Raw genomic sequence first — 72,089 nt, 5'->3', positions numbered from 1 at the left:
GTCTGAGGCATTCAAAATTTCTGATATTGAAATAATAAGATTAAGGGATCAAAAAATTGCATTAGAAAAAGAGTTGGAAAAGGTTCAAGAAAAAACAGCAACACAAAAATTAGAAGAGATGTTGAGTATTCAAAAATCTAGTTGTGATCACACCAGTTTGGGGTATATGACTTCCCAAGGTATGGAACTTAAAGACTCATCATCCGCTGCCACCTCATCAAAAGATATCATTTTTGTTAAAGGAAGTCAAGATGAGGAAACTCCAAAGAAGACCATGTTTACAACTCATGTTCCAAGAGCCTCACATGATAGATCAATGACAAAGAAGCCCAACCAAGGTAAGTGCAAAGGTAAGTTTATTCCTATTTGTCATTACTATGGTGTTGTTGGTCATATAAGACCAAATTGCTTTAACTTGAATAAAGTGAAGAAAAATGGATGTGAAAGAAATCCAAAAAGGAAAGGAAATAGTCTAGAGAATCAAGTTTGTGATATGAGTCAACAAATCAATTTTTTAAGTCTCAAAATTAGTGAAATAGCAGATTTTTGCTTTCAAAATAAAGAAAAGATCATACAAAGTGATGTTGATAAAAAGAATAGGCCAAAATTTAAAACAAAATGGGTGGTCAAAGAGGATGCCATGTCACATTAATGGATAGGACTACTTGCATGTTCTTGCATCCTTTATATTATTGCATTAGACTAGGACATGCATTTTATTTTTCTGTTTTATTTTTTGTTTCTGTTTTTCAGTTTTAAATAAGAAAAATATATTATAACAAAAAATTATGGTTTGGTTCAAAACTTTTCCTTAAGGAAAGTGCATGCTTGATATGTCAAAGTTTGAACAATTGTGTTCTCACATAATAAATTCCTGAACCTATGCATCTTTCTATTTTGTGCGATTCACTTTGTGCATACTAACCCTATAAATTATCTTGGCAAAGTTCATTTATAATGCACTGTGAGGAACCTATATGTAAGCATCCTATAATTAATATGTTTCTTTTTTAGATGCTCATCAAAGGGGGAGTTCATGCCTTGAATTGACTAATACTAGTTGAACCTAGTACATATGTAAAGAGCTCTCTTCTTGCCAAACACAAAGAGTGATCCATATAGAAAAAGTCGGTGTTAATTCATTGCGGAAAAAGACAAACACCCTACACGGATCTACCACCTTGAGTTCTTACAGAAAAAAAATCGTTGCTCTAATCATTATGGAAAAAGATGAGCAGCCAACATGAACAAAGGGAGTGTACAAACTAGTGTTTGGAGGAGATGCTCATGTATCTAGGCCCTAGCATAAAGTTTGACTTTTAAGGTCAAGTAACAAACTCTTGAGAGCATCTATCAAAAGTAATCTTTCTTTGAACAAATGTCTCAAAGATATATTAAAAAAAAAAAAGGGGGGAAGCAAAACGAAAAAAAAAAAGGGAGTTCATAACATGCTATGATATAAGTATACTCACTCACACACTCACATGAACTTTGACATTGATAATCTTATGAGGAGTGAACATCCATAGTGATTGTTGCAAATAAAAGGGTGTACTTTATTGAATTTGTTTTGTGAGTTACACTATGTTTGAACTAAGATACATTTAAGCATGTTACTTGCCCTTTCGTTGTTTTTTTTAAAAAAAAAAATTATAAAAAAATTCAATGGTTTTTTTTTGTTATATCTACTCTATGCATGTATTGAAGACGGTTTTTGAGTGGTCTTTAGCCTTTGTCATTCGGTTTTCATGGAATACCCACCAAGTGTTTGTTTTTTTGTCTCAACCAAGTTGTCTCAATCATTTGCTCATTGTTTAAACATACATTCATGCTCATACATCATGTGCATTTAATCCATGAAAAATTGAGACACATGTGAGTTGTTCATCATGTCTTTCTTAGTATCTTCATATTGGCTCACATAAGTGATATTTATTCTATTTTGTGTCTTGTCAGATTAGTGACAAAAAGGGGGAGAAAAATAAATTAGAATATCTTGATATTATGATTTTTAGGGGGAGTTTGAGTAAGTGAGAGTTTAATGAATTTGCTGAAAATAAAAAGGGGAGCAGCAGAATATTGAGGGGGAGAACTAAGTATTGAACATGGTTATTGATGATGACTAGAACACTTTCTTTTTGTCGGTTTACATTACATCTAACCTTTAATTATTATTGGGACTAGTTTCAAGGAATGTTCTATGTCATTTCTTATCATAACTGTATTAAGATATTTTTCACGAGATCTTGGTCTGCTGGTTGTTTTTGTCTTAGGTACATATTACATTCATCAAGTTGGTTTTGTGACTGATCCGCCAAAGGGAAGATTATATATGCAAGACATTTATCAAGTTGGTTTTGTCACCAATCCGCCAAAGGGGGAGATTGTAAAGGCAAAAATTGGCTAGGATTAGATGACTAAATGATAAGATTTATCTTATCATTATTTGATTAAATTTGGATGAATGATAAGGTTTATCTTATCATTATTTGATTAAATTTGGATGAATGTAAAATAAGTTTTGATTTGTATCTAAACAATATTGAGTCTATCTAGAAGTTTTAGGAGTTGTTTAGATAAGTCCCTGAAGTCAAAATCGAGATCTGATAGTTTTGCACTTATCCAGAAGAAATCTGAACAGAGTTTAGTCTATAACAGAAGAAGTTATCGCGAAATGTTAGTAGTCCGTCGGTACGCATTTTCACGTTTGTTGCTAACCGTCAGTAGAGTCCTACTGCAACTAGAACTCTTTCCAGACTTTCTATTTAAAGGGATTCGGTTTTGTATCTTCTTAAGGACTTCAAGCCACGAATTTTACAGAGAAGATTCTGAGTGTTTATGAGAGAAAATTCACTTGAGAATTTTCATGGGGTTTTTCATATCTTCTTGAGTGTGAAGGAACATCGATTGGATTTCAGCCTCTGGAGTTCCAGAAGGGAAGTCAACATTTGAAGATCGCCAGAGGTTCTGGCTGCTACTACGGTAGAAGACAAACGGGTCGTTTGTCTAGGCAAGTAAGAGAATCGAATTGCAAAGGTTTTGTAATTGATTATTGCTTGTAATTGTTCTTCAAATAATAAGATTGACTTTCCTGGGTTTGGCTGCCCCGTAGGGTTTTACCTTTAAAGAGTTCTTTAAAGGGTTTCCCTTCGTAACCAATCGTTGTGTCTTGCAAGTTTGATTATTTATTTTAAAGTATTTGATTTATTTCATAATCTTGATAATTGAGATCTAACTTATTTGTTCAAGGAAATTGGTAGACAATTTCGTGGTTTTACAGAATTACGTTGGGAATTTCAATAGGAATCATCATACTTAAATTATCGATGAAGGATTTGCCACCACTACTTGCATTCATTTGTCGAAGCCCCTTGCAAACTTAGAAATGCTTCTAGGGAGATCTCTAAAGTTCTTGCATGACCGTACTGTTATCCTTTCAAGCCCAATGAGATATTCAATTGGTGAAGGGAATTCTTGAATGGGACTGTTTATAAAATTAATTTCCCTTAAACGAGGAATTTCTACCACAATATCTGGACATCTCTCCATACTTGTGCCCGTTAAAATATATAGGCTTTCAAGACATGGCAACTTCAGGCTAGGAAGACGTCTAAGTTTAGAGCAGTTTATAACATCCAAACGAAATAGCTTTTTGAGAAATCCAACGGATTCATGAACCTCACTAAATTGCAACAGCCTAGAAGATCCAAACTCACTCTCAAGATTTTCCATCATTGAGACATCAGGGAAGAACGTCAAGTATTCACAGCAAGAAAAATTTATTACTCTCAGATTTTCACAAACCTGGAAAATAAAGGAGAAAGGACCAATGTATCAGCTTCCAAGAATTACCCATATAATTTTTTTTACAAGTAACTTTTTTTAAAAGAAAAATTGATCTAGCATCTAAATTCTTATTTTAAAATCCAGAAAAGAGATACGAAATTTTAAAAGAAGTTTCTGAGGACTAAAATTGGACGGCAGAGATGGTGACGAGTATCCAGCCCAATCAAGAAATCTTAGCATTGGGCAAACTCTTTGGACCCTTCGAAAAGCAAGAATTTCGGATTATAAGCTGTCTAATCCTTTTCATTTCGGATTCAGCAAAATATCTTTTTCTCTGAGCAAATCTAGCTTTATGCCTTGAATTGCATTAGTTCCCTAGTAAATATAGAACAAGTGGATGACAAAATGTTAGGACTCAATTGAAAGAAGAAAAATAATAAAATTATATATATATATATATATATATATATGTATTTTTCTATTAGGTTTGCCTAGAATTTATTTTTTTTTCTTTTGTTCTTTCCATGTCGCTCTTACCGTGTTTTCAAAATGAACATGAAGAATATCCTCATGTGACCATAATCGGCTACACTTTCCTGGCTTGTTGGGAGATTCTTGATGAACGATATTCCTACCTGTCAATTGTATAAATCAAGTCATGCGTCTGCAATTTGTTTTTGTATACAATCACCAAAGATCTTTCAATGAGAACTTGTATTCCAATAACTGGATCAAAATCGCTTGCTTCCAAATTTTTTGTTACATAATCTTTGTAAAGCCCCAATCCCGTAGGGGTCGGAGAGTTGCTTCTTGTAACTTAAAACTCACATTTCATCATAATACTATAAAATCTCTTAATAAAATCCAATAATCCTGAGAAATCTTTTATGAGCAATCTACTATACTTAAATAATCATCTCACCCATGCTCCATAATTCTGATCCTTAGTTGAACTATTCCAAAATCATCTGAAAAATATTATGGAGATAAGGGGTGGGTTATCAACAACTCAGTAAGCAGAGGACATATACTAGTATATAAACATGAGCATTTTCATATAGTTTATAATGCAGAAACAAAAACATTTCACTTTCAATATGCAAATCTCAAAAATACATATTATTAGAAGATCAGAGCGACACTTCAAGCTGTTCATATTAAAAAACCATATTCAAATACACCTTTGGCACAACATAACTAAACATCTTCATCTTATCATAACATCTTCATCTTATCATATTATATCAAAATAAAAACCATGTTTAACCTCCGTCGTAAGGTTGTGCATTCTGCAGAAAACCAAGCAGAATATAAATCACCATGTTACCAAAGCGATTGCACTAAGAGCAGAGACCATTATTATATCTCGTGGTAAGGCCAGAGGTCACTATTATATCCCGTGGTAGGACCAGAGATCACTATTGTATCCCGTGACAGGGCTAGAGGTTACTATTGTATCCTGTGACAGGGCCAAAGTTCACTATTGTATCCCATGACAGGGCAAGATATTAGAGTAAAACAAAATCAGAATCACTATATCAAAACCAGAATCAGAGTTAGAATAGAATTAGAAAGTCATGACAAAGGTTTTTCAGATACCACTTCATATCAAAACAGAGTACTGAAATAGATTCAGATTATTTCACATTTTCAAAAACAGATTCAAAACATCTTCACATCACATGCACACATTTTCATAAATTTCATATTCGCTCTTTTTGCATAGTTCAGAAAACAGAATGCACAAAATTAGCTCATGTCTACACCAATCATGACAGAAAATACTTTTCTTATACAGATTTTATGTATATGCATAACACATAATTGAGGTTATTTTCATATTTCTTTTCAAAAATAAATGTGATACCCCGTATTTACGTATATTTTTATTAAAGGATTATTTAAATTCTTATAATTAGTGGTTCTTTTATTTGAAATTAAATGTGTTTCTCGTTATATTGTTTTATGATTTTTTTTTAAGTTGTGAGATTTAAATAATGTGTTTTCTTGATATTAATAATTATTTCGCATTTAAATTAATCTCTAGCTTAAATTGTTTTATTGTTGGGTTTTAACTATTTTATTTTATTAATAGTGAGTTGTAGTGTTTTTATTTAGTTTTTATTTATTTTATTGTGCCTTTTATTTTAAATCAGTTTATTGTTGGATTTTATTATTTTATTTTACTAAGTCACTGCGTTTAAATTATTTTTATTTAAATTTGCCGTTTTAGAATATATTTCGTTGAATCAGTTTTGAGACCCAAATTGAAAACACTGGATCTTATTTCTTTCCATTCATTTTTCTTTTTCCCTCTTTTCTTTCCCTTTCTCTTTCTTCTTCCTTTTTCTTCTTTTCTTTTTCTTTTTCTCCTCCCTATTCTTGCCCCCAGCCCGTGCAAGCCCTCCCCTCTCCTCCCCATCCATTTTCTTCCCTCTTTCCAGTGCGCTGCTGCACACCGGCGTGGCCACCACTGCCTAGCCCACCACCTTCCCCTCACGCCGGCGACCTCACCCACCCCAGCCACCACCCCCACACCTCATCCTTCTCTCTCCTAGCTGTGTAGAGCCCGAAATGGCCATGAACTTACTGGGCCGCCGTGCACCACCCAACGGCTCAACCACCACCACCATAGCTTCCCCTTTCATCAGCCAACATCCTCCACCAAGCTCAACCCCTAACTCACCGTTGTTCACCACCACAAAGCCCACCAAGACCCACGGCTTTTCCTCCGTTCTGCCGTCGTGCGCCACTGTGCCACCTCACCGCCACCACCATCGGTTTCCCCTTCCACCGATGACCTCCCCTAGCCAATCTCATGCCCCACCATGACCCTAGCCGTCACACTCTCCCTCACTCTCCCACGGCCTTTCTCCACCTTTCATAGCCAATCTCCACCGTGCGCCACCTCCCGTGGCCACCAACCACCACTATTAACTTCACCAACACCCCTAAGCCCTACCCTAGCCTTCCCTAGCCTTCGTTTGCCTCTGTCCAAATTTGGATATTTTGAGACCCACGGCCATAGTGCATTTTACACTATAACGTTGCCTTTCCATAGCCTTTTTGCAGTTTATTGATCCTTCAGAAATTATTTTATAGCGCTGTAAGTATTTTTCGACCAACTCTTGTGATTTAAATATATTTATGCTTTAGCAAATAATCTGTGATTGGTTTGTTGTGCTGGATTGAGTCCGATGAGTTTGGGGGTCGTTTGGAATGGAGGACAGAGTTGTTTGTTGATTGGATGATGTTGGGTTTGTTGGATATATCTGTGACTTGTCGAATGCATTGCATAGTGCATGCATGATCATGTTTGTAAAATGAAAAATAGATTTTCACATAGTGCATGCATATTCATGGATATGAATGAAAAATTGGGTTTTTGTGTGAAAGTGAATTTTTTGGTGCGTGTGTATCACGACCCCAAGCAAAGATGGGGCATTATCTCGGTGGAGCTCCTTTGGTCAGTCTTAAGCACAATATACTAAGTGACGTCCCCTGAGTTGTCGTTGGGCGACAACAGGATCGGACGGGATAGTAACGCTCTCATGCTGACTTCATGGCCCTTATACTGGTGAGGGCTAAAGTATGTTTGGCTACGAATGCGTTGGGTGCGGAACTGGGCATGGTCGTTACCCATGGTGTGATGAAGGGAGTCAGGGTGTGCGGATGGTCCCTAGGGGAGACCATGGTGCATACGAATTAAAATTGGATATTGGTTTTAATAATGGATATTGGGCCATTTTCTTTGAAAATTGCGAGATTGGATTAATGGATTTTTATATTGGGTCATTTTCTGGAAAAATGGCGGGACTGTTGATTTGGATTGGATTTTTGGGCCAAATGAGATTTTTGGCGTGCGTGAAAAAATTATTCTTTTCGAGAAAAAGATAATTTTTGGGTCTCATGCATATGACATCATATTCATGCATTTTGTTTGGCATGAATGTATTTTTATCTCGGTGTTTGTTTGAATGATTACTTACCTGCGGTACTTAGTAGACTAACTTTTATTATTCGTTGCATTATTTTGTTGTACACGTGTTGCATGTACACACGCTTAGCACTTAGCGATGGAATGCGTGACCCGTGTTGTCATCATCCCGATGTCTCGATTTCCATGTGTCCATACATGGGAGTTGGGGGCATCACAACAAATATGCATATTTTCAAAATCGACCTCATTTCATATCTTTTATGCAAAGTCTAGTATAGGAACCCCGCTTACCTGAACTTCTTAGTCTTTCAAAAATTCTTCACAACAGTGCTCAACGAATAATCAATCGTCACCTATAGAAAATCATATAACTTCAATAAATCTCCAATTGAACATATAACTTGTAATTGCATCCGAAATACTCAACTCGCCTATTTTAATTCATCATAAACTTAAATTTCTCTTAACCAAAAAATATCATCACTTCCCAAATTCCTCAATATCCAACTTAATCTCTTACTATAGTATAAAATTCCAACTCACCTACTATCCAGTTCTAACTATAAAATATCAAAATCACTACAAGTAGAAAAGTAGAAAATCACAATTTTGGTTAGATCAAAAATATTCTTTTAAAAGGATTCAAAACAAAAATATTTGTACTTACTGTTCACTTTAAAAAAATTCATATTTAAAATATATATATATATATATCTATAATGCTAAATAATATAATTCAACTCTATATTTTGTTTGCTTTATAAGCTATATACTTAATAAAATAAATAAATACATAAATAGATAAATAAATAAAAGTTAAAAACTCTATAAAATGAGCACTAGACGTATAAACATAAAAAATCACCTAAATGGATGTTTTAGGAAAATAAATTGGGAAGTTAAACAAAAAGATTTACAAACAAAATTTCTAAAACATAAAAGAACCCAAACGTACGTAAAACTGGGCTAGCTAAGAGGGTTGGATCTAGTGTGATAGGGACAATGAAACAGCAGAACAGGTGACTGTGTCTTACGGCTAGATGATGGCAAACGAGTGGCAAATGGCGATGACGCTATACCTTCGTCCCACAAGGGGCTGAGAGCACAACTCGTGCTTTGTTTCGGGGGTAGAAAAATAGAGGCTTAATGGAAGTGGAGAGGGAACGGAAGGCTGTTTGGTGGTTGAGTGGGTGGAGAAGTTGGGCCATGGTTCAACGGGAAGGGGGCAATGCTATGTTTTTATGCATGCAAAACTGGGGTTGTTGTGGTGGATAAATCGTGCACTGAGGTGGTGACCAAGAGGAGGTACACTGGCGTAACCCATGTGGTGTTTCCGACATGTAGGGTGCTGTGGAGGAGCAAGGGTGGTGATTTTCAATTCGAGTTGCTGCTAGAAGAGGGAGTGGAGCTGCCATTTGGAGGGGCTCATGTGTAGTGGTTTTGCAGTGGTGTTGCAGTTTCGCGTTGGCTAGGCACCGAGGGGTAGGGCAGTGTTGTGGTGGCTGGGCTATTTTCATGGTGTTTCCGAAGATGGGCACGGCTGGAGTGGTGAACTCTTAAGGAGTTTGGGTGGCTGAGGTTCCGTGCATGGACTGAGCAATGGCTACCTTAAGGTGGTGCAGCGGCAACCCTAGTTTAGAGGAAGAAGATGAATACGAGATCGAACGTGCACGTGGTCTATATATAATGGGGGGTTTGCCGTGAAAATGAATTGGTCCGCTCAAATTTCTCAAAATATTAAATGAATTTTTGGTAAACATAAACTCCAACCTGAAACAAGTGCAATAGAAGAAGAAGAAATAGAAGAAAACCCGAAGAATCTCAGCAGGCAGCCAACGTCGGTTTCAAGCTTCATCTTTAATTTCGTCCTTGAGAAATCCTAAAATCTTTGCCATCTTCTCCATTTGTTGCAGATTTCCGGTGAGATTTTTTAGATTGGTGATTGTAGATTCTCCTTACAAAGTAATCGATGCTTAAATTTTCATGAACAAGTAGCACCAAAGATTAATGCTTTGTTTAAGGCAGAATGACAACCACAACTTCTCCCTTTCCTTTGACCTTGGGGTTGGGGCCAGGTGGGGGCACCTTCCAAAGGAAAACAACACTCCAGACACCTATGTGCTGGACGTTCCTACGCACCCAATTTATCTTCTAAGTTGTGTTTCTGATGTCATTTCTAAATTAATAGAGAGAAATCAATAAAAAAATATTAATAGTCTAATATAGATTGTAGTTATACTAAATCACGATAACTAATACTAATATATAACTATATTAATAGTCTAATACTATTATAATTTATATAGTTATACTAATCATATTAAGTTAATAACTAAATCACTATAAGTATAACTATATATATTTAGTATAACTATATAAGTATAACTATAAGTATTTAATGTATAACTATAATATATAGTACTAGTATATATTAACATATTATAAAAGTTAAAGTATAAATTATAATATAGAAATTATAATATACTAAATCACTATAACAGTATAACTAATACTAATATATAGCTATACTAATAGTCTACTATTAATATTATTATATAATTATACTAATTACTATAATTAATACTAAAATATAGCTATACAGTATACTTATATAATTGTACCAATACTATTAGCCTATTATCCAGTCTAAGACTCTCAATTCTAATGTAGATTATATAGCTATAACCAATACTAATATTCATATTAATACTAATAATGTAGAGTATAATTATACTAACTATTGATTCAACATAACTAATATTACTATTATAATATAGCTATACTAAATTACTAACAATCTAATACTAATACTATTATATAGCTATATTAATTATAAATTCATAATAATTAAATCATTATAAGTCTATAACTATATACATTTAGTATCAATGTATTATTATATTCTTTAATGTATAACTATTAAATATAATATATAGTACTAGTATATATTAATATATTAACATATTATAAGAGTTATAGTATAAATTATAATATATCATATATGTACAAATTTATAATAGTATTAGTATAGTTAACTTAATATGCAGTATGTTAGTATTAAATCACTACAACTACATAGAATATTAGTAATATAGTATTTAATATAACTACATAGAGTATTAGTATAACTACATAGAGTATTAGTAATAAGAGTATTACTATTATTTAATATAATATCACATAGAGTATTAATAAATGTGTGGGTTTTGAAGAGATATAGTAAATAGTAATACTAGTATATTACATATAGTATTACTATTATTACATATAGTTATTAGTTATAATAAATAAGTTAATAACTATTACTAATTTATTATATACTAATAGACTAATAGTATTAGCGTACTACTAATATATATATTTATATATATATATATAATAGTATACTATATGTATATATATTAAATATATCACAATATAATTATATAAGTATTAAACAAAATTTCCTTGGATAAAAAAAAGGAGGTTTAAGGTGGACCGACCAGATCGGACCAGACTGGACCATCCCTGTCCTTAGGGAATTCGGTTAGGTCTAGGGTGAGAAAATCCTGAACCGAATATGTCCGGTGCGGTCCACAAAACCTCTCGAGACCGGACCAGACCGAACTTTCCCCTACATTTATTTGTGGCATTGAATATTTATTCTTAATCATGTTCTTCCTTTTGCAGGTTTTAAGGTTACACCTAGATTTTTCTGATCAAGCTAGTTGGCACGTGCAATCATTTTGACAACTAGTTCTAGTTAACAAGATTCTTCTCTCAGGTCAAGATTCTCTAATTGGGTTTTCATTTACTTTTCTATTAATTACTTGAACTCTATAAATTCTACTAATTGCTAGCTTTAACAAGTAGCTCTAGTTAAAGGCTTAAGTAACTTCAATTTTTTTAGATAATTTTTCTTGTTCTAAAATATTGTTAAATATTCTGTACATGAAGAAAGGGAAAGGGAAAGGGAAAGAGCATGTATCTCCTATAACGCTTCCTACTACAAATCCATCAACTCAGGTATGTGAAGTATTCTCACATCTTTCAGTGTTTTTGCTCATCATCATGACATAGTTGCAAATTAAGAGACGACATGGTCCCATCCATTTACCACAACACTAGCAATTCATTAAATCATGGTTCATAGATGACAAGTGTCCAAAATTGGTCACTTAAATGGTAAGACTTGATTTGTAGGATTCAAATTTTAAAATTTATATTTCAAATAAAATTATGTCATGTAAGTACTATACTAGCTAGGTATGTTGAAATGTATGTTATTTGAGCGGTACATAAATAAATGAAATTAAAAAAACTTGAATTTTTAACTTCCTTAGAATTATGCAATTTTCTTTACATGAAAGTTCCCAAGTATTCACCAAAGGTCCAAAACTGTTTGTTACTCAAACAAGTCGTGTGAAAAATGAGTTCAGGTAGAGTTAGTGAAGTTGTAATTGACGGATGTGAAAGGTATTTTTGATGACGTAATATTATACAAGTCTTTCGCATGTAGGAGCTGAGGGCCTAAATTTGACTTGGTATGGTGATCAAGATTGGCTGCCCAACAAGTTAAGAGGCCTTCTCCGCATGGATAGAATTGGTCTTTCGTATTTGCGTTTCTCATAGTGGCCTGGTAAGTTGCATTTGGTTGTATTTGTTTACTATTGTTACTTTGCATGCAACTTCTTGGTTTCTTGCAGGTTTTTCAGTTATGGTCTTTTATTTAGGGCTGGTTCTTTTTCTTTTGAATTATTGTGGGCTTTGGTTTTATGGGTATCTTGTATTGTGATTGACAATTTTAGGTTTTATTATTATTATTATTATTATTATTATTATTATTATTATTATTATTATTATGCCTGGATTTGGGTTTTTTTGACTATTTGTAATCACCAGGTATTTGTTTGTGTAATCATGATTTTCCTTCGTCATAAGTGAGGACTATCAATAAAATTAGGGTACTATCCTCTTCTTTAAAATAAAAAATAAAAAAGCCTTTTGCATGCGTATCTTTTATAAAAAGGTAGATCTTAGCACATAAAAATGTAAAAAGATAAGTCTATTTTTTTGTGAGATTTATTTATTTTTTATAAAAGAGTTTGTATTGAGGATAGTTTATAAAAAGATAAGCATACTTTTTTTTCCTTTTTTTTTTTTTAATACTTATACATAATATTACTCTTAATTGAGGATAGTTTTGGTGTAAAATGAATTTCTTAAAAAAAGTGGTTACACAATATATCAATCTCATCACAAAATAAGTTAATAATAAAAGCAACCAAATGAAGTGTAAAGACAACCGATTATAAGATTCCAACACTGATATGTCAAAAAAAAACAAAAAAGGCTTAATGAATGTTTTTTAAAAGTCCCAAAGTAATAAAATTCACTCGTTTTAGAAAATAAAAGTAAACTATTATATAATTTTTCTAAAATTTTAAATAAAAACACAAAAGTAATTCAATTTTTTTAAATTCTAAAACAAAAAATAATATTACAAAATAATATTTCAAAAATCATACAAAAATCTCTCCTGTCTCTGTCCACAGCTCTTTGCCCGTGCCTATTCTTCTGCTAGTTGTTGCTGTAGTTGGCAACAATTATCGTTCTCCAAGATAGCTATCTTATTGTTAGGAGAACGGCAATGCCGGATCACTCTTGGATCATCATCATCCATGTTGTCGTTTTGCTCGAATACAAAATGAACTCCCTACTTGTCATTATATTTTTCACACTCCGGTACTCTCCGTCCATGAAATTGAAATGAAACGCCAAAGTGATCCCCTTCATTGGTGATCTCATCCCGCCACTCGAGGGCACCACGTGGAAGGCACAATAGCCACAGTACTCCATCTAATCCCAGTTCATGTTTATAAAAGCAAACCTCGTAGGATTTGGCTACGGGAGCTGATTGACGACCATTATTAATAATGATAGGCACAATAATAGACACGGATAAAATGATAGGCACAATAATAGACACGGATAAAGTGAGGTGCCCCATCACAGGAGCTTGCCGTTTGAAAGCAACACCGATAACCAAACCTGCTAACTTGACATTTTTAGGTGGAGGCACTCGGAAACACATCTCATTCTCCTTAGTTTGATGCCGAAACCATTCTGGTAACTCCCCTCCTCTAATTTTAAATGTAGTTCTCATTTTTCCACAGAATCTATATAATATAGGAATCATCATCGTTAAATTATCGATGAAGGATTTGCCACCACTACTTGCATTCTTTTGTTGAAGCCCATTGCAATTCCACAATGGAAGGGATTTCAAATGGGTAAATCTAGTGATACATGATGCAGGGAGGCTAACGAAATTGTTTCCTGATAGACATAATTCTTCTAGCGTGGAAAGGCAATCAAGACTCTCGAGGAAATCAACTTCTTCTAGATTACAGTAAGTGATGCTGAACCGTTTCAAAGCTGGAAACCACCCAACAGAGAGGCTCTTATCTTGAGTTTTGTTCCCCTTTGACGAAGCCAGCCAGCCCAAATTTGTTGATGATGATGACGACGATTTTGGAAACCTTCCAAGGTTTCTGCAACGCCGAAGATGAAGATACTCGAGACGTGGCAACTTAGAAACGCTTCTAGGGAGATCTCTAAGGTTATCGCATGAACGTATTACTATCCTTTCAAGCCCAATGAGATATTCAATTGGTAAACGCAGTTCTTGAAGAATGGGATTGTTATGAAACAAAATTTCAGCGAAACGAGGAATTTCTCCAACAATATTTGGAAATTTCTCCAGACTTGTGCACCAAGAAAGTCCTAGGATTTTAAGACGTGGCAACTTCAGGTTAGGAAGGCGTCTAAGTTTAGAGCAGCGGCTAACATCCAAAACAGACAGTTCGTTTAAAATTCCAACAGATCGATGAACCTCAACTAAATTGCGACAGCCCTCAACTTTCAAACTCTCAAGATTTGCCATCACTGAGACATCAGGGATGCACGTCAAGTATTTACAGTAAGAAAAATTTATTTCCCTCAAATGTTCAAAAACCTGGAAAATAAAGGTGAAAGGAACAATATTGTATCAGCTTCCAAGAATTACCAATATAATTTCTTTTTAACAAGTAAATTTTTTTAAAAGAAAAATTGATCTATACATCTGAATTCTTATTTTAAAATCTAGAAAAGAGATAAGATATTTACCTCTATTCCTTTGAATTGCTTGATTTTACTGTGACTCATGTTGAGAGTAACAAGTTTCTGAGAATGAAAATTGGACGGCAGAGATGGTGATGGATATCCATCCCAATCAAGCAATATTAGCTCATTATACCAACTTTTAGGACTCTCTGAAAAGCGTGCATGACGGATTATAAGCAGTCTAAGCCTTTTCATTCTTGTAAACGCACTAGGATTTAGCAAATATCTTTTTGCCCGAACAAATCTAGCTTTATGCCTTGAATTGCATTATAAGTTCCCTAATAAATCATAGAACAAGTGGAGGAAAAAATATTAGGACCCAATTGATAGAAGAAAAATGATAGAATGATAAAATTGATAGAACAAGTGGACTAAAGTGCTCTTACCGTATTTTCCTTAAGAACACGGAGAATATCCTCATGAGACCATAATCGGCTTCGCTTTCCTGGCTCGTCGGGAGATTCTTGATGAACAATATTCCTACCCATCAATTGTATCACGTCATGCATCTGCAATCGGGCATGCTGATCAACATTCACCAAAGATCTTTCGATGAGAACTTGTATTCCAATAACTGGATCAAAATCACTTGCTTCCAAAATTTTTGTTACAAAATCTTTCCATTCTCTGTTAAAGAAACATGCAATATCAAGGAAGATAGCCTTCTCATTGTCGTCCAGTGCATCAAAGCTTATTTTAAGTATTTCATAGATATCTTTGTCAAGACTTCTTTGAATTTTACGTATTGTGCTTTCCCATTGAGGTTTGCTTCTACCACATAGGAAAGACCCCAACACCACTAGAACCAAGGGAAGGCCCTTGGCGTACTGAACCACACTATTTATGAGCGCCTTATACCCTTCTTCAGGATAAGACTTACGGAAAGCATTCCAACTAACACTACAAGAAAAATAGCTATTTGCGGCTATTTTTATTTCCGGCGACAGATTTATAGTCGCAAAAAGCCAAATTTTAAACTCCGGTGAAATGTTTCTGTCAATTGTAAAAGAGAGCCGCAAAAAGCATATATTTCCGGCTATTTTTACCGCCGAAAAAAATATAGCCACAAATAACCTGGTTGGTTGTTCTAAATTGTCATAACAGTTTTTTCGATGTTATAAGTTTTTTATTATGGCGACTTTTTGTGTTATTAAGGCGACTTTTAGGTCGCCTCAATAGTTTTATTCACTTATACTCCCGTGTCTCATTTTTGCACGTGGTTTAGATTTTCCCTCTCTTTCTTGCTTTCTCGCTCTCTCTCTGTCTCCAGCGATAACACGGTGGTTTCTGGGCATTGATAGCGTCGCCTTCTTCTCGCCGCCGTCTTCTCGCCCGTGAGTTTCTCTTATCTCGCTCGCTCTCTCTCTCTCTCTCTCTCTCTCTCTCTCTCTCTCTCTCTCTCTCTCTCTCTCTCTCTCTCTCTCTCTCTCTCTCTCTCTCTCTCTCTCTCTCTGTAACTCATTCGTATCTCTGTGCCGCTTACTCTCGGTCGTATCACTTCTAACTTTGTGGTTGATAGATGTAGTCTAGTTGTTTTACGTTTTTGTCTTTGATTTTAAAATGTACCTGTCCAGATTATTATTGATAGGATTTTCTTGTTTGCTTATAAAAGGGGAAAAAATGGAAAAACTTATGTATATGGATTTGGTTTTGCTTAAGCACGATTGTCCTACGACTATGGTGCTTTACATTTACAAATACACATGTAAATGCATTTGCAATGCCTAAATATGCTATTTTCTGGCTAACTAAGGGTTGTAATGTTTTCTGTGGCATTACTACGTGTTGCTGGTTGTTTGGTCCTCTTTTGCTTGGTTTCTAGTGGATGGGCAGTTTAGGAAATTTAAAATATAAATGTGCACATGAAATTTCCTTATTCAGGATAAAAATTTTAATTTGCTGTGTTCTATGCCAAGATCTTAACATATAACAAAAAAATCTATCTAACTTTGAATGGTTCTTTAAATCAAAGCAACAATAACTCTTTCAGTAGTGTTGGTGAGCTTGGAATTTTCGATGAAACAAAAAATGCTAGCTAGGCCCTTAAATTTTTTATGAAAGTTTTATTTTGTCATTAGCCTCTCCTTATTCACACAATTCAACCACTCCATTAAACTCCCCCAAAACAGAGCAATCTTCTAGCAAAGCACTTTTATTTTAGATGTATGTACTGCCTATTGTTGTTTAGGATTTTTGTAGCTTATGTTGCCTCCACCCGAATACCCTTCAAAGAAATCCCACATTAATATAATGTATATAAGCTATAAACTTAACAAGATACATGCAGTATGTATTGGTTCAGCTAGCACCTCCCATGAATGGTTCAAGTGCTCACTCAAGCGAGCTTCATTGACCTAGTTCAAAACAAATCCATGAGAGGGAAAAAGATGCCCTAACATAGAAAAGCATCAATCATTTCTCACTTTCAAAAAGAGAACACTAAAAACATTATATGGAGTTGTCAGCTATTGACTTTTCTAATATGTGCTAGCATAAGATCAGCAGCAGTGAATTAATGCATGAAAAAAATAGAAACCATAGATGAGTAACCTCCATTTATCACTTAGTTTTGCAACAATAATCAGCCACCTTGTGGAAGACATAACTCTATATCATATAGCATACCTGAAGCTTTGCCAATCCCTGTAGCACGCTTTTGTAGGCAAGAATTGAATGCCCTATTCCTACACCTAAACTGCCATTTCCTTCCCCAAAGTTTTGGTCCTCTTTGCTTGGTTCTCATAGGGATGGGTAGTTTAGGAGATTTATAATAGAGGGTAGCATGAAATTGAGTGATAAGGATAAAAATTATTACTTCCTGTGTTCTATGCCAAGATCTTAACATATAACAAAAAATTCTATCTAACTTTGAATGGTTCTTTAAATCAAAGCAACAATATATTTTCTTGAGTAGCTCAATAAAAGAAAAAAATTGAAAATAAAAATTCTGCTCTGGTTGAATGATGAGTGATCTCGGCAAATGGGCACTAGAAAAAAGTTTGCTCTTGTATAAGGCCATCTTCTAAGGTAGTACTAGGAACGAATGAAAGAATAGATCAGATTAGAGAGACAGAAAAAGGCAATTAACTAAATCTGTTCTTTTGCAGCAACAAGCTGCTGTAAATCTAAAACACTGGGTACTTGTAATTTCAGCAATGCACTTTTATTTTAGATGTATGTACTGCCTATTGTTGCAGAGGATTGTGGTATATACTGCCTGTCATTTGTTGCTGTTTGGTGTCAAGGGGACAAACAAAATCAAAATACTTAAAATGTATGAACCAGAATTCTGTACATGTCAAAGTTGAATTTTTGTTAACTTTTTTATATATGATTCTTCCAAACAAATACCTTAATGTTAAAGTAAGTCTAGCTGATTTAGTTTTTTGTGCTGTGTATGATGGAAAAATCAAGCATGAGTGCAGTAAAGGTAATATGAGAAAATTTATCTGTGCTAACAGTCCCAAGCACTGACACTTGTTTACAATATCTGTGCTAACATCTTTCACTTTTCTTTTCTCATTTTGACTCCCTTTTATTTACTCTCTCTCTCTCTCTCTCTCTCTCTCTCTCACATATATTTTTACTGTTTTTGGATGATGGTCAGGGATACCCCTGAGTTTACAGCTAATATTTATCATTTTTTAGAATTTAAAAAAAAAAATTGATGTAAGAATGCATGTATTCTCTTATACATGGGATTGAAGATGAATGCAAATCAATTATAGTCTAAACCTTTATGTAGAGTATTGCTTAATGATATATGGTTAAAGCAATTCATATTGCTTTTTTGCATTGTTTTCTATATTGTTGTTTCTCTCTGTTGTTTGCTGAATCTCGGCTTTGCTGAATCTCTGTTTTTTGTTGAATCTATTTTTTTTTTTTTTAATACTGCAATGTTGAGTAACTCTATGCAACAATCTATATTGGGTGGTGTTGAGGTGCTGTCCCATTTTATGAAACTGCAATATTCTGTTGAGATATTGCATTTTGATGCTGAGATACTGGATAGCAACTAAATTTATGGACTGTTGTATAATTCTCAGCATATTATTTTGTACTAGAAAATGAACTGTAAGAGTAATTTATGAACTGTTTTGGGGTAATTACTGGATTGTGAAGGCTATTTTTGAACATTAGTTTTATTTTCTGTTGTTGGTAGTCTTCAGCTGGTGCAGAACGAGTTTGTTCATTTTGTGTTTGTGAAAATGCACCAGGTTAATTATTTTTTGTTCATCTTGGTGTTGCCTGGGACATTTTTGATGGACTTATTTTTCTCAGTTTTTATTGTTCTTGCAATCTTTACTTAGCAACTATGGTTTGTTAATAGCATGCCTAGGACAGTTTTGTTTGAGTTGCAGGTGCATGGCTGCACGTGAGCCAATTTTTGGACAATAATGATGTTTTGAAGAGAATATTTCTTGCATTCAACTGTTTGGGACAATAGAAGGAAAATAAAATGGAAAATAAATTGTTTGGGAGAATATTGATAAACTGTTTGGGACAATAGAGAATATTTCTTGCATTCAACTGATTGATATCTTTTTGGTAGAGCAATTTACTCCTGCTTGTTGATTTACATGTTGTAAAGTATACATCTACTAGAGAGTAGAAAGAAAATGTCAAAATTGTATAGGACTTCTGTTCATTCTTGTTTCTTGGGTTTAAAATTCTATACATATTTTTCCTTGCATGGAATCTGCATCTACAATAGGCAATCTGCACCTGCATCTGCAATAGACAATCTGCATCTGCATCTGCAATCTACAATCTGCACCTTCATCTGTAATCTGCACCTGCATCTGCAATATGCACCTGCATCTGCATTGCACCTGTAATCTGCATCTGCAATCTGCACCTACATCTGCATCTGCAATAGATGTGATTGTGGTGCTTGCTCAAATCCTCTGAGTTATTAAGTACTTTATTGAGAATAAAAATTGATGTAATCTAGAAATGTTGGTCTTGCCTAGGAATGTTGGTATTCAATAGCCAACCTTCTTTTAAAAAATAAAAATAAAGTGCAGGGTTGGGTTGGGTTGTGAATGAAGCCTAAGACTCTATCACATATATCATCATATTTCTATACACATATCCCTAAAAAAGAAATTCTATTTACAATTTTAAATGGAGGACTACATATTATTGTAATTTTAAAAAGAGAAAAAAATATCATATTTTAATAATATGTAATCCCATGAAAAATGACCTTGTTAAGCTTGATACATCACACATTTTTTTCCTTTTATAATTGAGAGGAAAGGGAAAATTCTTTCATATGTTACTGTGACATACTTATTTTTTTAACCAATCAGAATTTATTTGATTGGTAATATCAGTGATATTGATGCCTCATCTAATGGCTTTCAATAAATGACAGATTTCCCTTTCTTTTTGCAAATCACTGGTTTGGTTTTCTCTATTTCAACCACATGAGAGACACCCCTTATCCCTTTCTTAAATGTGATCAAGTAGTTAAAATCAGTTTACTGACTCACTCTATATGATTCGATTCCTGTGAGTGAAAAAGACTTGTGCATGGTTGGCTTATCCCTTTCCAAGAAAATGACGAGAAAGAAAATTCAGATAAAGAGGATTGACAACACCACAGCACAGCAGGTGACTTTCTCAGACAAAGGATTTAAGCTCAAGTGTTGTATATAAATATCTCTCTCGTGTAGGAATCATATACAATGCAATAATATCTTTCATTTTCACTTCATCTTTTCTTCTGTTGGCAGTTCTCTCTTCTGTCCCCCAACTCCATTTTTTACAACAATTGTTTTAGTTCAAATTCCCAGTTTTGCCACCTTGACATCTTAGTGAGATGCAGTAAAGTAACGAAAATTAAGGATCTTTTAAAGTTAGTGTTTGATGATCGTATTGTAGCCTGTCTTAATTGGTTGGTTTGAGAATGGTTGTCAAGGGATGGAATTGTAGTTTATTGTAAGGCAATGGTACATCATAGTGATGAAATTCCCCGAGAATTGTACAATTTGATGGAGAGATGGTTGGGCAATGGGATATTACGTTAATGGAAAGTTAAAATAATGATAACGCAGGGAACCACACTAGAAGTTAAAAAAAAAATTAAACAAACAAACAAAAAAAGTGATATGTCGGTTCCTTAGCCTTGGAGACTAGGGAATAGGGGCCAAGGGTTCCTCTTATGAGGTATGGGAGCCTTATTTTTACTTCCTCCTGCTAGTTATGATTTGTAGGTTGATTTTCTGCATGCCCTTTATGTTTCTATGGACTTATAGAAAGTTAAATATATGGTCATTGTGGTCAAAATTGGGAGGGTTGGGTGGAATACTCCTCTATATATGAGCAGTGGGTTTGGTTTGAATTACCCAAGAAGAATGGAGTCAGCGGGTTACCACCCTTTATTCTTGCATGGTTTTTTCTAATTCATATCCCTCCACTTCGAGTCTTGATAACTTATAATAGGTTATTAGTTTCGTGTTAACTGGTAGAATCAAATTGAAATTGTTTTGTGAACCTCTTGAATTGTCTTGTTGTCTTCATATGATCTTCTTTGGCTACAAGTAGTTTTGTATTTTTCTCTATTTTCCAGGGCTGCATATGATGTAATTCTTACTGACGATAGCTGGTGTCTAGATTTATTGCATTTTTCATTCTATCTGGTTGGTTGTGCATGCTAGCTAGCTTGTGTTTGATGACATCTCTAAAACCTCATGACCTATTTTTTATTCTTGTTTCTCACAGGATTGAACCAAAATATCAAGAAATAGAGCAAAAATATTTCAGAAGCTGTCAAAGATTGATGGAAAAGCTAGCTAAACCCATATAGAAAAACTTTCACTTGTAAATTTATATTCCATTGTGATATGTTGGATGGTTTTATGTAAAACTTAAAACAATAGTAGTGCAGTGGTTAAGCTTAAAATATGTACTTTGAGGTTATATGAATGATGTTTCAAGCAAAAATTGAATTTCTCCAAATATAGTATTTTTTGGTTTATTAACTTGCTTTGTTTATTAACAAGCAAGTACCTTTAAGTTTTATTACCTTTAAATTTGGCCAGCCAACAATGCCTGCAACTATTTCCAGCTAAAAAAGTAGATGCAAATACTTAGTTCCGACGACAAATATGTAGCCGAAAAATAAAATTGTCAAATACAACAAACCAACACTATTTCTGGCTACAAACGTAGCAACAAATACATATATTCGGAGAAAATATATAGCCGAAAAAGAAATTGGCGACTTACAACTAGCCAGTACCTATTTTCAACTTTGAACATGTAGCCGCAAATAGATATTTCCAGCTAAAAAATATAACCGGAAATTATTTTTGGCAATGGATGATGGATATGGGCAAAAATTATTGCGACAAAATTTTATTCATTTGCGGCTATTATTATTGCCGAAAATAATTGGTATTTCTGGCAACTCTTAAGGTAGCCGGAAAAACTTTTACTTGGTTCTGTAATAGCTACTATTTTGTGGCGACTAGAAATAGCGGGTAATGACTAATAGCGGCTAAATTATGTATTTTTTCCGGCGACTTGACCCGCTGAAAATGGAGCAATTTCTTGTAGTGTAAGAAGTTGAAGAGCATCAGCATCACTTAATTCTTGGACCTTGTATCTTCTTTCTACCCCATGAGTATCTAGCACATGTTGATCTCTGGTTGTAATAATGATTCTACTTCCTGGACCAAACCAATTCTTGTCTCCTGCTAATTTCTCAAGTTGTTCCACCTCATTGACATCATCAAGAACTAAAAGAACCTTCTTATGGCAGAGCCTCTCCTTTATTACAGTAATTCCTCTATCCACACTTCCCACCTTTAAGTTGGTATTCATGCGCAAGGTCTCAGATAGAAGTGTTTCTTGTAATGGAACAAGGTCGGACCGGTTTATAGTTTCTCGGACGTTAGCAAGAAAGCAGCAACTTTGAAATTGAAGAGCAAAGGAGTTGTATACAGCTTTTGCGATAGTGGTTTTACCTATTCCACCAATCCCATGGATTCCAACCATGCGAACGTCATCATTCCCAACACTCAACAACTTACTAATGGCCTTTATGTGAGAATCTAATCCAACTGGGTTCTTCGCAACATCTAAAAATGTGCACTTCACTAATATACTTGATATCTCTTCTACAATGCGTTGGATAAAATGGGACTCATGCCTGCATGCCATTCAAACAGGACAATCTAGAAATCATACTGTTACATATAAAAAGCATCTCAGGATCAGTCTAGAAATTGCTAATTAAGAAGAATCTGATCAAGGCTTTCTCTAGTGCCACAAATATAGAGGAATTAAGAAATGAAAAGTAAAGCAGCAAGAAGGAATTGGAACCGATTAAGTGCAGTTACCATAAAATCAGAGAGAAATGAAAAAGAGGAGAGAGACCTATTTGGTTACACCTCATGTATTTGATATCAATGCTTGCATTAAAAAAAACTAAAAGCGTACCCATTGTTCAAATGCCAACCGGACAAATTGGCTGCTTCTTTGAGAGCCACCTTCCACCTCAACACCCTTTGTATATCATCCTTGACTTTATTTTCATGCATATCGAGATCTTTTACAAACTGTTTCCGCACATCTGAAGGATCCACATTGTAGAAAATGGGTTGAACCATTTGGCCGATCGATTTCCGACACTCGAGAATCTTGACAAGTTCATCTAAGCACCACGTGGACGTGGCATATTTCTTAGAGAAGACGATGATGGAAATCTTAGATTGTTCGATGGCTTCCAAAAGTGCTGGGGAGATTTCGTCTCCCTTCTGAAGAACTACGTCATCTCTGAAGGTTTTGATCCCCTTTTCAATGAGAGCGTGATGTAGATGACCGGTAAAGGTATTGCGGGTATCTTCCCCTCTGAAACTCAGAAACACATCATGAATCCAAGGATGGGAAGAAGGGGAGGTGAAGGAGATTTTTGGGATGGCCATGGAAGAGATTGAAATCTTGGTAGCTTCTTTGAAGGAAGAAGGGTCGGAAGTTATTGAGTGCAGAGAGACATGTGAGTAAGGAGCTTTATATTAAGGAAGTGGATCAAGATGGTTTGAATGGGTCACTGTCACTGTGTAATTAAACTCTCATGAAATTTCCTGGGCATTACCAATGAAGCTGCTACTTTCAAACTGATCAGCAAATTTCTTCTTCTTTGTCAAAAAAGGTTATGCATTACGCGTCGCTTCGAAGAAAAACTTGTCCTCCGTCTTTATCTCTCCCATCTCTCTGTGTTTCACCGAAGGATCCAATAAAGCTCACGACACTTGCTTTTTCTTTTTATAGCTTTTTCTCCCTTTGCTCTGAAAATTCAAATGACCCTCGTAAGAATCCATGGTTTCTTTAGTGAGTACCCCTGGTTTCTTTAGTGAGTACCCCACACGTGTTTTCTTTTTGAATACCTTTCATTACATTTCTTTCACCGAAGGATCCAAGAAAGCTCACAACACTTGCTTTTTCTTTTTATAGCTTTTTCTCCCTTCGCTCTGAAAATTGAAATGACCCTCCTAAGAATCCATGGTTTCTTTAGTGAGTACCCCACACGTGTTTTCTTTTTGAATACCTTTAATAGACAATTTGTTGCTTGCAGGAATAATTGCCATGCACGTCATGATGTGGATCGCACATGACCAAAAGAGGCCAGAGACACTCAATTGGGTCAACTCAGTGTTAAGAACGTGTGACGCACATAACACAAGGAAGAATGGATGTTTGTTCCCATGGAGAAGATTGGGAATCACATGATTTACTTCAGGCTATAAACTTTGATGTCGTCGTTCGGTATAATTCCCATGGAGAAGATAAGAAGCTTCTCCGCGTTTATCAGGAAATCTAATATTGAATTAACTTTAAAATCATATGAAAAGATTAATCATTTTAATAAAAATTAGACGAGAAGTGTTGTTTCCCTAAAGACAAAAGTCCGCTGCACCAAGCCTCTGTTTCTCTAGCCCGACACCCTCCTTTTCTCTCTCTCTTGATCTGCACCTTCGCTCACAGTGGAACGTCCACCTCCCGTTCTCAATTTTTTACACTGGAAAGAAATTTTATGATTCTCGCAATTCGTCTCGGGATTAAAAAATGGGGAATATTTATGATTTGTTTGATCTAAAGGGGAATATTAAGAGCGGTTTATGTGGAGTATTTGAGACTCTTTAGGCAAACAAGTCTCTGGCTTCTATTGGATGTGGTATTACCATTCCTTTATTGTTTAAGTTTCTAGACTTCCCATTCTGTAATTTAGAAACATTTTTTCTTTTGTAAATACATTCTTAGATAAAAAGCTAAATGCCTTACTTGCCTTTCCATTCTGTAATTTAGAAACATTTTCTCTTCTGGAAATACATTCTTACATAAAAAAGTTCACTGCATTACTTGCTTCCCACAGTTTATTTATCCACACTAACATGTTAGTATTGCAGTTTCTCCACCTCTCAGTGTCTTTCTCACCGTTTTTGCTTCTGTGCATGGAAGATTACATGTTGAACCTAGACCAAAGTAGTCCATCCTGTCTGGATTTGATTCAAGAACTGCATATATTTATATTGTTTGGAATTGTTCACTGAATAGGGATTGTTTGTGGAAGTCAAACTTCTGGTTGTCAAAAAATATATAAAACTGAAAAGTGAGATGAGATGCAATTAGCTACTTCTACAACACAAATGTTTTTCCCCTGGGTTAGAATTATTGATTTATGTAGCTAGTTGGAAAGTACTATAATGGTTTGAATAAAGAGAGAAATACAGGAGTATTTTGTGCTAAGGTGTTTTGGTTGGTCAAGTTTCGCTTCAAGGAGTTTGTGCTGTTGTAAATAGGATTAGTTATTCCTTGTCCAAAGAAAAACAAGAATTAAATGATATTCTGGAGGAGAATTTCAGTTGGAAAATGTATGAGCTGCAATAGTCTAAACTTCATCGAAAAATGCATTAGGAATTAAGCTTATCATTTCTTGAAAAATTTGGAATTAAAGATAAACCCAAGAAGAAGGCTCATAGTGAAAAGGAGCCCCGGATGAAGCACCATCATAGCTGTTTAAAGAATCAAATGCATTCATCATCCAGGAAACAATCAGATTTAGAAAATGTCACTGCAGAAGGGGAAAAGGGGAAGACTAGTAGACAGAAATCTTGATGTTGTAGTATAGCCTCATAAATTGAGCAAATGGAATTAAAGTCTAAAATAGCATGTGTTAAAGTAGAAAAAGATGCAGAAAGAAAGTTATTTTCTGTTATTGTCTTTCATTAGTATAAATACATTCAGTACTTGTAATTAATCCATTCACACGAAAGGTTTTCATTTCATTTTTCCTCTGCTTCTATTCTGTGTTCATCAGAAAATTGACATGGTATCAGATTGAAAATCATTCTTGCTTCTGCAAATTCATCTTCTCATCTCTAAATCTTTGAATTCTTGAAATCTGCATTACAAAATTCTGCTTGAGAATTTTTGTAGTTGTCTTCTTCGTCTTCTTTCATTTCTTGCACTTTCTTGAATAGATTCCCGAAATGGATTCTACCAATTCTGCCACTTCTCCTCGCTCTGTCATAGATTATTCCTCTACTCCTTATTATCTACATCCAAATGACAATCCTGGTGCCCTCCTCGTATCAGAAATTTTTGCTGGAGATAATTACATTGCATGGAGTCAATCAATCACCATAGCATTGACTGTCAAGAACAAGGTGGCATTCATTAATGGTTCGATTGCTGCTACTCCTGCTGATCAACTTGTTCTTCATACTGCTTGGCTGCGTGTTAACAATTTGGTACTTTCTTGGTTAATGAATTCCATTTCTAAAGAAATAAGGCATAGTTTGCTTTATGTTGCCTCGGCTGTTGATCTTTGGAATGAGTTAACAACCAGAAACTTAAGGAGTTAAAAACCAGAAACTTAAGAAGTGATGGTTCAAGAGTTTTTCACTTTAAAAAATCTCTAAGTAGAATAACTCAGGGTTCTTTATCAATCATTGAATACATTCAATACTTGTAATTGATTCATTCAATCCATTCACGAAAGGTTGTCATTTCATTTTTCCTCTGCTTCTATTCTGTGTTCATCAGAAAATTGCTTGATGTTGACGAAAAGGAAAGAGAAGGCAGAGGGTATTGTGATTCAAGTCATCACAATGGGATTGAGTCACACTTCAAGCGCCACAATGTTGCTCCCAAACTTTCAGAGGAAGAGCGGGCTACTAGGCGGTATGAGATGCAAGTGGATGCTGAACTGCATGAAGAGCAAAGATGGAAACGTTTGAGGAAGGCTGAGGAGGACGATGGGTGAGAAACTACCCATGCCAGCTTATCTAGCGGCAGAAATTTCTTGGATGCTGCTCAGAAAAGTATCAATCGTGCTGAAAAAGGGGGAAGCTGGGTAGGTCTGCAGTTGATTGCTGCCTATCCTGAATAGTTTTAGCTGATAACTCCAGGTTTGCTTCTCCGCCTTGGCCCCCCTGCACATGGGATATCTCTCAAGTATTAGCTTTGAACCGTGTATTGAAATATGAATAGGGCGAAGTGATAATCGCATTCTTTCGCAATTTACTTCTCCTTAGGGGCTAATACCTTCCAGTAATACCTGGCTTGAAAATGAGGTGCCAATTACTGACATCTCCAGGTGTAAATGTTATATAACACTCGCCATGTGTGTGTTCTATCACATTTACAAATTAAGGATGACAATGAAAATTCAACCACTCCTTAAGGAATCGATTGGTTTGTTCTGTATCCATTATTGTGGACCCAATTGGTAATGGTGTAGGATGTTGATCGCAGACCTAACACACTAATTGGACCCAAGTTTCATGTAACCGTCATTAAAGGTGGACAAGAAATGGTTATAAGTTCGAACTATGATAATGTTTCGTTCGAACATAAATCATACGATGTTGTTTTTCAAGGGTTACATGTGAACATATAAAATGTTACATTCGAATGGTTCATGTACATTCGAACTTTAACCCACTTACGTTCGAACATGTAAATTATTCGTTTTAACGTTCAGGTAATAGTCATTAACGTTTGAACATGAACTGTTTTAAAATTAAAAATGAAATTTCAAATTAAAAAATATTGAGAATTGAATTAATAAAAAAAAATACTAGATATATTAAATGATATTATTCATTCCATAAAGTATTAAAAAAGTTGTAAAATATGAGTAAAAACTTTATTCATTTCATTACATAAAATTACACTAGATAACTAGATTTTTTATTCATTATTCATTAACAAATAGAATTTTTTTTGTCCATTTCACTAGATATTGTTCATTACGTGAAGTTTAAAATTAAAAATAGAATTTCAAATTAAAAAAGATTGATAATTGAAATACAACAATACTAGATATATTAAATGATATTGCTAATTACATAAAGTATAAAAAAATAGCAAAATATAAATTAAAACTACAAGAAAAGTGCAAAAGAAGTCGGTTGAAGTTGTTTACATAAGTATGTTGACCTTTTCAAAAGTTTTGCCACCCCAAAAGTTAAGCTGCATTAATTGCGCCACTCCAAAAGTTATGCCACGTTAAAGGAATCTAATTTTAGGAACTGCTGATGGGACACATCTCCCTGACACAAGGCATGGGCAACTAACCCAAGAAATGGGGTATAAAAGGTAATTCCCAAGTACTAGGAACTCTCTCTGAACTCTATATTCACTGGCACAAAACTCTAAGATAATAATGACTTTGTCATAGAAGACTCCATGGCCACCACCACGACCCCCGTCTAGCAGTGTTTTCTTTGTATTTGCAGGCTCTAAATTGAAGACCCAAGTTGCTGAGAGCCTGACCCAAAGTTGTGCAAAACACGATGTTAACAGTGATGCCATATGTGGGATCTTCATAGACTTCACGTATCCTTTGTATGCTTGCGAGAACTCATTCTTAGACAACCTGGGGACAAGAGGAAGCAATGTCAATGAACATGGAAGCCAAATTAGCTGCCATGGACTAGCTAGTGGGAAAAGCTAACTGTTCAGGTGGATACCCTACGAAAAGATAACAGGTTGATCAAGGGAACCACCAATGAGGCAAGGAATGACGTGGAACCCAGCAATAGTGAGCATGGTGGGTCCAGAAACTCCAGCGAGGAGGGTCACACAGAGGAGGAAATGATGAACATGCAGAACGATTTGTGTAACCTTAAGGGAAAATACGAGGAGATGGCAAGAAAGATGGGGACCTCGTCATTAATGGACCAACTACTCGCCAACATGGGCCTGCCCTACAGCAAGGAAGTGATCGCGGTGCCCCTACCACCAAAGTTTCAGGTCCCTTTCATGGAAACATATGATGGGAACCATAGACCCACTCGAGCACCTGAAAACCTTCAGGGCACACATGATCCTGCACTGTTTCCCAGGGGAAGTGTGCTGTAGAGCCTTTCCGCTGACTTTGAAAGGACTAGCGAGAGTGTGGTTTGGGTCCCTGATGCTGGGGTCCATAGACAGTTTCGGAGAACTGGCTCATCTATTCCTTGCTCAGTTTATGGCGAGCAAGAGAAGAAGGCGTCCTATGGGATGCCTCACCATCAAACAAGGGGAGGACAAAAGCCTGAAGGCATACTTGTCCAAATTTAACAAGAAGTGCATGACGACTGATGGCCAGGACGAGAAGATAACCCTGGCAGTGCTCCTAGGAGGAGTATGGCCTTGGTCCCAGTTCAAGGCAGAGCTGGCAAGAACGACTCCCGCGACACTAGGGCAGTTCATGGATCAGGTTGACAACTTCAATGCCAGGAACACACTCCAAGCTCTGACCAAACCAAGGAGGAGAGAACTAGAGCGAGTGGACAGTAACTCAAGGCAAGGTTGAGGCGGGATGAAAAATGACCACCCCACCCATGTGAGTGCGAGGGGGCAGGGTAGCACCCCTAGTACAAATCATTTTCCGATTTGTAGATAGCCTAAAAATCATATTCAAAAGGTTATTTTCCCTACTCCATTGTTAAGTACGCAAGTTAAGAACAGAGCACATAATAATTATGCATGTAATTTAGCCTTTGCAAAACATTGAAATGTCCCTCTTTGTTGCCAACTGGCCCAACTCATTTGCATTTTAAGCTTGAAAGTCATTTTTGTGGAAAGGATGTTGTTGTTTAATTACTTATTCTTTGCATTCCTGACTGATTACGGAGTCGCCACAATCGTACATCGGAATCCTCTTTGATAATGCTCTATAATATTCTGTAGTTTTGAAATAAGAAGAAATTCGGGTAGTAGAAGTTTTATATGCTCACATAATGTATCATACTAGTTGAAAGTATTATTCTATTTTTGAGTCAGTGTGTAGAGAACTATTTTCGAGTCAGTATTTTTAAAATAAAAACTATTTATTATCATTTTAATTATTACTTTTTATCATATTTCTTGATACATTATTAAACGATTCAAAAGCTAGACAATTGTTATAAATTTTTTTATTTATTTATAAGTTATTTGGTGTTACGTCATAAATGGTGGAAATGATGATATTTATAGATCAGACTTTGAATAATATTTTTATTTCTTAAAACAAGTTGCAGGACCTTTTTTTTCCCACCCAATAATTATTTTTTAATTTTAAAATTTCAACTTTTCAACTTTTTTGCTAATAATTACATAGTCATTATAATTTTTTAAATTTTTTCAAAAAAATAATTTAATTTTTTTAAATTCTAAAACAAAAAATTATATTACAAAATTATATTACAAGAATATCAAGTATATAACTGGGTCCTCCACTTCAATGCGTCGGTGACTTCTCTCCTGCTAGCTGCTGCTGTGGTTGGCAACAATTATTGTTCTCCAAGACTATCTTGTTCTTATTGTTAGGAGAACAGTAATTGTCGTTTTGCTCGAATACAAAATGAAGTGAAAAGAAACTCCAAAGTGATCTCCTTCATTGGTGATCTCATCCCACCACTCGAAGGCACCACGTGGAAAACACAACAGCCACACTTCATCTGATTCCCAATCTTCACTACCGAGGTCTCCGCAAAATGGAGCCAATCAACCATTGATACAGACCCTCATTGAGATGTAAGAACTGGGCAACGGTCCCAAAGCTTCCCGTTTCAAAACAATACCGATAACCAAACCTGCTAACTTGGCTTTTTTAGGTGGAGGCACTCAGAAACACATCTCATGATTCTCCCTACTTGTATGGATAAACCATCTTGGTAAATTCCCTCCTCTAACTTTAATTGTAGTTATCATTTTTCCACAAAATCTATATAATATAGGAATCATCATACTTAAATTATCGATGAACGATTTGCCACCACTACTTGTATTCATTTGTCGAAGCCCCTTGCAATCCTTCAATACAAGGAATCGCAAATTGGTAAATCTAGTGATACATGCAGGGAGGCTAAGGAAATTGTTACATGATAGATCTAATAATTTTAGCATGGAAAGGCAATGAAGACTCTTGAGGAAATCAACTTCTGCTAGATTACAGTAAGAGATTTTCAATATTTCCAAAGTTGGAAACCCAACAGAGAGGCTCATACCTTGAGTTTTGTTTCTCTTTGACCAAGCCAGCCAGCCCGAACTTGTAGATGATGATGATGACGGTTCTGGAAACTTTCCAAGGTTTGTGCAACACCTTTAACGTGGCAACTTAGAAATGCTTCTAGGGAGATCTCTAAAGTTCTTGCATGACCGTACTGTTATCCTTTCAAGCCCAATGAGATATTCAATTGGTGAAGGGAATTCTTGAATGGGACTGTTTATAAAATTAATTTCCCTTAAACGATGCATTTCTACCACAATATCTAGAAATCTGTCCATACTTGTGCCCGTTAAAACATATAGGCTTTCAAGACATGGCAACTTCAGGCTAGGAAGACGTCTAAGTTTAGAGCAGTTTATAACATCCAAACGAAACAGTGTTTTTAGAAATCCAACGGATTCATGAACCTCACTAAATTGTGACAGCCTAGAAGATCCAAACTCTCAAGATTTTCCATCATTGAGACATCAGGGATGAACGTCAAGTATTCACGGCAAGAAAAATTTATTACTCTCAGATTTTCACAAACCTGGAAAGAAGGACCAATGTATCAGCTTCCAAGAATTACCCATATAATTTTTTTTACAAGTAACTTTTTTTAAAATTAAAATTGATCTAGCATCTAAATTCTTATTTTAAAATCCAGAAAAGAGATACGAAATTTAGATCATAACTTCACCTTTATTCCTTCAAATTGCTTGATTTTACTCTGACACATGTTGAGAACAACAAGTTTCTAAAGACTAAAATTGGACGGCAGAGATGGTGACGAATATCCAGTGGTAGGGCCAGAGATCACTATTGTATCCCGTGGTAGGGCCAGAAGTCACTATTGTATCCCGTGACAAGGCTAGGGGTCACTATTATATCCCGTGACAGGGCAAGATATTAGAGTAAAACAAAATCAGAATCACTTTATCAAAACCAGAATCAGAGTTAGAACAGAATTAGAAAGTCATGACAAAGGTTTTTCAGATACCACTTCATATCAAAACAGAGTACTGAAATAAATTCAGATCATTTCACATTTTCAAAAACAGATTCAAAACATCTTCACATCACATGCACACATTTTCATAAATTTCATATTCGCTCTTTTTGCATAGTTCAGAAAATAGAATGCACAAAAGTAGCTCATGTCTACACCAATCATGACGGAAAATACTTTTATTATACAGATTTTATGTATATGCAGAACACATAATTGAGGCTATTTTCAGATTTCTTTCCAAAAACAAATGTGATACCCCGTATTTACGTATATTTTTATTAAATGATTATTTAAATTATTATAATTAGTGGTTCTTTTATTTGAAATTAAATGTGTTTCTCGTTATATTGTTTTATGATTTTTCTAAGTTGTGAGATTGAAATAATGTGTTTTCTTGATATTAATAATTATTTCGCATTTAAATTAATCTCTAGCTTGAATTTTTTTATCGTTGGGTTTTAACTATTTTATTTTATTAATATTGAGTTGTAGTGTTTTTATTTTGTTTTTATTTATTTTATTGTGCCTTTTTATTTTAAATCAGTTTATTGTTGGATTTTATTATTTTATTTTACTAAGTCACTCCGTTTAAATTATTTAATTTAAATTTGCCGTTTTAGAATATATTTCGTTGGATCAGTTTTGAGACCCAGATTGAAAACATTGGATTTCATTTCTTTCCATTCCTTTTTCTTTTTCCCTTTTCTTTTTCCCTCTCTCTTTCTTCTTCTTTTTTCTTCTTTTCTTTTTCTTTTTCTCCTCCCTATTTTTGCCCCCAGCCCGTGCAAGCCCTCCCCTCTCCTTCCCATCCATTTTCTTCCGTCTTTCCAGTGCACCGCTGCACGCCGGCGTGGCCACCACTACCTAGCCCACCACCTTCCCCTCACGCTGGCAACCTCACCCACCCCAGCCACCAACCCCACACCTCATCCTTCTCTCTCCTAGCCGTGTAGAGCCCGAAATGGCCATGAATTTCTGGGCCGTCGTGCCCCAACCCAACGGCGCAACCACCAGCACCATATTCGCTCTTTTCGCATAGTTCAGAAAACAGAATGCACAAAATTAGCTCATGTCTACAGCAATCATGACGGAAAATACTTTTCTTATACAGATTTTATGTATATGCAGAACACATAATTGAGGCTATTTTCAGATTTCTTTTAAAAAAAAAATGTGATACCCCGTATTTACGTATATTTTGATTAAAGGATTATTTAAATTATTATAATTAGTGGTTCTTTTATTTGAAATTAAATGTGTTTTTAGTTATATTGTTTTATGATTTTTTTAAGTTGTGAGATTTAAATAATTTTTTTTCTTGATATTAATAATTATTTCGCATTTAAATTAATCTCTAGCTTGAATTGTTTTATTGTTGGCTTTTAACTATTTTATTTTATTAATATTGAGTGGTAGTGTTTTTATTTAGTTTTTATTTATTTTATTGTGCCTTTTATTTTAAATCAGTTTATTGTTGGATTTTATTATTTTATTTTACTAAGTCACTATGTTTAAATTATTTTATTTAAATTTGCCATTTTAGAATATATTTCGTTGAATCAGTTTTGAGAACTAGATTGAAAACACTGCACGCTGGCATGGCCACCACTGCCGAGCCCACCACCTTCCCCTCACGCCGACGACCTCACCCACCCCAGCCACCACCCCTACACCTCATCCTTCTCTCTCCTGGCCGTGTAGAGCCCGAAATGGCCATGAACTTACTGGGCCGCCGTGCGCCACCCAACGGCGCAACCACCACCACCATAGCTTCCCCCCTCATTAGCCAACATCCTCCACCAAACTCAACCCCTAACTCACCGATGTTCACCACCACGAAGCCCACCAAGACCCACGGCTTTTCCTCCGTTCTACCGTCGTGCGCCACTGTGCCACCTCACCGCCACCACCATCGGTTTCCCCTTCCACTGGTGACCTTCCCTAGCCAATCTCATGCCCCACCGTGACCCCTAGCCGTCACACTCTCCCACGGCCTTTCTCCACCTTTCATAGCCGATCTTCACTGTGCGCCACCTCCCGTGGCCACCAACCACCACTATTAACTTCACCAACACCCCTAAGCCCTACCCTAGCCTTCCCTAGCCTTCGTTTGCCTTTGTCCAAATTTGGATATTTTGAGACCCACGACCATAGTGCATTTTGCACTGTAACGTTGCCTTTCCACAGCCTTTTTGCAGTTCATTGATCCCTCAGAAATTATTTTATAGTGCTGTAAGTATTTTCCGAACAACTCTTGTGATTTAAATATATTTATGCTTTAGCAAATCATCTGTGATTGGTTTGTTGTGCTGGATTGAGTCCGATGAGTTTGGGGGTCGTTTGGAATGGAGGACGGAGTTGTTTGTTGATTGGATGATGTTGGGTTTGTTGGATATCTTTGTGACCTGTCGCATGCATTGCATAGTGCATGCATGATCATGTTTGTAAAATGAAAAATAGATTTTCCCATAGTGCATGCATATTCATGGATATGAATGAAAAATTGGGTTTTCGTGTGAAAGTAGTGAATTTTTTGGTGCATGTGTATCACGACCCCAAGCAAAGATGGGGCATTATCTCGGTGGAGTTCCTTTGATCACTCGTGAGCGCAATATACTAAGTGACGTCTCCTGAGTTGTCGCTGGGCGACAAAAGGATCGGACGGGATGGTAACGCTCTCGTGCTGACTTCACAGCCCTTATACTGGTGAGGGCTAAAGGATGCTTGGCTACGAATGCGCTGGGTGCGGAATTGGGCATTGCTCGTTACAAAATCACATGCATGGTCGTTACCCATGGTGTAATGAAGGGAGTCAGGGTGTGCGGATGGTCCCTAGGGGAGACCATGGTGCATACGAATTAAAATTGGATATTGGTTTTAATAACGGATATTTGGCCATTTTCTTGGAAAATTGCGAGATTGGATTAATGGATTTTTATATTGGGCCATTTTCTAGAAAAATGGCGGGACTGTTGATTTGGATTGGATTTTTGGGCCAAATGAGATTTTTGGCGTGCGTGAAAAAATTATTCTTTTCGAGAAAATGATGATTTTTGGGTCTCATGCATATGGCATCATATTCAAGCATTTTGTTTGGCATGAATGTATTTTTATCTCTGCGTTTGTTTGGATGATTACTTACATGCGGTACCATTTCTTAGTATCATAAATTTTAATGTAGATGATGAGGAGGCCAAGCTTGAGGATGCGGCTCTGCCGGAGAGTTGATTGGGTGCCTCTTGCTTGTATATGTTGGAAATTATTTTCTTACTTTTAAATTATGTATTTAGTTTATGACTTTTTTACCAGTTAATTGTAATTTTTTTTAGTACGCTTATGTTTAAGCGAATTTATATTTTAAACAATTCTGGTACTTAGTAGACTGGCTTTTATTATCTGTTGCATTGTTTTGTTGTACACGTGTTGCATGTACACACACTTGGTACTTAGCGATGGGATGCGTGACCAGTGTTGTCATCATCCCGATGCCTCGATTTCCACGTGTCCGTACATGGGAGTTGGGGGCGTCACAACAAATATGCATATTTTCAAAATCAACCTCATTTCATATCTTTTATGTAAAGTCTAGTATAGGAACCCCGCTTACCTGAAATTCTTAGTCTTTCAAAAATTCTTCACAACAGTGCTCAATGAATAATCAATCGTCACCTATAGAAAATCATATAACTTCAATAAATCTCCAATTGAACATATAACTTGTAATCGCATCCGAAATATTCAAATCGCCTATTTTAATTCATCATAAACTTAAATTTCTCTTAACCCAAAAATATTATCACTTCCCAAATTCCTCAATATCCAACTTAATCTCTTACTATAGTATTAAATTCCAACTCACCTACTATCCAGTTCTAACTATAAAATATCAAAATCACTACAAGTAGAAAAGTAGAAAATCACAATTTTGGTTAGATCAAAAATATTCTTTTAAAAGGATTCAAAATAAAAATATTTGTACTTACTGTTCACTTTAAAAAAATTCATTTTTAAAATATATATATCTATACTTCTAAATAATATAATTCAACTCTATATTTTGTTTGCTTTATAAGCTATATACTTAATAAAATAAATAAATACATAAATAGATAAATAAATAAAAGTTAAAAACTCTATAAAATGAGCACTAGACGTATAAACATAAAAAATCACCTAAATGGATGTTTTAGGAAAATAAATTGGGAAGTTAAACAAAAAGATTTACAAACAAAATTTCTAAAACATAAAAGAACCCAAACATACGTAAAACTAGGCTAACTAAGAGGGTTGGATCTAGTGTGATAGGGACAATGAAACAGCAAAACAAGTGACTGTGTCTTACGGCTAGACGATGGCGAACGAGTGGCAAATGGCGATGACGCTAGACCTTCGTCACACAAGGGGCTGAGAGCACAACCCATGCTTTATTTCGGGGGTAGAAAAATAGAGGCTTAATGGCAGTGGAGAGGGAATTGAAGGTTGTTTGGTGGTTGAGTGGGTGGAGAAGTTGGGCTGTGGTTCAACGGGAAGGGGGCAATGCTATGTTTTTATGCATGCAAAACCGGGGTTGTTGTGGTGGATAAACGTGCATTGAGGTGGTGACCAAGAGAAGGTACACTGGCGTAACCTGTGTGGTGTTTCCGACGTGTAGGGTGCTGTGGAGGAGCAGGGTAGTGATTTTCCATTCGAGTTGCTACTAGGAGAGGGAGTGGAGCTGCCATTTGGAAGGGCTCATGTGTAGTGGTTGTGCAGTGGTGTTGCGGTTTCGCGTTGGCTAGGCAACGAGGGGTAGGGCAGTGTTGTGGTGGCTAGGCTATTTTCATGGTGTTTCCGAAGATGGGCACGGCTGGAGTGGTGAACTCTTAAGGAGTTTGGGTGGCTGAGGTTCCGTGCATGGACTGAGCAGTGGGTACCTTAAGGTGGTGCAGCGGCAACCCTAGTTTAGAGGAAGAAGATGAATACGAGATCTAACGTGTACGTGTTCTATATATAATGGGGGGTTTTCAGTGAAAATGAATTTGTCCACTCAAATTTCTCAAAATATTAAATGAATTTTTGGTAAACAAAAACTCCAACCTGAAACAAGTGCAATAGAAGAAGAAGAAGAAATAGAAGAAAACCTAAAGAATCTCAGCAGGCAGCCAACGTCGGTTTCAAGCTTCATCTTCTCGTCCTTGAGAAATCCTAAAATCTTTGCCATCTTCTCCATTTGTTGCAGATTTCCGGTGAGATTTTTTATATTGGCAATTGCAGATTCTCCTTACAAAGTAATCAATGCTTAAATTTTCATGAACAAGTAGCACCAAAGATTAATGCTTTGTTTAAGGTAGAATGACAACCACAACTTCTCCCTTTCCTTTGACCTTGGGGTTGGGGCCGGGTGGGGGCACCTTCCAAAGGAAAACAACACTCCAGACAGCTATGTGCTGGACGTTCCTACGCACCCAATTTATCTTCTAAGTTGTGTTTCTGATGTCATTTCTAAATTAATAGAGAGAAATCAATAAAAAAAAATATTAATAGTCTAATATAGACTGTAGTTATACTAAATCACGATAACTAATACTAATATATAACTATATTAATAATCTACTATTAATACTAATATACTATTATATAATTTATAATTAATACTTATATAGTTATATTAAATCACTGATTCACCATAACTAATATTACTAATATATAGTTATATTAATAGTCTAATACTATTATAATTTATATAGTTATACTAATCATATTAAGTTAATAACTAAATCACTATAAGTATAACTATATATATTTGGTATAACTATAAGTATTTAATGTATAACTATAATATATAGTACTAGTATATATTAACATATTATAAAAGTTAAAGTATAAATCATAATATAGAAATTATAATATACTAAATCACTATAACAGTAAAACTAATACTAATATATAGCAATACTAATAGTCTACTATTAATATTATTATATATTTATACTAATTACTATAATACTAATATATAGCTATACAGTATACTTATATAATTGTACTAATACTATTAGTCTATTATACAGTCTAAGACTCTCAATTCTAATATAGGCTATATAGTTATAACTAATACTACTATTCATATTAATACTAATAATGTAGAGTATAATTATACTAACTATTGATTCAACATAACTAATATTACTATTATAATATAGTTATACTAAATTACTAATAGTCTAATACTAATACTATTATATAACTATATTAATTATAAATTCATAATAATTAAATCATTATAAGTCTATAACTATATATATTTAGTATCAATGTATTATTATATTCTTTAATGTATAACTATTAAATATAATATATAGTACTAGTATATATTAATATATTAACATATTATAAGAGTTATAGTATAAATTATAATATATCATATATGTACAAATTTATAATAGTATTAGTATAGTTAACTTAATATGCAATATGTTAGTTAACAAGATTCTTCTCTTAGGTCAAAATTCTCTAATTGGGTTTTCATTTACTTTTCTATTAATTACTTGAACTCTATAAATTCTACTACTTGCTAGCTTTAACAAGCAGCTCTAGTTAAAGGCTTAAGTAACTTCAATTTTTTTAGATAATTTTTCTTGTTCTAAAATATTGTTAAATATTCTGTACATAAAGAGAAGGAAAGGGAAAGAGCATGTATCTCCTATAACGCTTCCTACCAAAAATCCATCAACTCGTTTTAGAAAATAAAAGTAAACTATTATATAGTCATTATAATTTTTCTAAAATTTTAAATAAAAACACAAAAGTAATTCAATTTTTTTAAATTCTAAAACAAAAAATAATATTACAAAATAATATTTCAAAAATCAAAAAAATGTCTGTCTTGTACACATCTAAATAATTTTTCTGCTAGTTGTTGCTGTAGTTGGCAACAATTATCGTTCTCCAAGATAGCTATCTTATTGTTAGGAGAACGGTAATGCCGGATCACTCTTGGATCATCATCATCCATGTTGTCGTTTTGCTCGAATACAAAATGAACTCCCAACTTGTCATTATATTTATCACACTCCACAAATGGTACTGTCCGTCCATCAATTTGAAATGAAACTACAAAGTGATTCCCTTCATTGGTGATCTCATCCCGCCACTCGAGGGCACCACGTGGAAGGCACAGTACTCCATCTAATCCCAGTTCATTTTTAACAAAGACACCGTATTGGCTACGGGAGCTTATTGACGACCATTAATAATAATGATAGACACCGTCAAAAAGTAGAGAGTGCGCCACAGCACAAAAGCTTGCCGTTTCAAAGCAACACCGATAACCAAACCTGCTAACTTGGCATTTTTAGGTGGAGGCACTCGGAAACACATCTCATTCTCCCTAGTTTGATGCCGAAACCATTTTGGTAACTCCCCTCCTCTAATTTTAATTGTAGTTATCATTTTTCCACAGAATCTATATAATATAGGAATCATCATCGTTAAATTATCGATGAAGGATTTGCCACCACTACTTGCATTCTTTTGTTGAAGCCCATTGCAATGCCACAATGTAAGGGATCGCAAATGGGTAAATCTAGTGATACATGATGCAGGGAGGCTAATGAAATTGTTTCCTGATAGAGATAATTCTTCTAGCGTGGAAAGGCAATGAAGACTCTTGAGGAAATCAACTTCTTCTAGATTACAGTAAGCGATTCTCAACGTTCTCAAGGCTGGAAACCACCCAACAGAGAGGCTCTTATCTTGAGTTTTGTTCCCCTTCGACGAAGCCAGCCAGCCCAAATTTGTTGATGATGATGACGACGATTTTGGAAACCTTCCAAGGTTTCTGCAACCCCTAAGATCAAGATACCTGAGACGTGGCAACTTAGAAATGCTTCTAGGGAGATCTCTAAGGTTCTTGCATGACGTTATTGATATCCTTACAAGCCCAATGAGATATTCAACTGACAAAGGCAGTTCTTGAATGGGATTGTTAGAAAACCAAATTACATCTAAACGAGGAATTTCTCCAACAATATTTGGAAATTTCTCCAGACTTGTGCACCCATCAAGTTGTAGGATTTGAAGACGTGGCAACTTCAAGTTAGGAAGGCGTCTAAGTTTAGAGCAATCGCTAACACCCAAAACAGACAGTTTGTTTAAAATTCCAACAGATCGATGAACCTCAACTAAATTGCAACAGCCCTCAACTTTCAAACTCTCAAGATTTGCCATCACTGAGACATCAGGGATGCACGTCAAGTATTCACAATAAGAAAAATTTATTTCCCTCAAATGTTCACAAACCTGGAAAATAAAGGTGAAAGGAACAATATTGTATCAGCTTCCAAGAATTACCAATCTGAATTCTTATTTTAAAATCTAGAAAAGAGATAAGATATTTACCTTTATTTCTTTGAATTGCTTGATTTTACTGTGACTCATGTTGAGAGTAACAAGTTTCTGAGGATGAAAATTGGACGGCAGAGATGGTGATGGGTATCCATCCCAATCAAGCAATATTAGCTCATTAGACAAACTTTTAGGACTATTTGAAAAGCGTGCATGACGGATTATAAGCAGTCTAAGCCTTTTCATTCTTGTAAAGGCTCTAGGATTCAGCAAAATATCTTTTTGCCCGAACAAATCTAGCTTTATGCCTTGAATTGCATTGTAAGTTCCCTAAAAAGTCATAGAACAAGTGGACTAAAAAATATTAGGACTCAATTGATAGAAGAAAAATGATAAAATGATAAAATTGATAGAACAAGTGGACTATAGTGCTCTTACCGTATTTTCCATAAGAACACGGAGAATATCCTCATGAGACCATAATCGGCTTCGCTTTCCTGGTTCGTCGAGAGATTCTTGATGAACAATATTCCTACCCATCAATTGTATCATGTCATGTATCTGCAATTGGTCGTATTGATCAACATTCACCAAAGATCTTTCAATGAGAACTTGTATTCCATGAACTGCATGAAAATTGCTTGCTTCCAAAAATTTAGTTACATCATCTTTGTTTTCTCCCTGAAAGAAACACGCAATATCAAGGAAGATAGCCTTCTCATTGTCCTCCAGTGCATCAAAACTTATCTTAAGTATTTCATATATCTTTTTATTAAGTCTACTTTGTAATTTACGTATTATGCTTTCCCATACAAGTTTGCTTCCACCACATAGGAGAGGTGCCAGCACCACTAGAACCTGGGGAAGGCCCTTGGCGTACTGAACCACACGATCCGTGAGCTTCTCATACCCTTCTTCAGGATAAGATTTATTGAATACATTCCAACTAAGAAGTTGAAGAGCATCAGCCTTACGTAGTCCTTGGACCTTGTATTTTCTTTCTACCCGGCCATGGTAATCTAGAACACATTGATCTCTAGTTGTAATAATGATTCGACTTCCTGGACCAAACCAACTCTTATCTCTTGCTAATTTTTCAAGTTGTTCCACCTCATTGACATCATCAAGAACTAAAAGAACTTTCTTATGGCAGAGCCTCTCCTTTATTACAGTAATTCCTCTATCCACACTTCCCACGTTTAAGTTGGTATTCATGCCCAATATCTCAGATAGAAGTGTTTCTTGTAATGGAACAAGGCCGGACCGGTTTGTAGTTTCTCGGACGTCAGCAAGAAAGCAGCAACTTTGAAATTGATGAGCAAAGGAGTTGTATACAACTTTTGCGATAGTGGTTTTACCTATTCCACCAATTCCATGGATTCCAACCATGCGAACGTCATCATTCCCAACACTCAACAACTTACTCATGGCCCTTATGTGAGAATCTAATCCGACTGGGTTCTTCGCAACATCTAAAAATGTGCGCTTCATTAATATACTTGATATCTCTTCTACAATGCGTTGGATAAAATCGGACTCATGCCTGCATGCCATTCAAACAGGACAATCTAGAAATCTTACTGTTACATATAAAAAGCATCTCAGGATCAATCTTGAAATTGCTAATTAAGAAGAATCTGATCAAGGCTTTCTTTAGTGCCACAAATATAGAGGAATTAAGAAATGAAAAGTAAAGCAGCTAGAAGGAATTGGAACCGATTAAGTGCAGTTACCATAAAATCAGAGAGAAATGAAAAAGAGGAGAGAGACCTCTTTGGTTACACCTCATGTATTTGATATCAATGCTTGCATTAAAAAAAACTAAAAGCGTACCCATTGTTCAAATGCCAACCGGACAAATTGGCCGCTTCTTTGAGAGCCACCTTCCACGTCAACACCCTTTGTATATCATCCTTGAATTTCTTTTCATGCATATCCATCACTTCTCCAAACTGTTTCCGCACATATGAAGGATCCACATCGTAGAAAATGGGTTGAACCATTTGGCCGATCGATTTCCGACACTTGAGAACCTTGACAAGTTCATCTAAGCACCACGTGGAAGTGGCGTAGTTCTTAGAGAAGATGATGATGGAAATTTTAGATTGTTCAATGGCTTCCAAAAGTGCTAGGGAGATTTCGTCTCCCTTCTGAAGATCCACGTCATCTCTGAAGGTTTTGATCCCCTTTTCAATGAGAGCGTGATGTAGATGACCGGTAAAGGTATTGCGGGTATCTTCCCCTCTGAAACTCAGAAACACATCATGAATCCAAGGATGGGAAGAAGAAGGGGAGGTGAAGGAGACATTTGTGATGGCCATGGAAGAGATTGAAATCTTGGTAGCTTCTTTGAAGGAAGAAGGGTCACGAGTTATTGAGTGGAGAGAGATATGTGAGAAAGGAGCTTTATATTAAGGAAGTGGATCAAAATGGTTTGAGTGGGTCACTGTCACTGTGTAATTAAACTCTCATGAAATTTCCTAGGCATTACCAATGAAGCTGCTACTTTCAAACTGATCAGCAATTTTCTTCTTCTTTGTCAAAAAAGGGTATGCATTACGCGTCGCTTCGAAGAAAAACTTGCCCTCAGTCTTTATCTCTCCCATCTCTCTGTCTTTCACGGAAGGATCCAACAAAGTTCACAACACTTGCTTTTTCTTTCTATAGCTTTTTCTCCCATTGCTTGGAAAATAATGACCCCCCGAAAGGATCCAACAAAGTTCACAGCACGTCTTTTCTTTTTGAATACCTTTCATTACATTTCTTTCACCGAAGGATCCAAGAAAGCTCACAACACTTGCTTTTTCTTTCTATAGATTTTTCTCCCTTTGCTTGGAAAATAATGACTCCCGTAAGAATCCATGGTTTCTTTAGTGAGTACCCCACACGTGTTTTCTTTTTGAATACCTTTAATAGACAATTTGTTGCTTGCAGGAATAATTGAAAAAGAGGCCAGAGACACTCAATTGGGTCAACTCAGAGTTAAGAACGTGTGACGCACATAAAACAAGGAAGAATGGATGTTTGTTCCCATGGAGAAGCTTGGGAATCACATGATTTACTTCAGGCTATAAGCTTTGATGTAGTCGTTCAGTATAATTTGTAGCGGTAAAGCCACTTTTATGGACTTTTATGGGTCAAAAATGGTGGCTAGTTGAGCTTGCATTCACATTTGCTTCCGCCATCTTCCACTTGCTTCCGCTATCTTCCACTGCCACCTTTATGGGTCAAAAATGGTGGCTAGTTGACAACCTACATCAAGCTTGCGTTCACATTTGTTTCCACCATCTTCCAGTTGCTTCCGCCATCTTCCACCTCCTTTAACTCCTATAAATACATGTTTTTGCTTTAAGAAACCTATCCCATTTTGAAAGAAAAATTTAGAGAAAGAGAGAGAGTTTTAGAGAGAAAAATAGTGAGGTTTCTCCTATATATTGTCTCTCCTTTTATAAGAAAGAGTGAGTTTTCTCCTTTTATAAGAGAGGGTATTGTCAATTGTGCTCTCCTTATTCAAGAGAGAAATTCTTGTAATCCTTTTGCTATAAGTGAAATTCTTCTACAATTGGAGTTCCTTATTATTTCTTTTATTCTTTCTCATTTCTACTTCAGTTGTAATTGTATGCCTCGTACCACAACCTCCTAACAGTGGTATCAGAGCATCAGGTTTATAGCCGGTTTTCGTGCTATAGTTAGATCCAGTTTGTGGAAAGGAGGCATCTTCAATAATGGCGACGAAGTACGAAATAGAGAAGTTCAATGGGAGTAATTTCTCATTGTGGAAAATGAGAATAAAAGCAATTTTGAGGAAAGATAATTGCTTGACAGCAATTGGAGATAGACCCGATGAGATCACTGACGACGGCAAGTGGAACGAGATGGATGGCAATGCTATTGCTAATCTGCACCTAGCACTAGCTGATGGAGTATTGTCAAGTGTGGAGGAGAAAAAGACAGCAAAAGAGATATGGGATACTCTGACAAAATTGTACGAGGCCAAATCACTACACAACAAAATTTTCTTGAGAAGAAAACTCTACACCCTTCGGATGATGGAGTCAACTATGGTGACAGACCACATCAACACCCTCAACACTTTATTTTCACAGCTCACAGCAATGGGGCATAACATAGAGACGAGTGAACGTGCTGAAATTCTACTTCAAAGTCTACCTGACTCGTATGATCAACTCATCATCAACTTAACCAACAACATTGAAGTTCTAGTCTTCGATGATATTGCAGCTGCGGTTCTTGAAGAAGAAAGTCGGCGCAAAAGCAAAGAAGATAGACCAGGAGGTTGACAACAAGCCGAAGCTTTGGTAATGACAAGAGGGAGATCAACGGAACGTGGCCCCAGTGGGAGTCAAAATCAGAGTAGATCAAAATCCAGAAGTAAGAAGAATGTCAAGTGTCATCACTGTGGCAAGAAAGGGCACTACAAAAGGGAGAAGAACGAAGAAGCCAAAGGAAAAGGCCCTGAGTTGTCAAAAGCTCAGGATTGTGTAGCAAGCACCTCAGATGATGGTGAAATTTTATACAGTGAGGCAACAACAGTTACTGAAGGTAGAAGAAGATTCGCTGATGTCTGGCTTATTGACTCACCGGAGAGAATGGTTCCATCAATATGAACCTATCTCAGGAGGATCTGTGTTCATGGGAGACGATCATGCCTTGGAGATTGCTGGTATTGGTACCATCAAATTAAAGATGTGTAACGGTACAGTTCGCACCATTCAGGAGGTACGACATGTGAAAGGCCTGAAGAAAAATCTATTGTCTTTAGGACAATTAGATAATAGTGTGTGTAAAACCCATATTCAAGATGGGATCATGAAAATAGTTAAAGGCGCACTTGTAATGATGAAAGCGAAAAAGATAGCTGCAAATTTGTACATGCTTAAAGGAGAAACACAACAAGAAGGAGAAGCATCCACTGCGTTGGCAAGTTCGGCAGAAGAATTAACAATGATGTGGCACCGTAAGCTTGGCCACATGTCGGAACGAGGTTTGAAGATTCTTGCTGAACAAAAGCTTCTCCAGGGCTCAAAAAGGTTTCATTACCCTTTTGTGAGCATTGTGTTACTAGTAAGCAGCACAGATTGAAATTCAGTAGTTCCTCTGCTAGAAGTAAAGCTATCTTAGAACTAATCCATTCTGATGTTTGGCAAGCACCAGTTTTGTCCCTAGGAGGAGAAAAATACTTTGTGTCATTTATTGACGATTACTCCAGGAGATGTTGGGTGTATCCAATAAAAAATAAAGCAGATGTATTTCCAGTTTTCAAAATATTCAAAGCGCGGGTTGAGCTTGAATCTGAAAAGAAGATCAAGTGTTTAAGGACAGACAATGGAGGAGAATATACTGGCATTGAATTTGATAGCTTCTGTCAACAAGAAGGTATCAAAAGGCAGCTCACGGTGGCATACACTCCACAACAAAATGGAGTAGCAGAGCGGATGAACAGAACCTTGTTAGAACGAACAAGAGCAATGTTGAGAACTGCGGGAATGGCCAAGTCATTTTGGGCAGAAGTAGTCAAGACTGCTTGTTATGTGATCAATCGGTCACCATCAACCGCAATTGATCTGAAAACGCCGATGGAGATGTGGACTGATAAGCCAGCTGATTATTCTCACTTACATACATTTAGAAATCCTGTTTATGTTATGTACAACGCCCAAGAAACATCAAAGCTAGATCCAAAATCTAGAAAATGTATTTTCTTAGGGTATGCTGATGGAGTCAAGGGGTATCGCCTGTGGGATCCCACTGCCCGCAAGGTGCTAATCAGCAGGGATGTTGTATTTGTAGAAGATAAGGTACAAGAAAAAGAAAATGATAGTGCTTCAAAAGAGAAACCAGAGACTACTACAGTTCAAGTTGAAGAAAGACAAGAATTAGAAGTTCCAGATTCTTCTGAAGCAATATCAGAGCACGAAGAACGAGAACAAACTGAGTGTGCAATTCCACAAGTTCGACAATCAACTCGGGAGAGAAGAGAACCAGCTTGGCACTCAGAGTACATCATGGAGGGAAATGTCGCATACTGTCTACTAACAGAAGATGGAGAACCGTCAAATTTCCATGAGGCTACAAATAGTCAAGAAGCTTCTCTGTGGATGGTTGCAATGCAAGAAGAAATTGAAGCTCTCCATAAAAACAAAACATGGGATCTTGTACCACTACCACAAGGAAGGAAAGCCATCGGAAACAAATGGGTTTACAAGATCAAATGAAATGGCAATGATCAAGTGGAGCGGTATCGTGCTAGATTGGTGGTGAAAGGATTCACTCAGAAAGAAGGCATAGACTTCAACGAAATATTCTCTCCTGTTGTTCGACTCTCAACGGTTCAAGCAGTCATTGCGATGTGTGCTACATTTGACTTGTACTTAGAACAACTGGACGTGAAAACTGCATTTCTTCATGGAGAAATTGAAGAAGAAATTTACATGCTCCAACCAGAAGGTTTTGAAGAAAAAGAAAAAGAGAACTTGGTTTGCAGGTTGAACAAATCTCTATACGGTCTCAAACAGGCGCCGAGATGTTGGTATAAGAGATTTGATTCCTTTATCATGAGCCTTGGATACAACAGACATAGTTCAGATCCTTGTGTTTACTACAAGAGATTTGGTGATGGTAATTTCATTATTCTGTTGTTGTATGTTGATGACATGTTGGTAGCAGGCCCCAACAAAGATCGTATTACAGACTTAAAGGCACAGTTGGCTAGGGAGTTTGAAATGAAGGACTTGGGACCAGCAAACAAGATTCTAGGGATGCAAATTTACCGAGACAGAAATAATAGAAAGATATGGCTTTCTCAGAAAAATTATTTGAAGAAAATCTTGCGACGCTTCAACATGCAAGATTGTAAGCCAATTTCTACCCCTCTTCCTATTAATTTCAAGTTATCCTCAAGTATGAGTCCTAGCAATGAAGCAGAGAGGATGGAAATGTCTCGAGTACCGTATGCATCAGTAGTGGGTAGCTTAATGTTCGCTATGGTTTGTACAAGACCAGACATTGCACAATCAGTGGGAGTGGTTAGTCGATACATGGCGAATCCTGGTAAAGAGCATTGGAGTGCTGTAAAGAGGATCCTGAGATATGTCAAGGGTACCTCAAATGTCGCATTATGTTATGAAGGATCAGACTTTACTATCAGAGGCTATGTTGATTCAGATTATGCAGGTGATCTTGACAAGAGCAAGTCCACCTCAGGTTATGTGTTTACTCTTGCTGGAGGAGCTGTAAGCTGGGTTTCAAAATTGCAGTCTATCGTGGCTACTTCTACAACGGAGGCAGAATATGTCGCAGCTACACAAGCTAGCAAAGAGGCAATATGGTTGCAAATGCTACTGGAAGAGCTCGGACACGTACAAGAGAAGGTTGATTTATTTTGTGATAGTCAGAGCGCTTTGCATTTGGCAAAGAATCCAGCATTTCATTCAAGGACAAAGCACATATGAGTTCAGTATCACTTCGTTCGTGAGAAGGTGGAAGAAGGAAGTGTGGATATACAAAAAATCCATACAAAAGACAACCTAGCAGATATATTAACAAAGCCAATTAATAATGACAAGTTTATCTGGTGTCGATCCTCCTTAGGCCTAGCAGATATGTAAGCGGCATGGAGATGGAAAGTGTAGAAAAGATAGAAGGATTACAAAAGTGACTTTAAGTGGGAGATATGTAGCGGTAAAGCCACTTTTATGGACTTTTATGGGTCAAAAATGGTGGCTAGTTGAGCTTGCATTCACATTTGCTTCTGCCATCTTCCACTTGCTTCCGCTATCTTCCACCGCCACCTTTATGGGTCAAAAATGGTGGCTAGTTGACAACCTACATCAAGCTTGCGTTCACATTTGTTTCCGCCATCTTCCAGTTGCTTCCGCCATCTTCCACCTCTTTTAACTCCTATAAATACATGTTTTTGCTTTAAGAAACCTATCCCATTTTGAAAGAAAAATTTAGAGAAAGAGAGAGAGTTTTAGAGAGAAAAATAGTGAGGTTTCTCCTATATATTGTCTCTCCTTTTATAAGAAAGAGTGAGTTTTCTCCTTTTATAAGAGAGGGTATTGTCAATTGTGCTCTCCTTATTCAAGAGAGAAATTCTTGTAATCCTTTTGCTATAAGTGAAATTCTTCTACAATTGGAGTTCCTTATTATTTCTTTTATTCTTTCTCATTTCTACTTCAGTTGTAATTGTATGCCTCGTACCACAACCTCCTAACATAATTCCCATGGAGAAGATAAGAAGCTTCTCCGCGTTTATCACTTAATCTAATATTGAATTAACTTTAAAATCATATGAAAAGAGTAATCATTTTAATAAATATTAGACGAGAAGTGTTGTTTCCCTAAAGACAAAGGTCAGCCGCACCAAGCCTCTGTTTCTCTAGCCCGACACCCTCCTTTTCTCTCTCTCTTGATCTGCACCTTCGCTCACCGTGGAACGTCAACCTCACGTTCTCAATTTTTTACACTGGCAAGTTACTCCATCTCCACTTTCCTTCACCACCCCCCTTCTCCTCTCTCTCTCTCTCTCTCTCTCTCTCTCTCTCTCTCTCTCTCTCTCTCTCTCTCTCTCTCAAACACTCCATCAACACCTCACGTTGTCTCGGTGTTAGGCTAACTTTGAAAACCAAGGAACACCATCAGACTCAGCATGACCCCTCCACATTGCCCAGCTCCTCTGCCACTCATGACATCACACGAAATTACTAGTAAGTCTCAATCCTCATCTCCCTCCCTCCCTTTCTCTCTCTATACGGTTTTAGCTCTCTCTAAACAATCATCTTTCTTTCCTAAGCCTACCACCCACAACCAATGGAAGCTGCTATGCCACAAGCCCAGCCACACAACAACATTCAACCTGTGCATGTTCCATCACCGAGTCCAATCAAACACCACTTCAAGCCTGGTGAGGTATCCCTTTTACTTGTGTACTTGTCATTTCAATTGTGATTAGTTTGGAGTTTTTTGGTTAAATAGACTTGGTGGCCGTAGTGGAGTTGAATGTGCATTTTGTTTTGTTACCATTGTTGGTTGATTCGTGGTAAATTGAGGTCCTGGAGGTTGGTCGCAAGGGTATCAACAGAGGGAGAATGATTCTTTTGGGTCATTTGCTATGGTTGTGCTGAAATAAAATTGAGAACTTGGTCATGCATGTCTCTGGTAGTCATAAATTTAAGCTAGATGTTTAGAGCACCGAAATTGATTGTAATTGGTTAGAGGAGTGGATTCTAGCTCTTCTTAGGTTATCATTCGAGTTATAGAATTTTGTTAGGTTGGTCTTGTATTGGTACGAGTTATTAATGTTTGTGACATTGTCTAGATTAGGTCGTGATTTTGGTTTTCTTGAGTTCAAAACTTAGATTGTGACGCCCCCAAATCCCCACGCCCGAACACGGGGAAATCGAGACGTCCGGATGGTGACAACCCGGGTCACCATCCCATCGACGGGTGCCAAGTGTGTGCAAAAGCAACATATGTGCACGAAGAAACACGCAGCGGATAACGAAAGCCATAACTAAGTACCAGAAGTTTTCTTAACGTAATACAAGCTGTTTAAAACGTACATAGATAAAATATTACAAAACACAAATACAGTTTTAAACAAATATGAATCAAAGCATCAGCAACCCGGCGGAGCCGCATCCTCGGGCTCAGCCTCCTCCTCTTCGTCCTCTAACTCTGCACCAAAAGCTACGGAACCAAGAATGGTACCGCAGGTAAGTAAAACCCAAACAATACCAGATAAAAACACATAAAACTCAAACAAGATGCATGAAACATGCCCAATGCACAAAGCCCATAAAACCCAAGTTTTCCACACACGCCAAAAACCCATCTGGCCCAAAAACACGCCAAAAGTCACATTTGGCCGCCAAAAGTCCATTTGGCCCAATATCTCGCCAGAAGTCCATCTGGCCCAATATCTCGCCAGAAGTCTATCTGGCCCACGCCAAAAGTCCCATTTGGCCTCACAAACCATTATCCAATTTTAACCGTATGCACCATGACCTCCCCTAAGGGTCATCCGCACACCCTGGCTCCAGTGTCACACCGTAGAGTACCACCACGCACGTGACACCTAACAAGCGATGCCCAGTTCCGCGCCCCGCGCGTTCGTAGCCAAGCATCCTCTAGCCCTCGCCAGCGAAGGGCCACGGAGTCGGTGAGTAGGGCGATGCCCGGTTCCGCGTCTGGCGCATTCGTAGCCAAGCATCCCCTAGCCCCGCTCCCGTCATCGCTCTCGACAACTCAGGGGACATCACTCAGTTTATTCCGCTCCCGAGTGACCAGAGGAGCTCCACCGAGATAATAACCCATCCCGGCTTGGGCTCGTGATACACACGCACCCGCAATACACTTACGCCAATACACAGGCTTTTCACATAAATCCACAAACACACGTGCATGCACCATGTAATGCCATAACAATGCATACTAAAATAATCCAACAATCATAAATCAAATAAACAGGCAACTCCGTCCTCCATCCATCCGACCCCCGAAACTCCTCGGACTCAGTCCGGAATCAACAACCAACAACAATAAATAATTGAATGAGCAATATATATTAAAATCTGAAAATAGGGTTTGGAAAATACTTACAGCGCTATATGGCAATTTTAGAAAACACGCGGCGTCGCAAACGGCGCCGGAAAAGCAACGTCACAGTGAAAATTCACTGTGGCCGTGGGTTGTGAAAAACTCACTTTCGAACGGGGACAAACTAGGACACGAAATTGATAGGGAATGGTCTAAGGATGGTTGTGAAGCTATTGGAAGTGGTGGTTGGCCGTGGGTGGCGGCGGAATCGCCGGAAATGGCCGGATTACCCAAAACGGAAAGCTAGCTCGTAGGAGCTGTTCCGGTGGTCGTTGGAGGCCGGAAATGGGTGGGTTAGGACGGCAAGGATTCGGTGATGAAGTGGTGAAGAAGTGGTGGCCGGAGGTGGAGCGACGGTGGCGGATCGGAGCAAAATCCGTGCGCCCTTCTTGGAGCTTTTCCGGCCAAATGGCCGGCCGGTTGGGGGTGGGCTTTGGAGGGGTGGTGCGCCGGAGGGAGGGGAAGAGAATGGGACTGGTGGGGGGTCAAACGGTGGCCGGACGGCGGCGGTCTGAGCTGTTGAAGGGACGTCCGGCGTGAGGGAGAGGGAGGAGAGAGAGAGAGAGCTCGGGGGGGGGGGGTTCGGACGCGGGGAAGAAAGAAAAGAAAAAAAGAAAAAGAAGAAAAAAGAAAAAGAAAGGAAAAAGAAGAGAAGGGAAAAAGAAAAAAGGAAAAAGAGAAAAAAGAAAATGATGTGAAAAGAAATGAGGTCCAATCCTCACTCCGGGAAAACGAAACAAACCGCCGAAAAAGATTAAAAACCACAAAAACAACTAAAAGAAATAAAACACAACATCAAATAAATTAAAAACCAATTTTAAAACGCAAATAAATTAAAATAATAAACGAATACATTAATTAAATAAAAACAATTATTTAAGCGAAAATACACTTAAAAGCGGGTCATCACATAGATAATATACTGTACAAGTCAGGCAAGCAATGCTCATATACTAGACTTTGCCTGTGACGTGGATTTTATGAAAACCTGCATATTTTATTATGAAAACAACCTTAGTTGTTTTATGCACTAGTTTCTGTATCTAAATTTTAATATCTAACATTTTACCATAATTGGTATAGACATGAGCAAATTTTTGTACTTTGTTTCTCTACTATATGAAATATGAATATGAAGTATGAAATGTTTATCTAATTATATAATATTTATCTGCTTAGTACTCTATTATGATATGATATTGTACATGAAAATCCTCAGGTATAAGATTCTACTCTACTTTGATTTATGGCCCTTGCCATGGGATAGAATAGTGACCTTTAGCTCTACCACGGGGCATAAAAGTGCCTTCGGTCTTGCCACATGATACAATAGCAGCCACTAGCCCTGCCACGAGATACAATAATGGCATCTATTATAAGTGCAATCACTTTGTTACCATAGGATGCAAAACCCTGCCATAGGGTAAACATGGCTTCTATTTTGAGTGCATCACTTTGGTAACAAAACAATGATTTATGTTTTGCTTGCTAATTGCAAACATGCACAACCCTATCACAGGGGTAAACATGGCCTATGTTTATATTGCTTTTATGTTATTTCAGTTATGTTTGTGTTTAAGGTCTTTTGTATATGTTATTATTGTAATAAAATGTTTCTGAAAATATCACTGTCATAATTTTTAGAATTGTTTGTTTCTGATTTTGTAACTACATCATGTTTACACATTAGTATGGATTTGGTACTTACTAAGTTGTTGATAACTCACCCAATTATATTCATTATTTTTTAAATGACTTAAAGATTTTAACTAGGGACTAGGAATATGAAGCATGTGCGAAATTAGTTAAGCATAGAGGAATAAGTGCTAAAGGGTACAAGTGATTCATGGAGAGGCTGGCTAGTTTGGGTAGTAGAGTGTTATGAGAATACTTAACTACTATTCATTATTTTATCATTACTTTTTACCTAATTTTTAGTATTTTATACTACTATTCACTACTATTTAATATTTTATCATGATTTTTTTACTATTATTGATAGAATATCTTAAATTACCTCACTATCCTAACATAACCATATTATAAAAAAAAATTTTATTTTTCTTTGAGTAGTATTTTGAAATATTGATGACTTTTCTTGAAATTTTGGAGATATTCTTTATTATCTATGTTGGAGGAACTCTTAGATTTCTTTGTGGAGGAACTTATATACTTTGTTTAAAGGAGTCTACGTGTTAAAGAGATGCTTCTTGTGTTATTTGCAATTGTATCTATATTGTTGGGAAGTGATTTTGACGTGATAGGAACTAATTTCATGATCTTTTCGGATCGGAATGTTATAAACAGTATCAGAGTCTATCCTAACTGAAAATATAAGACTTAAGTCGTGCCACCTACGATAGACTTATCTGACAAGAATGTTGGAAATTTAAAGGGAGGGAGATAGTGATATCCCATAAGATAAAGATAAGGAGATACTCCATAGGATAAAGATAAAGATAGGTTGTGTTACTGTGTATGAGATCCCAAATTGTTTAGGAATGAAAAGTTATTACTCTTTATAATGTTTTAATGTAATTCTAATTGATCATTGATTAATTCTTTTATAATATAAACCATATGGGGGGAGTTACACTATATACATTACTTAAATGTTAAATTTTGATCGGTAAGATTCAAATTTTAAAGATTTAAACAAATCCACGATCAAGTAATAAACATAATTAAAAATAAAATAAAATTACAAAATCATTTTTTTATTTTCTTGCACACCGAGTGAGATGATGGAAATAAGGACATTTCATCGTGTCTATTTGGCTATTGTGCAGAAAAGATAAATAAGTATAGATTGTCATTAGGAAAGATATTACATGATTCAATGTAAATTATATGAGTTTTGCAAGCTATAAGTAAGTTTGTACATTAATTCGTACACCGATAATTTTTTTATTTAAAAAAAATATTAAAAAAATTTTGAGTGAACAAGAAAATCTTCTATTTCATAAAAATTATTTTCGTCTATAATTCATATGATTTTGTTAAATATATACGTTAGATATGATATGAGTGCGCAAATTGATACACAAGCTCTTCTCCAAATTATATTACAAGTCAACTGCTGCATATTAATTGCTCACAACATTGCTCCCCGTTAATTGGGCGGAGTTGGATTCATGTGGCCATGCCACAATCCGGCCAATTATCTACGTAACCGTTAACCTCCAAACCGCTCCATGGTCTGCTACGGCGGTGGCCGAGGAAGCTTGCTCTGTGTCTTCTAATTCGTAGCATATATTAATAACTATGATATATCTATAGATGGAGAAGAAAGGTTAAGGAAGAGAGAGAGAATGTTTTTGAAATTCTTGAACAAGAAAGTATGGCACACGGGGAGCCTGAGAAATATAGAAAAGAAAACGTGTGGAAGGCGGAGCAAAAGCATGACGCCGAGCAGAAGAAATTGGATGAGCTCCGCAAGTAGATCCAGGAGGAGCGGGAGCGCTCCGAGTTTCGTCTCCTTCAGGAGCAGGCTGGCCTCGTTCCGTACGTTTTTCAACCCCCACTTCTTCTTCTCCTCCTCTCTATAAATAAATATTATTATCCATTTAAGTCTCGAGCTTTTGAAATTAAATTTTTGAAACTTTTGCTGTAAGCAGGATAGATTGGAATTCCTGTATGATTCGGGATTAGCTGTAGGGAAGGGTGGTAATTCCGAGGGATTCAAGGCTCTCGAATCATTCCCCAAGACAACCTCTGGCGCCGAATCCACCGCGGACACTGCGAAGGCGTCATCCTCGTCAGCCGTGCCGGGGGCTTTGTTCGAGGAGAAGCCCCACTCTGCCAACGATGCCTGGAGGAAACTCCATTCCGACCCTTTGCTTATGATCCGGCAGCGTGTGCAAGAAACCCTTGCCCGCATCAAGAACCCTCTGTCCAGGTGGCCAAGATTCGCAAATCTCCGTATGTCCTCTCTTCTTATTCTTCTTCTTTGTCTCTTCAAGTCAAATTTTCAAGCTTTTTTTTTTTTTTTTTGGGGGGGGGGGGGGGGGGGGGGGGGGGAATAGCCTGTCAAATGGAGGCCACCCAGATTCTCAAATATATGCTACGGAATTCGAATGGATTGTCTTTCGACTTTGAAAGAAATTTTATGGGGTTCTATTCTCGCAATTCATCTCGGGATTAAAAATTGGGGAATATTTATGATTTGTTCGATCTAAAGGGGAATATTAAGAGCAGTTTATGTGGAGTATTTGAGTCTCTTTAGGCAAACAAGTCTCTGGCTTCTATTGGATGTGGTATAAGTTGATGCTATTGAATCATTGATGGGAAAGTTTCTTTACCTATAAAAAAAAAAAAAAGTGATGGGAAAGTTTCTGGTAGAACAGTTTAGAAGCTGTTGATGAAACCCTAGTCACTTTTGCTGTTTCGAGGAACTAGATTGTAAAAAGAGTTTACAATCTAATCTTTACCCTTTCTGAATTCTGAGCCACTATATTGGATCTCGCGGAACCAGACTATGCTCATTTTAACTTGCTAAATTGACTAAAATACTTGCATCTAGTCAATGCAGTGCTCATAAGACAAACAGGAACCATTGCGTAAAAAGAAGTGCTAAATCATATTATCAGTTGTTTCTTAAGGATTCTATAGTGTCTATAGGTCTAGGTGATACGAGACCACAAAGGGAATGTGTTGAGATTCTTTCAACTTGAAAACCATTAAGGAAGACAGCTTGAAATCTCTGCCTGGTGTATTACCATTCCTTTATTGTTTAAGTTTCTAGACTTCCCATTCTGTAATTTAGAAACATTTTTTCTTCTGTAAATGCATTCTTAGATTAAAATAAAAAATTAAAAAAAAAAAAAAGGTTAAATGCATTACTTGCCTTTACATCCTGTAATTTAGAAACATTTTCCCTTCTGGAAATACGTTCTTACATAAAAAAGTTCACTGCATTACTTGCTTCCCACAGTTTATTTATCCTCACTAACATGTTAGTATTACAGTTTTTTTTTTTTTTTATATATTTTTATAAGTAAGTAGTAGTATTACAGTTTCTCCACCTCTCCCTGTCTTTCTAACTGCTTTTGCTTCTGTGCATGGAAGATTACATGTTGAACCTTGACCAAAGTAGTCCATCCTGTCTGGATTTGATTCAAGAACTGCATATATTTATATTGTTTGGAATTGTTCACTGGATAGGGATTGTTTGTGGAAGTCAAACTTCTGGTTGTCAAAAAATATATAAAACTGAAAAGTGAGATGAGATGCAATTAGCTACTTCTACAACATAAATGTTTTTTTTCCCCTGGGTTAGAATTATTGATTTATGTAGCTAGTTGGAAAGTACTTTAATGGTTTGAATAAAGAGAGAAATACAGGAGTATTTTGTGCTAAGGTGTTTTGGTTGGTCAAGTTTCGCTTCAAGGAGTTTGTGCTGTTGTAAATAGGATTAGTTATTCCTTGTCCAAAGAAAAACAAGAATTAAATGATATTCTGGAGGAGAATTTCAGTTGGAAAATGTATGAGCTGCAATAGTCTAAACTTCATCGAAAAATGCATTAGGAATTAAGCTTATCATTTCTTGAAAAATTTAGAATTAAAGATGTTTCTGATTGTTCTCAATTATGCGTTCATTTGTTAGGTTGAAGAACAGAAACCCAAGAAGAAGGCTCATAGTGAAAAGGAGCCCCGGATGAAGCACCATCATAGCCATTTAAAGAATTAAAAACATTCATCATCCAGGAAACAATCAGATTCAGAAAATGTCACTGCAGAAGGGGGAAAGGGGAAGACTAGTAGACACAAGAACTCAAGCTATGATGTGCGTTCAGGTTCAGAAGATGAATCTACTAAAAGAGAGTGCCAAAGTAATAAGAATCACTTCTAGGGCTCAAGATACAAAGAGTTGTCACCCCGTGGCTCGTCAGGCCCAAATACGACAAAAGACAATGGTCAAGATGCGATCAAGAGGAATCATGACAGGTCAGAGTGGAAAAAATTTTATTCAGGTGGTCAGAGAAATCTTGATGTTGATGAAAAGGAAAGAGAAGGCAGAGGGTATCGTGATTCAAGCCATCACAATGGGATTGAGTCACACTTCAAGTGCCGTAATGTTGCTCCCAAACTTTCAGAGGAAGAGCGGGCTGCTAAGCTGCGTGAGATGCAAGTGGATGCTGAATTGCATGAAGAGCAAAGATGGAAACGTTTGAGAAAGGCTGAGGAGGAGGATGCGCAAGAAACTACCCAGGCCAGCTTATCTGGCGGCAGAAGTTTCTTGGATGCTGCTCAGAAAAGTATCTATGGTGCTGAAAAAGGGGGAAGGTCTACAATTGAGGAGAGTGTCCGTTGCCGAACTCATTACTTGCAGGGTAGGTCTGAGGCGCAAGAAAGAAATGCTTTTCGGCGGTAATGCAATCATGCAGTTGATTGCTGCCTATCCTGAATAGTTCTAGCTGATAACTCCAGGTGTGCTTCTCCGCCTTGGCCCCCCTACACATGGGGTATCTCTCATGTATTAGCTTTGAACCATGTATTGAAATATGAACAGGGCGAAGTGATAATCGCATTCTTTCACAACTTACATCTCCTTAGGGGCTAATACCTCCCAGTAATACTTGGCTTGAAAATGAGGTGCCAATTACTGAAATTTCCAGGTGTAAATATTATTTAACACTCGCCACGTCTGTGTTATATCACATCTACAAATTAAGGATGACAATGAAAATTCAACCAATCCTTAAGGAATTGATTGGTTTGTTCTGTATACATTATTGTGGACCCAATTGATAACGGTGTAGGATGTTGATCGCAGACCTAACACACTAATTGGACCCAAGTTTTTGCTGTAAATTCCAAACTTACAGTAGCTCCTAGGAATACCATTTTGATAGTTTCCTACTCTCCCCGGGGGAATTGATCAATCTGTGTGATTGCATACTCAACAGTTAAAAATGTCTTTCTTTCCGCATGTTTCATGAAATAAATATATAATTTGTGCGGGGAGGAAGAAACCAAGTGACTGCTAATCGTCATCATCTTTTTCATCAATCAACTGAACAATTATTGGAGGAGCTTTTGTTGTGGGACATCTTTGGAAAATAAGGTAGCCAGCCACTCAAAATGAAAACTCCCTGCCGACGCATCTCTGTGTAACCAAATAAGATTGTCCCAGCTGTGTGTATGTACAAGAAGTAGACTTTCTATGGTACATATTTTGAGCAATCATGTAACATCAATGTCAATGTATTAGCCGCGCTGTATGTTCCTTATGCATGTCATCTTGGCCCCATTCAACTGTGGTTGGAGAGGATCTTTCGGAATCCCTATACATCATGTAATGGGTTGGGTCCCCTGTAATCGACACGTTACGTGATGATTCCACTCTCTTATATACAAATTAATTGGCCTACTTCTTAGGCATTGTTTTCATTGCTTCCTCGGCCTCTTGTGTTAGGCCATCACTTTCCAAGCCGTTTTGAGCTTGCAGAGAATTGTCATCGACACCATAGTGGTGATTATATGTCAATAAGTAGAACTTAGTTACTCCTAATCCCACCCCGCTTTTAGCTGTATCTTTGTACAAACTAGTGATGAAGATTATGACAGCTTTGAATGTGCTTTTGAGCTAATTGGAGTGCACAATTAATGATTAAGCTGTGGAAAATTTCATTGCCATGGTGCTCTCTCCCATCAGCTTGAAATTGTGATGATGTTCACGGTAAATGTTGAGGAGTGATTAGGGATTGCAATGGAGTGTTTGCAAGTGAAAATTTCAACTAACGGTGATCTGAGTGGACCTACCTAAAAAGCTAATCACCCAACTTATCACATCAAAGGTCCTCATCTAAATTATAATTACAAAAACTCCCAATACCTACCATCATCTATTTTTAAGTTGGAGTTGCCACACATTATCAGGCCAAAGCTTTTGCCTTATCTCGTATGAGCTTCGGTTTTCGATAGAGAACTACTTACATAAAATTTATACAGAGTTGCTGTGGTATCAGGTATGGGGCCAATTTGGTTTCTGGTTTTGTATCTTCTTTTAGCAACACCACCTTCAGTTCTTGCGGAGCTTCAGCAAGGCATGTATATATACGTCTCTCTCTTTTATGTCATGCAATTCTACAAAAGAAGGGTTTTTCCTTTTATTCTCTGTTTATCATTGTTCAGGCCGTTTTCTTGCTGTTTTTCGGGCTTCTGTGTATTTGTAAATCTCAGGCTTTCACCGGTCCATGGAAAACTAATTCATTGTGTAAATTAAGTTAAAATAATATCTTGAAGTTGTTGTTCTAAGTAATTCTCTCTCTCTCTCTCTCTCTGGGGCATATACATGCGGGAAATAAAGGTCCATACGTATGTTTGTAGCGTAAATGATCGAATTCATACGGTTTAAAGTCTCGTATGTAAAAATTATGCAGAAACTGAGCTGCGCCATAAGCAGCCGGGCGTCCGGCTTGAAATTCATCATGCTCGAGGACATGGCAGCTCTTCTTTCAACGCTACACATCTTTTATCCCTCTCTGACTTACTCTCGCGCGATGAGGAACGGGTCATGGCTCTCCAATCCAGACTAGTTATAAGCAAGGACACGGGAGGCACGACTTCTGCCTCGTCCTCCAAGGAAGATCCAGCAGGACAAAAATCCATCAACATCCCTTTGAAGGCAGGCCTGTCGATCGGTTCAGGCAATTACCTATTGAAAATAGGCCTTGGCACCCCAGCCAAATACTACACCTTGCTTCTCGACACGGGCAGCTCCTTCTCCTGGCTCCAGTGCCAGCCTTGTTCTGTTTACTGCCATAACCAGGTAGACCCCCTCTTTGATCCCTCACAATCCAAGACTTACAAAAAGCTCACATGCGGCACCTCCCAGTGCTCTTTGCTCACTGAAGCCACCCTCAACAAACCCTTCTGTTCTAGATCTGCTAATACTTGTATCTACACGGCAAGCTACGGCGATAGTTCCTATTCTATAGGTTATTTGAGTGAAGACTTGCTTACCTTAGCTCCATCTCAGACACTGCCCCGTTTCGTTTATGGTTGTGGACAAGACAACCAGGGATTGTTCGGAAAAACCGATGGTATAGTGGGCCTAGCCCGTGACCAGCTCTCATTGTTGGGTCAACTGTCTTCAAAATACGGCTATGCATTCTCCTACTGTCTCCCCGAAGCTTTTACTTCATCTACCGGAGTGGGTTTCTTGTCCTTTGGAGAATCGTCTTTGGCAGCATCTCCGGCGTACAAGTTCACTCCCATGTTGACGGATTCTAAAAACCCAAGTTTATACTTCCTGAGGTTGGCAGCCATAACTGTTGCAGGTGTGCCGCTGAGAGTTGGTGCCGTCCAGTACAGGGTTTCTACCATTATAGATTCTGGAACTGTCATAACGCGCCTGCCTGCAGCCGTATATACTGCACTGCAGCAAGCCTTTGTAAGTATCATGTCCAAAAGGTACGCCCAAGCGCCAGCGTATTCCATATTGGATACTTGTTTCAAGGGGAGTCTCAAAAGCTTGTCTGTGGTGCCCCAAATTCAATTCATATTCCAAGGAGGAGCTGACCTCACACTTAAAGCTTCCAATATCCTCATAGAAGCTGACAAAGGCATTTCATGCCTGGCCTTTGCAGGTAGTTCCCAAATTGCCATTATTGGGAATCATCAACAGCAGACGTTTAGTGTAGCCTACGATGTCACCAGGTCCAGAATTGGTTTCGCTGCTGGTGGATGCCATTGATGAGTAATGGCTTTGTATGATGACTATATGTTGATAAGATGGTGCTGAATATATACGAGGAAACAATCATCTCTCCTATTTCTAAGACATATAAAGGTATTGGCAAATAAAGCTTGGCCTGCATGGATGGCCTGTATTGCTCAATTGTACATGTGAAAGTATTATTGGATGTTGTGAAATTTGTAGTAAACTACATTCAACTAGTTATTGTACAGTTGAATTGCAATATATCGTACAATATTCAGTTTTCTTGTCATTTACAGTTGAATTGCAATATATCCTATAATCTGCAGGATTTGTTTCTCATTTGCAAATTATAGCATGCAATGCAGATGGAGTTCCTTTTATTGATTGCTGAGAAAGTATTCCAATTTCTTATACCCTCTCTTGCAACTGATGACCATAAACTGCTAAACACATGGAAAAACTTTGAATCTTGCGGTATGGTAATAACATTGCAGTGGGGAAGAGTACAAGTAAGTCTTTAAATTGTAAGTTCGGTATCTAAAACAACAAAGGAGTTGGTCGCCATCTAATGGACTTTTGCTAGATCAATCATATGGTTGTTGTCACTAGACTCAGGCAAAATTGTTATAATCGGAGAAAGTGAAGTGTAACCAACTCTCTGCTGTAATTTCCTGCAATGAATATTCCCAGTTGAACTCCATTGGGATCTGTTTTTTCTTGACAAAAAATAACAGTTTATTCAGGCACTACACATATTGACTTCAGAGACATGCAGCAAAACTTTAGAAGAGCGAATTCAAAGATTAATTTAAAATTTTCATGCTAGTAATCCTCAGCTGACCGATCTCACCTGAAATTGTTGATGTAGCTCAAATCGAATGCACTTAAAACCAAACTTCCGCCGGTGGAAGATGTCAGATAATTCCTTGGAAATCCTACAAAATCAGTTCGTTCGTTTTCCCTGTCAAATGGTTGGAACTTCATCTGGGTTGGAATCCTATTGGCAATTCCATTAGAGATCAGATTACTAAAAGAACAAGGTTTTTTCTTTTATTCATATAAGACTATTGAAAAATAAAGAAGCAGATAATATATTAAAAAAAAATAAGTTTTTTGAGTTGTTTCATGGATTTTGGAACCAGAACAGAGGAAAGCACCAAGATTTTTTAGTCAGAAGATGACAACGGGTCTTAAGATTTTTTTCAAATTATTGTACTGAAGATGGAGATGGAAAAGAAATCCATAGCTCACATGTGAGGATAATCTTAATAACCATACTTTTAATTGATTAATTAGGTTTTAGGTGAAAATTATTCAAAGTGTGAACGTTAGATCCTTTTTGGGTCATCTATGCTCCAGTTGCAGAATCACGAAACTAGAGGCCGTATGATACTTTCTACCTTTTTCTTACACACTAATGCCTGCAAGTGCTGCAATATCTTCAATGATTACATGAAAGATTTAGTACTCTACATATGTTCCAAAGTCACAACAAAGTTGGTCGAGCACTCAGAAGTTAGTGGAGCGGAGCCTGGAGGTGAGGAAGAGAATATTTAGCCAGAAAAAGTTTTCCAATTCCCCTCTTACATTCTCGGACTTTAGAATTTCATATTTGCAAAAAACGATGACTAATAAAACAAAACAAACACAAGCAAATTAATTATACTAAACAAAATTAACGGGATTCGGCAACATGCCTATATCCACAAAACTAAAGAGGATTTTATTGTAATAAGGAATTACAAAATACACTTTAGGTTGAAATCTCAATGTTCATAATACTAAGAACTTACTAAAGTGTTCATTAAGTACATATTTATAGTATCATACAGCAGAAATCCTAATATTCACTCTTCTACATTATTCGCTTGAGCGGAATGTTGAGCGCTCTTTGAGTGAATTGTCTGTCTGACCCTTGCTCGAACAACCTGTCGAGCCAACTTTCTGCTTGACCTTTTATCTGATTGCAAACTGTGTCAAAAAATTTTGGCCCAAGCCAAAGCGAACATGAACCAAGCCCCATTGAAAATCCGTCACAAAACCATAATGCATCATTGTTGGATCGGGTCATCAAATCGGGACGACACACTAACAAACCAACCTCCAGAGACAAGCAAACTTATCAAAGACACAGGCTTCGATCTTATTCAAAATGTATGCTGATCATCTTTGGGGTATACTAATCTCTCTCTTCGCCACTTTGTTTCGTCCGGATCCTCCAGTGAAGTTAGTGAACTATACCTATACCACATATTCTTGGCTACTTTAGGCTCTGAGAAAAACATGTTCTCCTTCAAATCCGGGTTGGAGGCGAAGGTTGTTTCAAGCAGCATCGAGCACTGAGCATTAAGTAATGTGGAAGAGAGCCTTACTATATTTATTATAGCCGAGGCACAGGTATAGGTGGATGGCACACTCACTGATCCTTTTTTATTCAAAGATGCTACCTAATCTTCTTTTTGAATTATTACATCTAAGGCATCTCCACTCACTCCTCTCATCTTCTCGGTGTATTTTGTTCCCAATTCAAAGCAGCTCCAAAGTTCAAACAAATGAGAGCCAATCGTTAGGAGTCTCTAAAATCTTGATGTTTTTTTAGTTTTTCTGTTTCTGTAGGTCTTTTTTATATATACCGATTAGCTTCCCCTATGATTCTCTTTATAAAAAATTTTAAGCCTTTGAAATTCTATGTTATTCTGTTAGAAAAAAAAAAAATGTATTACATCTAAGGCATGTAAAAAAGTGTTTCTTTAAAGTGTAGGTGTAATGCCAGCCTGTTCTAAGATCAAGAATGGCTGAAAACTCCTAATATATGCCTGAGTCTTGTGTCTGTCTTTTACCCTCCCAAAGGGTCTCTTCCCTCATTTCTATATAAATGGGGGCACTGTACACCTTTGTACGCATTTCTCAGTCTCCTTCCAATTTGCAAGTTGATTTGGGATTTCATTTTGGGCGTCTGGGCATCAATTTCTGCACAGAAAAAATCATTGGTAAGAGGTTTATACTTCCATATTATTTATAGATACAGCTTTCTTCGATTTAGTTTTCCCAACATGCAGGAAAGTTCATATGATGTTCCTGGTTCCATTTGCCTAACATAATTTTCTTTATAAAACTTGTTTGCGGATTCAAGATTTCATGTTACGGATTCATAACTACGATCTCTGTTCCTATTTTCCACATTTCTATGCATGCCCAGTCACTAGGTCCTTCTTTCTTGTATCTACCTGTTTCCCCTGATCCAGTTGCTTAGTTATACAGGGTTCTACACTTTAAAATGGGATGCATATCTTCAAAATTCGTGGCCAGGTCAATCCTTCTTTCTTGCGACTCCTATGAAGGGCAAACCCCGAGTTTGAAGAGGACAGCCGTTGGCGTTCCTGAGCTGGAGGAATTAAACTTCTCCTGTCATGGAGGCGACCACTATCTTGCTCTTGTCCGCGCTGCTAACATGGTAGTCAACAAACTCCATTCTCGGGATTCCAATTCAAACTCATGTTCCAAACCGGATATTGGACCTGCTAGAACTGAGACTATGAACACCCGGGAGATGATGGCAACTCTAGATCAAGGAGTGGTAATACGTGCAAAACCAGCCCCAGAAGAAGTCGAATCCATTGATATTGATCTTGCCATGAGGCGGTCTAAAAGTTGTCATTGGTTTCCAGAGCATGGAGTGTCTTCCATTGCCCTGGAGATTCCTGATGATATGAAAGAAGAGAAATCTTCTTGGAGTTATAAGGGTATGGCACGCAGCAGGAGTGCCCACACAGACTACACGGTGGAGTATGAAGCAATGCTAGAAACTATTGGGTCTGGTGTGCAGCAAAGATGGCTCGATGGCAAGGATTACAGTCCAGGCATCAACACTCAGTTTATTGGTTCCAAGACTTCATTGAATATGTCTCACCATGCTGAGGGTAAAGAAGAGTCTAGTTTGCAGGAAATGAAACAATCATTACAGGATGAGGCTTTGGTGCATGAGAACACTACTAAGAATTTCTTGAGATCAGAAACAGAAACCAAGGAGGTAATGCAAAGTTCTAACTACTCCAGCTCAAGTCCAGGTCAAGAAAACCAAGAAGTGATCCCATGTTCTCATAGCATTTCTGAGAAGGGATTGAAAAGAAAGGCTCTTGCCAAGGGGCTAGAATTACTGAGAATCCCTCCAACCTTTGAATTCCCAGCAAATTTAAGTCCTAGGGAGTGGCTGCATGTTGGGGGTCAAGTCTCCTCACCTGCATCCTATATCACCCCAAAGTTTGGTAGCTATTCTTTACCAATTCATGGGACTAGAAGTGAATGCAATGAAGACTTCATCTTCAATCCAGAATTGGTGGCTGCCTATGAGCAATGCATGCACCAACTTGAAGCAGAAGAAGAAAGCCTTCTCAAGCAAATTGTGGAGAGTTCAGATGAAGACTATACCAAAGATGAGCAAGCCAAAGAAGAGATCCTATTCCACTGAGAAGACTAGGTGTATGTAGTTCACAATCTCTCCCCATTAGTAGAAGCATGCCAAGAAAAATCAATAATATACAACAAATTTAGTAGGAAACAAATGTCTCATTTATATAAAAAATTCTATATGCAGTCACTTTTACTTATTTCTTATGCATTCCATTAATGTGATTGGCTGCATCATCTTTTTAATATAAAATAATTGTTTTGGCCAATCACATCAGTAGAGTGCGTAAAGAATACGCAAAAATAACTGTACGTAACATAACTCCATTTATATACACTAACTTCTTCTTAACACCATCCCCTCCCATTAAATGTAGGGAATTTATTTTCTTTTAATCAAGAACAAGTTGGGACATTTTAAATAATTTTTTTAAAAATATTTTACTTTTAAGATCACTTAAAATAAAAAATATCAGTTGGTATAATTAAAATGCCAAATTTAAAATAAAAAATAAAATTACTCTGTAACTGTTGAATAAATAGAGATGCTCAAATTCTAGCGGGCAGGCCCAATTACCTGATGAACTTGTTGGTCAGGCCCAATGACAATCCCCACACAAATTCACCGTCGTTTGAGAAATCTCTGGTGTCTGGTCTGTGAAAGTTGAAGGATTAGAAGGTGGTTAAGGAAGAAGCAGGGCTCTCTCTATTCACTATTGTGTCTCTGAAATTTGCTAAAAGCATTACAACTCCATAGCCGCTTGCTTTCTGCTTGTATCAGTATGAATGCCGTTTTAACAGTTTGTAATATAGGTACAGTAGAACCCATTTCCACTTCTCTAATTTCAACCTGCCCCTTTTGGCGGCCCGAAGCTTCAATCATCCGTTTCAGAAGAAGAAAAAGGTACCCTAGCAGCAGATTGCTAGCTCGAGCATCTCTGGCAACTGAGCCAGTGGAAGGCCAAGCTCCGTCGCCATCGGAATCGGAATCGGAATCGGAATCGGTTGCTCGTCGCCTCATTCTGCTTCGTCATGCCGAGAGTTCCTGGGAACGTCCTTCCATGCGAGGTAGCTCTTTGTTCGTTTTTTAAGTTCCTACAGATTCTGGTATTCGAGACTAGAATCGGACTGAGACTTCCTCTTCCATTCACAGATCATGACCGCCCTCTGAGTAAAGCTGGACAAGCCGATGCTATCATAGTTTCTTACAAGCTTCAACAATTGGGTTGGATCCCTCAACTCATTCTTTCTAGGTTATGATTTCCTCTTTTCCTGCAGCCTTTTATTCTCTGACATTATCATATTAAATGACTTTCTGAACTTCGGTTTTCTAGTTTTGGAGTTCTTACTCGGTGAATTGGTGCAGTGATGCAGTGCGAACGCGGGAGACGCTTAAGATAATGCAGGAACAAGCCCCAGGATTTCTGGATGCTGAGGTGCGTTTTATTTCAAGCTTTTATTCCATTGCTGCAATGGATGGGCAGACTGCCGAGCATCTTCAGCAGATTATCTCTAGATATTCAAGGGATGAGATACTTACGATAATGTGAGTTTTGCTCACTTTATGAACTTCTTTATTATATTTAGTGAAATTGTTTAACCCAGAAATGGATCCATTCGTTTTGTTATTGCATAGTGTTTAGAAGTGTTTCGTTCTGATTTCCGTAAAACTCATACCGACCAGTGAGTCTGTTCAAGTTTGCTAGTGGAAGCAGCTATGACGAGCTCCCTTCATAGTTAGTTCCCGAAAGGACGCTCTTAGGGTAAGCCTCTCTCTCTCTCTCTCTCTCTCCATTCCTCTCAACTCTGGCGCTTCTCGCCGGAGATGATTTCTTAGTCTTTTTTCACGTTTTTGGTAGTCCTTCTGATCGTTCTAGTGTGGCTGTTATTATGGAATCGAGTAGGAATGTTATTATAGACCAAAAATGCTTTGAGTTTAGGAAGTTGAATGAATGGTGGTGGAGGTGCACTGAGAGTAGTTGTCGGGCAGTAAACTATATCTCTTTAGATCAAGCCTCCATGGGATGGTTGGCTGCCATGTTTAAAGAAGGCATAGCTGATGCAGGTCCTGCAACTTTCATCAAAACAAGGAGAAGAGGGCCTCAGGTTTTGGTGATACAGAGGCAGAGGAACTCTTATGGGAGATTTTTCTCTATTTCGGAATTTGGCCAAGTAAAACGCCGAGGGCTGATTGTTATTCCAGAAGGAAGCAAGGGAGAAGGCTGGAGGATTTTTGGGGAGATGCTACAGGAGATATCGGCATTGCAATTTGTTTCGGGAGGAAAAACCAGAGGAAGAAATACAGGGAGGGCCTTACCTCCGCCGCAAGTGCACCACAACATTTCGTACAAAGAGGCCTTATCTCGAGTGCCAAGAATCACAGAATTGGCAGGAGATCTTTCTAACGTGGGTAAACATCATGAGGGTGTGTCTGATGGCAGAGGAATGTCGGGGCCTTTTATGGGAACTCTGCTGCACGTTATTTCTGAGATGGAGAAGCAGGTGAGTGTCCTACAGTCTAATATGACTGTACTAAAACGGTGCGTGCAGGAAAGTGGTGTGTGTGAAGTGGGCTTGGGCCATTCAGCAGGCCCGTCGGGTTTAATTAATGATCTGGCCCTATCCAAAGGCCAACCACAGACTCATCAAGTCTGGGTAGGCCAGCAAACCTCGGGCCCTTCCAAGGCCCAACTCGTGAGCCCTGCCCGACTCACAGGCCTGTCCAACGAAGGGAGGAGGCCCGACGGGATGCCGGGTCTTAGACAGGCGGGTTTAGACCCGATAAACATCTCTCGGTGGACGGAAAGTGACCCGAAAAAAATGGGCTCATCGGCGCACCACTCTCAGGCGAACCAGATGGCGCCGGCGACCTTGGTAGAGCAGATTCTTCCGGCACGTGAGGCAGCGCAAGTCGAAAACTTGCATTTTATTTCGTTTTTCCCGGATCCTGAGACACAGAACACACCGATGGAGACCCCCCGTGTAGTCCTTGAAACCCTTTCGATTCCTCACGCACAGATCAACCCGACTGTGAGTCTTGATTCAACTCACGCCCAGCTGGATCCCACCTATCCCACGGCTGATCTGTCCCGTGACTCCCACAGTTTTTCGGAAGTGACTCCACAGATTTTCGAAGATGTTTCCCCTGTGGTGGGCCCCATAGCCTCGGATGAACATCTGGATTTATGTTTGGAAGGTGAGGAAGAGAGGACTTTTGATTCTAGAAGGGAGGCAACAAACTGTGAGGAGCTTTTACATCTGGTAGGGGATGACTCTGTTATCAGTGTGGTCCCTAATTCTCAACTGGTTTCTGTTGAGGTTGAGAACAGTGTGGGCCAGGCGATTGAGTGGGGAGGTTTTAAGCTGGTTGGGGATGACTCTGATGGTGGTGATAGGAATCCTTTTCCGCTAAACTGTCTATTACCCAGTGAGTTTGAGATGTCAGATTGGGTATTCAAAAAGATTAAGGACATCCAGCACGTTGTAGGAATGAAATGTGTGGGCTATGAAGATCAGTTTATGGCACTTCTTACGGCCATAGAGGCGGGCCATGCACAATCAAAGAAACTTGGTTCCAAGAAACAGAGGGAGCTCAAGAGACTTAATTGGTCTCTGAATGAGGGGAGCTCAAGTCGTGATAGGAACAAAGGAAAGGGTACAGTAGTTTCTTTATGAAGCCAAAAATTGTGTCTTGGAATGTCCGGGGGATGAATGAGCCCAATAAGCGTCTTCGTATTAAAAGTTTACTTCGGGAATGGAGGGCGGATATAGTTTGCTTACAAGAAACTAAATTAAAGTTGGTGACCAGAAAATTAGTGAGAAGTATATGGAGCTCCCCATACATAGATTGGATATATCTAGCGTCGATTGGGGCCTCAGGGGGTATTCTTGTGATGTGGGATAAAAGGGTGGTGGAGAAAATGGAGGAGTTCATAGGAGATTATTCAGTGGCTGTCTCTTTTAAGACGGTAGAAGATAACTTTTTGTGGGCTTTTGCAGGTGTTTATGGGCCAAATGTTGATAACATCAGAAGGTTTCTGTGGGAAGAACTGTCAGGTTTACATAGCTGGTGGGATCTCCCTTGGTGCATAGGTGGTGATTTTAACGTCATTAGATTTCCGAGCGAAAAATCGGGAGACAGTCGTTTAAGCTCAGCCATGTCTGAATTTTCAGATGTCATTTTTGATTTGAACTTGGTGGACCTCCCTCTTGTAGGTGGCCCTTTCACTTGGTCGAATAACCAGACATGGTCTCGTTTGGACAGATTCCTAATATCGCCGGACTGGGAGTGTCACTATCCAGAGGTGTCTCAAAAGAGATTACCACGCCTTTGTTCAGATCATTTTCCCATTTTATTGGATGGAGGCGGTTTTCGAGGCGGTAAGCGCTCGTTCAAGTTTGAAAACATGTGGCTCAAAAGTGAGGGCTTCGTGGATAGGGTTAGAAGTTGGTGGTCTTCTTATCAGTTTCAGGGTACTCCATCTTATATTTTTGCAGCCAAATTAAAAGCTTTAAAGACTGACTTAAAGCTTTGGAATGTTCAAATATTTGGAGATGTAGGGTTACGAAAGAAAACCATGGTGGAGGAGATCCAGAACTTTGATAGAATCATCGAAGCTAGAGTCCTCACCCCGGAGGAATTAGCACGTAAGGCAGAGCTGGGGTCTGAATTGGAAAGGATCTTATCGTTAGAAGAGATTTCCTGGCGTCAGAAGTCAAGAGCCCTTTGGCTAAAAGAAGGGGACCGAAGTACGAAGTATTTCCATAGAGTGGCTAACTCACACAGGCGAAATAATACCATTGATATGCTAAAAATCAATGGTAGAGATTGCACAGAGGCGCAGGTGATCCGGGAACATGTGGTGAGTTTTTTTGAAAATTTATTTTCCGAACAAGAGGGATGGAGACCAGTTGTGGATGGACTCGGTTTTGATTCTATTGAGCTTCAATCAGCATCCTGGCTAGAAAGAGCTTTTGAAGAAGATGAGGTTTTTGAAGTTGTTAGAAAAATGGGGAAAGATAAAGCACCAGGACCTGACGGCTTTTCCATGGGATTCTTTCAAACATGTTGGGAGATCGTGAAAGAGGACATCATGAATGTTTTTAAGGAATTTTTCTCCACAGGGAAGTTTAAGAAAAGTCTAAACTCTACGTTCATTGCTCTTATCCCAAAGAAATATGGAGCCTCGGAAGTGAAAGATTTTAGACCCATTAGTCTCATTAATGGGATCTACAAAATCTTGTCTAAGGTTCTAGCTAATAGACTAGGAGAAGTCTTAAGCAAGGTAATTTCTAAACCCCAAAATGCCTTTGTAAAGGGTCGACAAATTCTGGATTCTGTGTTAATTGCTAATGAATGCCTGGATAGTAAAATGAAATCTGGTTTGACCGGGATTATGTGCAAGCTAGATATGGAAAAGGCCTACGATCATGTTAATTGGGACTTCCTCCTGTATTTGTTGCGGAGATGTGGTTTTGGGGAGAGATGGTGTAGGTGGATCAGATGGTGTATTTCAACGGCAAAATTCTCAGTTTTGATCAATGGCAGCCCGGAGGGTTTCTTCGATAGTTCCCGAGGTTTACGACAAGGAGACCCTTTGTCCCCCCTTCTCTTTGTTATCATCATGGAGGCTCTAAGTAGGATGTTAACGGCTTTGGTGACTAATGGCTTTATGTCTGGATTTCTAGTGGGTGATGTGAACAATGGCCTTATCTCTATTTCTCACTTACTTTTTGCAGATGACACTTTAATTTTCTGTGAGGCAGAGTATGAACACCTTAGGGCATTGAAGGCCCTTCTTTTATGCTTCGAAGCTGCCTCAGGTTTGAGAGTGAATTTTGATAAGTCAGAATTAGTGCCAGTAGGGAGAGTCAGTGGTACTCAACAGTTGGCTAGCACTCTTGGTTGTAAGGTTGCTTCGCTCCCCATGACTTACCTGGGTTTACCGTTGGGAGCTACCTCACGATCCTTACCCATTTGGGACTCAGTCATTGAGAAAGTAGAAAGAAGACTGGCAGGGTGGAAGAGACTGTATTTGTCGAAAGGAGGTCGTGTGACTCTTATTAAAAGTACTCTTTCGAACTTACCAACCTATTTTCTGTCATTATTTCCTATCCCTGCGTGTGTGGCGGCACGCATTGAAAAACTTTATAGGGACTTCTTATGGAGTGGGATGGGGGAGGATTTTAAGTTCCACCTAGTCAGGTGGGATAAGGTGTGCAGACCACTCCAATCAGGTGGGTTGGGAATAAAGAATTTAAGAACGTTTAACCGGGCACTTCTTGGTAAATGGCTTTGGAGATACAATATGGAACCAGAAGCCCTATGGAAACTAGTAGTTGATTGCAGGCATGGCAGAACATGGGGGGGTTGGTGTACTAGAGAGGGGACTGAGCCTCACGGGGTGGGACTTTGGAAACACATCAGAAAAGGATGGGGAGTGTTTAATAATCATTCTAGATTCATGGTGGGGGATGGGACCTGTATAAAATTCTGGAGGGACATCTGGTGTGGGGAGAAGGCTTTGAAGGAGGCCTTTCCAGCAGTGTTCCGAGTGGCTTGCGAGCCAGATGCTTCGGTGGAGGACCTTTTAATTCGGTCAGGAGACCAAATTCATTGGAACATTATTTTCAGTAGAGCAGCTCAAGATTGGGAAGTTGATTGTTTTGAGGCTTTTTTCAGCCTCCTTTACTCTTGGAAACTAAATGGCTTGCG

General features: G+C 37.6%; 4 protein-coding genes, 2 long non-coding RNA genes and 1 pseudogene across 7 annotated transcripts; 4 read left to right on the top strand and 3 right to left on the bottom strand.

Moving 5' to 3' along the window:
* Positions 1-13,950: 13,950 nt before the first annotated feature.
* LOC122276817 (disease resistance protein RUN1-like) lies at positions 13,951-24,104 on the bottom strand. Its single transcript, XM_043086716.1, has 6 exons — positions 23,324-24,104; positions 22,388-23,033; positions 19,598-19,674; positions 15,259-15,865; positions 15,101-15,150; positions 13,951-15,059 (listed from the first exon to the last, which is right to left on the bottom strand). The coding sequence occupies exons 1-6, from the start codon at positions 23,806-23,808 to the stop codon at positions 14,852-14,854; spliced, it is 2,073 nt and encodes a 690-aa protein (XP_042942650.1). The 5' UTR covers positions 23,809-24,104; the 3' UTR covers positions 13,951-14,851.
* Positions 18,727-21,838, top strand: LOC122276530. The gene is made up of 2 exons (XR_006228883.1): positions 18,727-20,491; positions 21,602-21,838. It is a non-coding gene; the product is annotated as an uncharacterized LOC122276530 (long non-coding RNA).
* A 2,012-nt stretch (positions 24,105-26,116) lies between the features above and the next one.
* Positions 26,117-27,430, top strand: LOC122276528. Its single transcript, XM_043086327.1, has 2 exons — positions 26,117-26,634; positions 26,955-27,430. Exons 1-2 carry the CDS (start codon positions 26,374-26,376, stop codon positions 27,147-27,149), a joined length of 456 nt encoding a protein of 151 aa, XP_042942261.1. The 5' UTR covers positions 26,117-26,373; the 3' UTR covers positions 27,150-27,430.
* An 11,941-nt stretch (positions 27,431-39,371) lies between these two features.
* LOC122275342 (disease resistance protein RUN1-like) lies at positions 39,372-43,073 on the bottom strand. The gene is made up of 4 exons (XM_043084358.1): positions 42,514-43,073; positions 41,119-42,223; positions 40,735-41,010; positions 39,372-40,635 (listed from the first exon to the last, which is right to left on the bottom strand). Exons 1-4 carry the CDS (start codon positions 42,999-43,001, stop codon positions 39,571-39,573), a joined length of 2,934 nt encoding a protein of 977 aa, XP_042940292.1. The 5' UTR covers positions 43,002-43,073; the 3' UTR covers positions 39,372-39,570.
* Positions 43,074-54,316: 11,243 nt separating this feature from the next.
* On the top strand, positions 54,317-58,029 carry LOC122275786 (annotated as a pseudogene).
* A 991-nt stretch (positions 58,030-59,020) lies between these two features.
* LOC122275785 (aspartyl protease family protein At5g10770-like) lies at positions 59,021-61,256 on the top strand. 2 transcript variants are annotated; one of them, XM_043085023.1, is made up of 2 exons: positions 59,021-59,270; positions 59,685-61,256. In XM_043085023.1, the coding sequence occupies exon 2, from the start codon at positions 59,819-59,821 to the stop codon at positions 60,998-61,000; it is 1,182 nt and encodes a 393-aa protein (XP_042940957.1). In that variant the 5' UTR covers positions 59,021-59,270; positions 59,685-59,818; the 3' UTR covers positions 61,001-61,256. The 2 variants fall into 2 exon arrangements, with proteins under 2 accessions (XP_042940957.1, XP_042940956.1); XM_043085022.1 differs by having other exon boundaries at positions 59,026-59,348.
* A 171-nt stretch (positions 61,257-61,427) lies between these two features.
* LOC122275787 lies at positions 61,428-62,342 on the bottom strand. Its single transcript, XR_006228699.1, has 2 exons — positions 61,818-62,342; positions 61,428-61,674 (listed from the first exon to the last, which is right to left on the bottom strand). It is a non-coding gene; the product is annotated as an uncharacterized LOC122275787 (long non-coding RNA).
* Positions 62,343-72,089: the final 9,747 nt, after the last annotated feature.

This window comes from Carya illinoinensis, chromosome 9 (genome assembly GCF_018687715.1).
Source record: "Carya illinoinensis cultivar Pawnee chromosome 9, C.illinoinensisPawnee_v1, whole genome shotgun sequence".
Classification (NCBI taxonomy): Eukaryota; Viridiplantae; Streptophyta; class Magnoliopsida; order Fagales; family Juglandaceae; genus Carya; species Carya illinoinensis.
This window is presented reverse-complemented; position numbering and strand designations above follow the sequence as displayed.

Excerpts from the sequence above, each read along its gene's own strand:
- LOC122276528 (XM_043086327.1), top strand. The coding sequence starts at position 26,374 with ATGGATTCTACCAATTCTGCCACTTCTCCTCGCTCTGTCATAGATTAT. Across the intron at positions 26,635-26,954 it reads GGCTGCGTGTTAACAATTTG|GAAAGAGAAGGCAGAGGGTA; the intron begins GTACTTTCTTGG and ends GTTGACGAAAAG.
- LOC122275342 (XM_043084358.1), bottom strand. The coding sequence starts at position 43,001 with ATGGCCATCACAAATGTCTCCTTCACCTCCCCTTCTTCTTCCCATCCT. Across the intron at positions 42,224-42,513 it reads GGTTGGCATTTGAACAATGG|GCATGAGTCCGATTTTATCC; the intron begins GTACGCTTTTAG and ends AATGGCATGCAG. Across the intron at positions 41,011-41,118 it reads GTGTTCTTATGGAAAATACG|GGAACTTACAATGCAATTCA; the intron begins GTAAGAGCACTA and ends ATGACTTTTTAG.
- LOC122275785 (XM_043085022.1), top strand. The coding sequence starts at position 59,273 with ATGGGGCCAATTTGGTTTCTGGTTTTGTATCTTCTTTTAGCAACACCA. Across the intron at positions 59,349-59,684 it reads TCTTGCGGAGCTTCAGCAAG|AAACTGAGCTGCGCCATAAG; the intron begins GCATGTATATAT and ends AAAATTATGCAG.
- LOC122276817 (XM_043086716.1), bottom strand. The coding sequence starts at position 23,808 with ATGGCCATCCCAAAAATCTCCTTCACCTCCCCTTCTTCCCATCCTTGG. Across the intron at positions 19,675-22,387 it reads AAGTCGCCGGAAAAAATACA|ATGCAGGTGCAGATTACAGA; the intron begins TAATTTAGCCGC and ends TGCATATTGCAG. Across the intron at positions 15,060-15,100 it reads CTAGATTTGTTCGGGCAAAA|GCTTAGACTGCTTATAATCC; the intron begins AGATATTTGCTA and ends AAGAATGAAAAG.